Genomic DNA, 72,089 nt, shown 5'->3' on the forward strand with positions numbered 1-72,089 from the left:
TCATTTTTAGCTTTAGTCATATTTGGCTATTAAAAAATAGCAGATATACAAGCTCATAGCTCGGCAACGCTATGAGCTTGTAGATCTGCTATTTTTGAAAAATCGTGAAAATTTGTGGCAAAATCTTGCATTATGTATTTTTTAAAGTGAATATTTGTAAAACATTTAGTTCCAGGAACCCCCAGAAGCAAAGATTTGAGTTACAAATGTCCACCAAAAGAAAGACAAAAAGTTGAATATTTGCACAACTTCTCATGATTTTTTCAAAAATAGCCAAAGAAATCTAAAAATTACACACAGATGCGTTCCCGGTCTTAAAGAGTTAAGCAGGATCTGCAGATGGAAATAAAGAAAAAGTCCCTCTCTGTCTTGAATCTCTGGTTACATAAACATTCACAGATTTTTATGAAGCATACAGTATAGCACTAAAAGCTGCCTCATAAACCGGTCATTAACGGTTTACCTCTAAGCTTTATCCAATAAACTATGTTGCTCAGCATCCCCATGCATCCTCAGCATCCGGCATCCCCGTCAACATTGCTGACTGACTTAAACGAAAAAAGGAAGTTAGGCTTCAAAATAATGAGCACAAACATCTCACAAAACAACAAGGAAATGTTAATCTGCTAAGTTGATATTGTAAACAGAGAGTTTCCAGTGCAAATACAGTAGGGAAGTGATACAGCAGCAGAGATGCCGACAGCTGTTGAAAAAGCATGTTTTTTTTTCCAGACGTGAAATGGGAAGCATTGTGCTGTGAAAGCAGCATGGTGTGTGCAGAGTAATAAAATAAAAGGTGAGATATTATATTTAGACTCTACTAATCTTTGATATTTGTCAGCGGTAGACAGGCCAAGCAAAAAGGAAAAGAATACCGGGGAAACTGTGCTGCTGGTTTGATCAATGGTTCCATTAGGTAGACTACTAAAATATGACCGGCCCTAAAATGTGATTTCTATTCAACACAGCGTGCTAGGATTGCAAACATTTTGATTCTCTGGAGTGAAAAGAACAACAATGTGCACAAATAAAACAATCTGTTCTTTTGGATGAGCACTGCTGAGAGAAGTCACTGATGGAAACACTGGACAAATCAGAGGAGATACAACTGAAACACCAGTGCAGTGATGTGGTCAAGAAAGAGATACGACACTTTAAACTGATCCACTAAGAGAGAGATCTGCTTTTACATGGGAGAGGAGAAGACCTAATCTTTAACCATTACTCCCCTGGACAACCAGCCTATAGTGTTTGACTTCACTCTCCTGTACAACAGAAACTGCAGGCCACTTCACATAAAAACCACATGTTGAGAGCATGTTAGTACTAGGCTACTAAGATGGCTCCATTGGTTGTGTCTCAGTGGCGTCACCACGCTAGGCATTGAGAGTGAGTGTAGTTGTTCCCAAATGCCCGCTCCTCTGACCATGACTGTTAAATGCAGTGTTGGAAGTACTCACATGTTTTACTTAAGTACTCATTGTGTAGAATGTCCCATTTCACAAGATCAAAATGTATGAAAAATCTTTTGGCTTTTCAATCTACAAGCTCACGACGCATTGTGAGCTTGTAGACCTGCTATTTTCAAATGGCTGAAATATATATAGAGCGTGCCAACCATAGACATATAAAGGTAGACGCCTCCTTCGGCTCTGAAGCGTTCGTATCTCGGGCGCGCACCAGCTTCCGCCCTCAGTCGCGTGTGTCACAGAAGGGGACGTTCGGTAGGCCAATCAGAGGCCTACTGAACGTCCCCTTCTGTGACACACGCGACTGAGGGCGGAAGCAATACATGGGTATTGCGATACCAGTTGCTCCAATGAACTGCAGAGGCCAATGAGGTATCTAGGTTTCTATATCTATGGTGCCAACGACTCGTCACCATGGGGGGCGTCGCATAGTAGCTGCAGACATACTTGAGGGGGGCAATGTTAAGTCAACCTGTTTTATACCGTTCAAAGATGTCCGCCGCTACCAAATGACACTTGTTGACGCCCCCCTTCAGGATTTTTGGCACACTCTATAGAGCTGACGTTGCATGTGAAGGCCGTTTTGTAATAATAATCAAAAACTACAAAGTAACTAGTAACTAAAGTTTTCATATTGTAGTGGAGTAAAAGTACAATAGTTGCCTTTGAGATACAGTGGAGTAGAAGTAAAAGTATTGAAAATTCGAAGTAAAAATATAAAAGAATACCTCTACCACCACTGCATAAATGCCACCAATAATACTCGAATATCAATGTCCACCTCTCTGCCAACCCACACAACATGCCCTCATCACCAGGCTCACAGTAGTATAAAGAACAGATAAACAGTAATGAGAACTGATGGAGGTGTTAACAGTGTTGGCAGTGCAGCCGGGTAACTGCTCCTCTTATTGTGTTTATGGGAGAAAGAAAGTACCGGGTCATCAGTCTGCTGTAGCTCCAAATAGGAGTGCATTGATCAGAAGGTCATGGGCAGGGATCCAGCTCTGTAATTGCCTGTATCTCTCTCTCTCCGCTTGCTCACTCCCAACAACAGCTGTCAATTAACAGTCATGTCAGCCGAGGCCAGCAGTACTTACATACAGTATACTTAACCCTTTAGGGCCGGGAAAGCATCTGTCATTTTAGATTTTTAACCACTTTAGCCATTATCTTATGCCTTGGCTATTCAAAAATAGCAGATCTACGAGCTCATAGCGCGCCGCGCTATGAGCTCGTAGATCTGCTATTTTTGGGAAAATCGTGAAATCGTTTGCAATTTTTTCAATATATGTTTTTTAAAGTGAAAACTTTTAACTCAAATCTTTGCTTCTGGGGATTCTACACGAATGTCTTCTAAATCATAACAGTTTTTTGAAAAAAACGTATGTTGCTATAATCAAACTTTTTCATTTCATGTCAAGTATTTCAAAATAGTATCTCAAAATATGTTATTTCAGGGACCCCCAGAAGCAAAGATTTGAGTTAGAAATGTTCGCTTTAAAAAATATATATATATATTTTCAAAGATTTGCACACATTTTCTACAAGCTCATAGCGCGGCACTCGGTGCTGCGCTGAGCTTGTAGATCTGCTATTTTTGAATTATAATGGTAACCAAAGATAATGGTTAAAGTGGTTGCACAGATGTGTTCCCGGTCTTACAGGGTTAACCACCAGGTTGAGTCAAATGTAAATTAAACTGACCAATAATCATAGAGAGAGAAATAATGGACTTAGACATTTAAAGCACACACAATCAAATTAGTCGTCAGAACTGGTGTTTTTTGTCATCCACGCGAGTCGTAAGGATCCAGAGAGTAATTTATGTGGCATTTCTGTGAGCCAATCGGGAACTTTAATCTCCTCTGCTACGAGATGTGCATTTGACCCCCCCCCCCAACCTTGGCAAATGTGTTTACCAAAAACTGCCATATGCTAAGCTTTTATTTTCATAGAAAGAATGAATGTGTATTGTTACTACTTGCCATATTTGGACTATCATGTTTGGAGGCTGCTCCAGTATATTTCCTCAGGCTAAAGTGAAGTACACAAAAGAGTGATTGTCCATGACATACTGTAATAGAGTCTGCTCTGCTGTGACTCAAGTTTGATTACCTGCAGTCTGAGCCTGTCAAAACACAACCAGGCAGATTGTGTGTTGATGCACACAATTCACCTTTGCATCCAGAGACAGTCAAGCAAGTGTGTCAAAGAAGAAGCGTCGTTAGTGGAAATAAATGAAGGGAGAGTCGTGGTATAATGACAATACGGAGTTTAAGCAATGGACTGCTACGGCAGAGGACTACGGTAACCGGAAATGATCAGCGCTCGATAGATAAACCTGCCGTCGCCGTTCCACGTAGTGTCTACAACGTCAAAAATAGGTGAGCTGCATAGACGCGTCACCATGGAAACCAAAAAGGGGTGGGAACCCGTCGCCGACGGCTGCTTGCTTAACGATTTTGACTGCTACGGCGATTGCGTCATAGCAGCCGCACTCCTCCTGGCGTCGCCGTACTGAAAAACAGAAAGCTCCCTAGTCCCTATTTAAATCCCTGATTATCTCCACATAGACTTTTCAAATTAAACACACATCTACGATACATGTCCTATTAACTCCCCCTAAAGCCAATTAATTCAAATATCATCGACCTCAAAGTCAGTGAAAGCAGGCATCTATAATGTAGATAATTAATCCATGAATTAGTACCATATATTAGCCTGAGTTGAATGACTATATTGTTGTAAATCTATTTGGTTTAGAGAGGGCTGTTGTTATTATGTATGTTCAGGAGGAAACACATTGTATTTGTAAAATAACCGTCAGTGTAGTTTAATGTTGTGGTATTTAAGAGTGAAATTTGAGGGACATACTCCAGGGAGAGTACTAATATTTCACACGAGAAATTGCATGAAATTGCATGTTCTCCCCGTGTCCCCTAGAGTAGGTACCCTCACAAAAAACACGCAATAATCCTGGTCTCTATACTGCCTCCCCCTGGTCAGCCGGGGGGCCTGATGGAGGGGAAAGGAACTGGTTGGAATAACGTGTTCCTTCCACACGCTATGTACGTCCTACCGGGGAAACTCCCCCCTGTCAGGTGATAAGGAGCGGCTTACTAGCCTATGCATTGAAGGAGGCATGAGCTCAGTTCTGGGCTCTCCCTAGGCTGGCAGAGGGAGTGTAGCGACCAGGATTACATAGGCAATTGACACTGCGTGAAAAAATGGGTTACAAAATCATGGGATAAAAAATTTGAACGAAAGATTGTATCGAAAGTTATATCTTACATAACATTGAATGCTGTAAGTTTCCTTCCCAAGTTTTTGACATCTGAATTGGACCTAAAATGTTTTTAATTACATTAGTTTAACCTAATCAGTAGCACCAGTCACTGTGTGTGTGTGTGTGTGTGTGGGTGGGTGGGTGGGCGGGCGGGCGGGCGGGCGGGCGGGCGGGCGGGCGCGCGCGTGCGTGCGTGCGTGTACGTGTGTGTGTACGTGTGCGTGTGTAAAAGCCAGATAACCAGCTCAGTGGCCTTGTGGTTAGAGTGTCCGCCATGAGATTGGGAGGTTGGAGTTCAATCCCTGGCTGAGTCATAACAGAGAGAAAATGGTACACGATGCCTCCAAGCTTGGCACTTAGTATCAAGGGTTGGACTTGGTTAAGTCCCTGCGATATGCTAGCATCAAGTCCAGGGGGTGTACTTGTATATCACACTGCCAAGGAAACGGTAGATATAGGCTCCTGACCTATGGGCCAACATGTCTCGGCAACCATTGGTTCCAAAACACTTCTTACTGAAGGCCAAATGTCCCGAAAACTATTAGAATTTGAGAAAAAGACATTGGGCCTCAATCTCAAAACTCGCACTAAATTTCTACTATATATTTCTGTGTATTAGAGCCTAAGCAGTGGTGGAAAGTAACTAAGTACATTTACTTAAGTACTGTACTCTACATTTTTGAGGTATTTGTACTTTAATTGAGTATTTCCAATTTCCAATACTTTAACTTCTACTCCACTACATCTCAGAGGCAAATATTGTACTTTTACTCCACTACAATTATTTGAAAACTTTAGTTACTAGTTACTTTTCAGATATAAATTATGATATAATGAAACATACATTAACTTTAAACCTATTTTATACCTAGGCTATTTTCAAATATTTAGTACTTTTACTTTTGGTACTTTAAGTACATTTTGATGCCAATACTTTTGTACTTTTACTCAAGTACATTTTTTATTCTGGACTTTTACTTGTAACAGAGTAGTTTTATATTGCAGTATTGGTACTTTTACTTAAGTAAAGAATTTGAGTACTTTTTCCACCACTGAGCCTAAGTAAAGACCAATGTCAGATTCATGAAAAAAATTACAGCCTTGATTGGTAGCCCACTCATTTGTACACTGTATGCGCATGCCTGTGTTAATCATTTGCATAGATCAATGTCCCGCTTAATGGCTCGTTTCCACTCTGTAATTCAGTTCAGTTCGTTCCTATGGGAAACTCCGTGATCTCTGATGTATTTCCGAAACTCGTCCCTTTTTTTTCTCTTCCATGTACCGAATTTGCCTCAAGCACGTTCATTTCTTTTAAACTTTTGCTACGGATTTCGGAGAGCCTGTTTGCACAACATCATGTGCGAGGAAACAGCAGAAGACGCTATTTCATTCAATTCAGTTGCTTGACAATGTTAATTAACATGTTGCTGTCGGGCAGAAACCTTGTATTTCCATGTTTCTTCGTAATTGAATGCCCCGCTTCGTCATACTATATAGTAAACGAAAGTAGCCAAACGTGTTAGTGTGTGTGGGTCTGTCTGTCTGTCTGTCTGTATGTATGACGCATTTCCAGATGTGTGCTTGTGTGTCCTGTCACAAGAGTCAAGACGGACTCAGTTCTCAGCTTTGAAGGGAGACGGTTTGTTCTTCACTTGGAGAGGAAATGTAGTGATGATTACTGAGTTAGAAACAAAGGTCTGTGAGTGCGAGGAGTGTGTGTGTGTGTGTGTGTGTTTCTCCCAGCAGGAGGGAGGTATCAGGAGACGGGAGTATTGATCCGAAACCCTCATCAAGTTGCTGCTCAGAGAAGCCTGGCAAGATGCTGAACAATTCCTCCTCTATTAGATGACAAACAGAACACACACACACACACACACACACACACACACACACACACACACACACACACACACACACACACACACACACACACACACACACACACACACACACACACACACACACACACACACACACACACACACACACACACACACACACACAGGCTTTACTTTGTCTCCTCCATCTGTTGATATCCCAGCTGTAAACACCAGTCCAACTGTATATTATCACTCCAACACAAATCCAATAGATGTTTATAGTCATTTAGTCATATTTTATCCAGAGACCTGACCTCCTTACATTTGAAATCAATGTAAACTGACAAAGTTATGTTGGAATGTTACTACTCTGGGTTATTTTGTCCAAACACATTGATTTGGTTAACTGGCTCGGCGCAACGGTCATTTATTTGGCCGGGACGGGCGGTCTAACCCCATGAATAATTCATACATGTTAGTTTGTGTTAACGAGGCTGACTCTCTCTCTCTCTGTGTGTCTTTGTGTGTGTGTGTGTGTGTGTGTGTGTGTGTGTGTGTGTGTGTGTGTGTGTGTGTGTGTGTGTCTCTCTCTCTCTCTCTCTCTCTCTTTCTCCTCACCTCTACACCAAGGGCTCCCAAAATGTTCAGGCCGCGACCCCCCCCAAAATAATCATATTTGACCCCCATTTTTTTAAACCACTGCTCTAAGTCTAATCTATACAGACTGCATAATTTCATACATCCAAGCCCTCCAGCCATGGAATTGTGTGACCTGGATAAACTGGTTTGCCGACACAAGCTGTACCCTCTTTGCACTAAAAGGTTAGATACTTTAAATGTTGTTGTATTCATTCAGGTTCTTCTGCAACGGTACAATGAAGAGAGGTGGGAAAAAAATGTGTAGAAAACTTCTACTTCGCTGTCTTTCTAGAGCAGGGGTCTTCAACAGGGGGTCCGGGACCCCTAGGGGGTCCTCAGAGTTACTACAGGGGGTCCGCCAAATCTTTGTGTGATATGATTTCTTTTTTTTACCTTAACCACTTGAACCTTAGCATCCCTTTTTATGAGGAGCACTTTAGCCAAAAATAGCAGATCTACAAGCTCACAGCGCCTCGCAGCGCAATTTTTGGCAAAGAGGTATAAATAGGTGTAGAGGGAAAAAAGAGGAGACCAAGTAAACAAAAAAATAAGTTTAATTCTGAAACACCATTTTAAACAATATAGAGGGGGTCCCTGCTTCATCACTGTCTCAGCTAGGGGGACCTTGGCCTGAAAAGGTTGAAGACCCCTGTTCTAGAGAAAGAGGTTTTGATATTTTAGCTCAACTTCATGTCAAAATCGTATTTTGTATCTACTGATGTTTTTCTATTAATGTGACTATATACCTAGTTTTTTATTGACACACACTTACTCTGTTTATTCCAATCTTGTACGTGTAAGTCGCTCTGGATGAGTGTGTCTTGTTAAATGCCTGAATTGTAATCACTAGGTTTTGTTTATCAGTCCTATCAGTGTAAGTAATAACATTATGTGTCCTGGGTACGCAGCCTGTTTTCAGAGGAAGCTGAATAGATAGTAGTTCTATTCCCTGTTTAATTCCATTCAATTTATGTGAACATTGTGTTGACTGTCTGATCTCCTATCAACATTTATCTGTATATTTACTGGAATAATAACAATGTCCTGATATGATTCCCCGGGGATGATGAACTTTTCATCAAACAAACTTTAGATTGCTTCCATTTCCTCCCCTGTTTTTCAAATTGATTGTTTTTTGAAATATTCAGATTATCTCTTATCAGATTTTGGTCATCCACACACACATGCCGCACGCACACACGGAGGGAGGGAGGGTTCCACAACCGTTGTGCGCACGCACGCACGCACGCACGCACACACACACACACACACACACACACACACACACACACACACACACACACACACACACACACACACACACACACACACACACACACACACACACACACACAGACTGAGTGGAACATACTGTATTACTGTAAATGTTCATTCTACACCCCTCCATTACCAGCCCCACCCACCACAACAAACTCTTTCACTCTTTCTAGTTATGATGTAAGTTCTCCCTCTGAGCTGTGTACTGCAGTGGTTCCCAAACAGCGGGTCGGGACCCCCCGTTTGATCGATTAGCTGATTGGCTTAATGTGCAACATTGTTTTCTCACTCAACAGTAAACAAACCACTATACAGTATACGTGTATACAGGGTATCTGTGCATTTCTAAAGTTACAATGTAAGCACCTTTAAGACCTTTTTAATACCAAATTGACCAAATTGTCAAATATTACGTAAGAAAAAGGCAAGTATTGTGAAAATAGCCGAGCTACAAGCTCAAAATGCCTCACAGTGCGTATTTGCCTTTGAGATGAACAGTAGTGGAGTAGAAGTAAAAGTACTGAAAATTGGAAATACTCCAGTAAAGTTAAAGTACCTCAAAATTGTACTTAAGTAAAGAACATGAGTAAACGTAATTGGTTACTTTACACCACTGGATATTGGTCCATTTCACAATGGACCAATACCGTGGCCAAATACATCAATTTGGGAGTCCTTGACTTGAAAAAGTTTGAGAACCACTGGCCTTTGGGGTGAGGGACTATAGTTCCAAGAAATGATGAATGCTCCCAGATTATCCAAACATCCTGTGACATAATTACACAGTATACATTCTGTCCTTGTTTGTTGGTAACCGCCTCCGTTCATTTTTCATGATAAAAATGTATGTAGTCGCTGTCATATTGAGAACAGTTACAGCACACTGGTGCATTGTAAACAAAGTGAGGGATGACTAGGACTTTGATACACCCACATCAATAAAAAGGCCTCCAACACTGATAATAATGAGGCACCTTCTTATTGCACAGAAAACAGAACGGGGCATAAACATTTCAGCAATGGTCAGCAAACATTTCACATTGAATTGCCTCTAACAGCCATCTAATTGATTTCCATACAGTACATCTCATTGCAAATGATCGGCACATTGCTGCTGTGCTTATGTATGTACAGTAGGATCAGAGTTTTATGTGCAATTCTGAGCATTCTTTCTGTTCAAAGGTGACCGTCATTAGCGGAGAGAGAAAGACAGTTTGTGGAGGCACAGGGTAGCCTATACATCAGTGGTTCTCATACTTTTGTCAAGGACTCCCACATTGACACTTATTCGCCCGCGGACCCCCATCTGAAAATATATGCCAAGGACCCCCTTAAAAGAAGATCTTTACGGCTCTAGCAGTGATTTTCAACCATTTTGATTTCAAGGACCCCCAGTTTGACATGCATTAGGGTTGAAGACCCATAAGGATCCATTTGGTTCCTAACTATCTATTATTTAGCTGGGGTCCTGCATTGGACCACAGAACACCATAACTCTGAGAGTGTACAAATGGAACCAAATGGACCCTAACGGGTCCATTTGGTTCCATTTGTACACTCTCAGAGTTACAGACCCATAAGGGTCAATTTGGTTCCTATTATCATTTAGCTGGGGGCCCCCGGGAACTCCCTCAAGGACCCCTGGGGGTCCCCGGACCCCACTTTCAGAACCAATGGCCTACATTATGACAGTGAATCAATATCCGTGTAGAGTGTGATTAATGTGGCCATCTTCCAGCAGCTCCCGTGCTGAATGTTTGGTGAATCTGTTTCTGGAAGAGTCATTAACGTTGTCACAGTTCTGCTGGGGATAGAGCAGAATGTTCCATACTGCTGTTGTCTTTACATTATCTGTACATGAATATTCATAAACACTTAATGACACTCAGAAGAGACTAGTGAATGTTTCGGCAACATGCTGTGATGAAGCCACTTCTGTCTGTCTCTGCGCATACCTCCGCACCTTACATTGTGTGAGTGCGTGTGTGCGTGTGCGTGCGTGTGCGTGTGTGCGCGCGTGCGCGTGCGTGTGTGATTGCCCACACGGCCGCTACACTCAGCTCCACTCTAATCTGAATAAATCACTATTGAACAGCAATTCCTCTCTGTGTCTCCGTGTTTGCCACCTGGTTTCAAATAACATTCCGTTGTGACAGAGTACGATCTGGCCAATCTGAACTATGCAGACATGGAGGCATTTTCTCAAGCCCTTGTAATCAAGAGAATGTGCTTGATCCACATGAACAGACTTTGACACAGATTATTACTCGTTTGGAAGAATTTACTACTAGTGTCAATAGCATTGGGAGCACTCAAACACCCAGACCACTGCCGCGAATACCACCCACGCTACCAATGCTGCCTCGGCTTCTACTGCCGTCACTGAGTCACCCCACCCGCCCGTGAAATACCGGTCCAATCCTCGCATCTGAGCGTTATGCTGGTGACCTAGGAGCTTGTCAAGCCTTTCTAATGCAATACTCTCTTGTTTTTGAACAGCAACCACGGACATATGCTACATACAGATCGCTCCAGTATCTGTTACCTGCTTGGCCTGTCATGAGATGGATGGCCTCAATTTCCTGGCCAAACAAAGCATGTAAATCGGTCATTTTTTTTGTCTCTTAGAGATGACCACAGGCAATGTGGGGACAGGATGTATCTGTGTAACCTAAAGTTAACTGGTCCTGGTAGCCCTGCACCACAAAATCATCAGTGTTTATTTAACTCAGTGGTTCTCAACCTGTGGGTCATGACCCCCAGGGGAATCCCTACATGATTTTGAGGGTATCCCCAGATGACAGTAAAGTGACAACTTTTAAGACCTTTTTAATACCAAAAAAAAGAAAGAAAAGAAAAAGACCATTACTGCATCAAATGTAATCAACAAACTATACTATGAAAACTGGTCAAACATTGGCCAAATTCTCAAATATTATAAGAAAGAGGCATACATTGTGAAAATAACAGACCTACAGTACAAGCTTACAACGCCTCGCGTGGCTATTTTCACAATATGTATCTGTGGAACCGAGTCAAACTGCCTCAACTCCTACAATTCCAAGTGCTTGTTAGGGTGGGGGGTCCCCCAGTTCTAAGTACTATAAAGTGTAGCATTCCAGTCTTGCTATGTACTGTGATTACATTTTGTAAAGAGTTGTGCGATATCCCGTTATCAACATATGCACATGCCACTGGTTTTCAATTATTTCATGTAAATAAGTCTCAGTTGGTTTGATCCTGATAGGAATTCATGTGTGATGATTGGCACATAGTCAAGTCCTGTCAGATTTAATCACAAAAACCTTTAACTAAACAGTCTCATCCTAATGTGCTTTACAGGGATAGCTCACCCCACAAAAAAAATGAGAGACAGGGTGACCCCTGTTACTGAACAAACACTCTATAACAGGGGTCTTCGAAAGGGAGTACGGGGCCCCTAGGGGGTCCTCAGAGTTACTACAGGGGGGCCGCAAGTCTTTGTGTGATACAGTAGGAACTTTTTTTCCCCTTTTTTTTTTTACAAAAAACATTTGAACCCTAGCATCCCTATTAGGAACATTTGCCTAAAATAGCAGATCTACAAGCTCACAACGTGTTGCAGCGCACCACGTGAGCTTATAGATCGGCTGTTTTCGGCAAAGAGATTTGGTGTTGAGGGCAAAAGAGCAGACCAAGTACAGAGCCAAGATTTTCGGTGGTTAAATAATGACTTAAAATACACATTAACATGAATCCAACATATCAATAGAAAAGATCCTGTGTAAACAAACATTAATTTATAGTTGTTAGTTAGTTACTTTATTGACACAATTGTATAAAACATTGGGTCCAAATAATAGTCAAAATCCATGAATAAAAACGGTATACACAACACTGATGATAGTGCTGTCACTGGTGAAACATCGAACGATCTATTGGAGCTCAGCTGCAGATAAAGACGGTACACTCTACTGTTATGTGTACTTTCATCTATTTCCTTGCTGTCGCGTGGAAACCTTGTGTGTCCAAAACCCTTGTATTATTATTTTAATAAACATTTTTTAAATAGTGAAAATAGCTGATCTACAAGCTCGTCACCACACATCGCAATGCGACGCGTGATGAGCTTTGAGTTTATGCTATTTTCACTACATTCGTGTGACACTCGTACACTTGTATGATGAATAAGGGCATTCATTTACAAAAAATATATAGAAATATGGAGATAAGAGGTTTCTGCCCCACAGCAAATAGAATGTCCCTCCAAGCAACGATAATGATAAAGCTGCTAGAACTCCCAGCATTTTGTCACCAATTCAGCAAATACTGCAGGCCTTGTAATATTGATGTGTTCAGGGTTGATGCTGTGGGCCTGTGTGTCACAATCTGCCATAGTTGTGAGATATCGACAAAGACATTCCCTTCCCTGCTGCCTATCGTTTACGGCGGTCACCGGGCCCGAGAGTTCAAAACTTGTAATCCCCATCTGATTGGATCAGGTTTTGAAAATCCTATATTTTGTGATCCAGGATCAGACAAACCAGCCACATTGTCCTTGCATATCAAAGCCATTCAGATTATTATCCAGACTCAGACTTTTCAACATTACCAGATCCTGATTAGCAGTGACTTAATGATTTCTCCATCATTCTAGTGTATATGAAGGTCAACATAAGGGACAGATACCATAACCACTTAAACCCTATATACTTAATTGCCTGAGGCTCTATCCGTGGCCCCCTACTTTTCCCCCTGGAGACCAAACGTCATTGTAGTACATTTTTGCTCTGGTAATCCACTATAAATCCACCCGTCCAGTGGGATCAAGATAAACAAAAATGTTGGGATGAACTGAATCCAATCTAGCCCTGGTCCAGAGCGTTAGTGAGTTCTTTCTAACACCCTGCCAGGCGCTCGGCTCTGCTCATAGACAAGGAATTCCACTGCCCTGCGAGGGCTCCAACTGTAGTAAAAATAAACAAAACCACTTCGCTACTCACCAAAACAAAGGCTGTTTTGCGTTGTTGAAAGTCTATTCTCGGAGGTGGGAAGCCTCTCAGCACCTCACCTTCTCTGTAAAATACACTTTTTGGCCAGAAAATAAAGTATTTCACCAGAAGGAAAAACTGGTCAATAGAAAAATTCCATTGACCAGATCTGTAGAGGGCGCAGTGGAGCAACCAAAAGCAGTTTTTCCTTAAAAAAAAAAAAAGAATTCGCAATCTGATCTACTCAAAGGGTGATGAAAGGTTTTGAACTGTTGGGCCCCATGATTGACCCTCAACTAAATGTTGTGTGTCTGTGTGTGTGAGAGAGAGATTGAAAGAGAATATGTGAGAGAGAGAGAGAGAGAGAGAGAGAGAGAGAGAGAGAGAGAGAGAGAGAGAGAGAGAGAGAGAGAGAGAGAGAGAGAGAGAGAGAGAGAAAACAACATGCCTGCCTTTGAGTGTGTGAGAGACTGTGTGTGGGTGTATGTGCCTGCACATATACATCTCTCTCTCTCTCTCTCCTTCTCTGTCACACTGTCTCTCTCTGTGCCTCTGTGTGTGCGTGTGCGTGTGTGCGTGTGCGTGTGCGTGTGCGTGTGTGTGTGTGTGTGTGTGAGTGTGACTGTGTCTGTCTCTATGCTTTATTGGTGTCTGACTGTTATGACCCAGGTGTTTCGCTGCACTGCTCAAATAAATGGGGTTCAGTCACTGTTATCTCTCCACAGGTTGATGGAGGGCAGTCATAATAATAGCCACAGCATAACTGGAGCTACAGTAGGCTTTAAGGCAAGTCAAAGGATGAACGGTGGACTGAGTTTAATTTGAAGTGTAAAATGGATGTCTGTCTGTAAAAGATGATGGATGAGTGTCACTGCAAATAAAGTGGATTCTGGAAGAGCTTGTGAACATTACACTATAGAGTCTGGAATAGTTTATTGGGAAACAGCCACATCTGATATTCATATGGTCTAAGGAAGTTAATCCGTTTTTGTGTACGCAATCAAACGTTTCATAAAGGAAGAAGGTCACTATCAGTGCTAAGACTTCAACTTCAGCAGAAAGGCCTGGTTCTGCTCCATAAACAACGGAATTGGGAAAGAACGGGAAAAAAACAGTAAAAATGAATATGTAAAGTGAATATAATGTTGTCCATCTTTATTAACCGATTTCTCAAAACACTCAAAGCTAGCTGAATGAAATACTCTGTTACAAATAAAAGGTATTACAAACTTACTTGAGTAAAAGTACAAAAGTATTCACATTAAAATATACTTAAGTACTGAAAGTAAAAGTACTCATTATGCAGAATTTAGAAAATGTCCACATTATAATCAATATCTACAAAGTAACCTAAATGCCTTTGAGATGTAGTGGAGTAGTAGTAAAAGTATTGAAAATCGGAAACACTCCAGTAAAGTGAAAAGTCCTCAAAAGTGCACTTAAGTACAGTACTTGAGTAAATGTACTTACAACACTGTCCTTTATTCACCTCACTGGAGCCCAAGTATCTTTAAGCAGTGAGGTGATATAATTCATTGAAGTGTTTTTCATCAAGGGAGGAGGCTACTGCTTTCCCCCCCAAAGTAGTAGTTTATAAATATTTAGAAATAAAACTAGTCAAAAAAATCGAATTACTTTTGCTTTCACCAAATACATTTTCCCATTAAAAATAAAATAAATAAATACATTTTGGTTCCATTGTGATAGGCAAAACTTCAAAGACTAAATGCCAGATCCAAGCATAAATAAATCAGCAGTTGGTCATGGGCATTTTAGTAAATAGTGTGCTGCTGAGTGTTTTTCAGCAAGTAAATAATCATGTTTCATGCATAGAAACGTGCAAAGAGGGGGAGATCAGATAAAAAACAGGGTCCTCTCTTGACTAATGGAAGTCATAGACAACCACTAGAATGGTCTGAAGTGATTCTGACAAATCCTACATGTTTTCATCATCTGAATGTGCTTTCAGTGAAGTGCAGATGGATGTGAATAACAATTTCTACTGGTTTAACCCAATAACACCTGAGGCCGAGTCTAAAAATATCTTCTAAATCCTAACAATTTTCTGAAAAACATATGTTGCTATATCAGTGGTGCTAAAAATGTTTTCATGTCAAGGACCCCCAAAATTATATATATTTTGGCCACCAACCCCCATCTCAAAATGTTTTTGTTCCAGTGACACCCAGAGCAAAGATTTGAGTTAAAAATGTTCAGATCTACAAGCTCATAGGGCGGCACAAAGTGACAAGCTATGAGCTTATCTGAAATGTAGGGTGCAAAATGCATGGGGGGGGGGGCGTGCTATCTGTGTGTTAAGGTTGCTATTTCTTTGTTGTCTTTGTGAATACGTAACGGCATGTGATAAACAAATTATCACACACAGTGTCATACTGAGTGTTTTCACACTCCAAAGGGAAGCATGCCTGTGTGTGTGTGTGTGTGTGTGTGTGTGTGTGTGTGTGTGTGTGTGTGTGTGTGTGTGTGTGTGTGTGTGTGTGTGTGTGTGTGTGTGTGTGTGTGTGTGTGTGTGTGTGTGTGTGTGTGTGTGTGTGTGTGCGTGCGTGCGTGCGTGCGTGCGTGCGTGCGTGCGTGCGTGCGTGCGTGCGTGCGTGCGTGCGTGCGTGCGTGCGTGCGTGCGTGTCATGTTTACCCAGTACACTTTTGCGGCCTTAAACTTGTTTTATCGGCTGACTACAAATGCTGTTTAGATGTTTTATTTTTCTTATTTTTTGCTGATGTTTGCCGTTTTTAACACGTCTGTAGAGCACTTTGCAACCATGTTTGGAAAAGCGCTATATAAATAAAATTCATTCATTCATACTAGAGACCCGTAAACTCACACTGAGCCAGTATCCCAGCCTCCATAACAAACACCATATCACGATAATCCATTGCTCGTGGGATTGTCAGGTGTCAGGTGCACATAAATGATGATCTATCACAGCTTTAGAAATTGAATCAAGGTGTTGTCTTCATAAATCCCTGTGGTGTTTCCTGTCTGTTTATAGACAGACTCGGGTCTCATAACTCAACCACCGCCCCCCCCCTACAGCGTCATTATAAATAGAGAATCTGGGAGGATATATTAGATGTCTTCAATCATTGACAAAGACCACAGGCCAGAAGATTCACATTCTCATTAAACAGGTGTTTAATGGAGAAATTAGCTGGACATGAATACATAAATTCACACGTCAAGATGGATTATTTCAGTTTAGAAACTTTCTCTCTGGCTGTGTCTCCTACTTTGCTTTCTCCCTGTGAGTCAGGTTGACATGGAACAGATGGCTGTGTTAAATGTAAAGGTATAGATAACTCCATAGCAGGTACAAATTATTGAGTAAAAAAGAAGCACTATGAACTATGAAGAAAAGGAAATGTCTGTGAATGGAATATTCACGGTGAGAAGAAGAGTGTGAAGTGGTCATTAAACCATGAAACAAAAGCTGTTTTTATTGTAAAAAGAAATAAAATAAAATAAATGAAGCGTTGCGTTAGTTCATGCAGGGCACGGGAGTTATACACGTCTGCTAATTCAAAGCAATCAGCCACACGTTTTTACACACCAATCAAACCACTGTTTTTTGGCTTTGATGTTAAACAGCATTCAAGTTTGCATGACTCAAGTTAATCTGATTAAATGTCTGCTATGGGCCCGCTCTTGTATACCTGTAGGGGGGGGGTTTGTATAGCGTTCCCTGATTTTTCTTAGCATGCATGCTTAGAAAAATGTTGGGAACATCTTAACGCCATTAAAGGTAGGGTAAGTGATATTTTTGGGTTAAAACAAAAAGTATTTTGTTAAAAGGTTAAAGCACTATATTCTGATAGTAATCATTGCTAGAGAGTGTTTGTTGAGTAACAGGAGTCTCCTCGTCTCTCCAGCTGTTTAATAAACAGAAAATACATTTTCCGGGAGGTGTCAAAATCTCAGCCAATCAGGAGAAAGTACCCATTTTTAAGCGTCATTTTTATAGTGTTCCAGTTCCTATTTTGCCTGCTCATTTCTTAATGTCATCACTTCCAATTTCACTTGTTTAATCTATATCCTGATTGAGTTCTCTATCCTGATTGGATAACATTGGAAATGAAACTGAAACTGAAACAAAAATGCCTTTTCTGTTTTATAAAGAGCTGGAGAGACAAGGAGACTCCTTTTACTGAACAAACACTCTATAGCAATGTGTACTATCAGAATATAGCTATTTAACACTTATTTTAACCAAAGAAAATCACTTACCCTACCTTTAACACCAAGTTTAACTGTATTCCATTGGTTGCAAAACATGGTTATATCTACTTGAGTGTTCTTGACAGAATTAACTTGAACCCCTCAAAAGGAACACAATGTTCCAACAAGTAGCAAGTCTTACTCCAAACAAACCACTTCTGTCACCGTCTGTGTGCTTGTCATACTCCCAGTAGTACCAGTATAAGTGACACACATGCACGCATGCACACACGCGACGCACACACGCACGCACTAAGGCATCCATGTAGTCATAACTATACACTAGCACACTGATAGAAACACACGCACACAACAAATAAATGCTTCATGAAAAGACAGTTATGTTCAAAAACATAATAATAATGTGCATTACATAATGAGATTTAGTCAAGCACACACCGTAGCAAAGGGAATTTGAGGGCAAGGCTACAACTCCATGCTATTATCAGTAACTGCAGGAAAAGGACTGTTAAAATGTGCTTTATGAAAGCACACATCACACTTGGCGCTAGTTAGCGAAGCTGGGAACTTATGAGTGACCTGACCTTGTTTTCCTCCCTATTGTGTGACCCTTATGGACAGCCACAGTGCTATAGTAACAAGGCAATTATTATTTTTCTATGGTTATGGGTAAAGCAAAAGTAGTGCAACGAGTAGATGCACGCACACACACACACACACACACACACACACACACACACACACACACACACACACACACACACACACACACTCTAACCAGTGTTGCCAGATTATGTGAGAGAAACAAGCAACCAGGTCTAGGAAAACCAGCCCAAAAGCAGCAACTATGGGCCACATGAGCACTTTAACATGTACATCAGCCATTTGAAAATAGCAGATCTACAAGCTCACAACGCGTCGCATCGCGACGCGTTGTGAGCTTGTAGATCGGCTATTTTCAAATAAAATCTTGCAGGGAAATTATAATAAGCAGATCTGGCAACCCTGACTCTAACATGAACGCGCGCGCGACGCGTTGTGAGCTTGTAGATCTGCTATTTTCAAATAAAATCTTGCAGGGAAATTATAATAAGCAGATCTGGCAACCCTGACTCTAACATGAACGCGCGCGCGCGCACACACACACACACACACACACACACACACACACACACACACACACACACACACACACACACACACACACACACACACACACACACACACACACACACACACGTTAAATAATGTAAGAGGCATTATTGGAGTGACAGGTTTGTTAAATGGCATTGCGATGCAGGGATGTAGGGCCAGTGGGAGATTTAAGACGGTGAGGGATTCTGGAGGCTATTGGGAAATGGGGAAAAGATAAGAAACCATCTCAGCCACATGGTTATATACCTTCTCCACTGGGGGTTAAACAGCATTCCGGTGTGTGTGGACATTTTCAAATGTAAAATAGATTTGACCAGTGGGACAAAAAAAAAATACATTATTCATTAATTTATGCCAGGATATTACTTGAAGCTATTACCTGAATCACAGTGGAATTGCTTCATGTTTTTTTGGTAATGAAAGAAAACGAAATACAACCACAATTATACGGACAGTATTGTCATATTTTCGGTGTTGGGGGGTAATTCTTCCCTCATTAAATACTACTACTGAATCATATTTTCAGTGTTAGGTTCATTCTTACCTCATTTAATACTGTTACTGTATCATATTTTAAGTGTTCTTTTTTTTTCTCATTAAATACTGCTACTAGAATCAGCACCTACACCTGGAGCAGTGGGAGAATGAATCCCTTTCTACTGCAAGGTTATTGCTCCTGGGTTATCATATACATATATTATATACATATGTATGCATGTGTTTATTTAAAAGTGACCAGTGCCTGTGTCCAGTGGGGGAAATATATATATATGTTTTTACTTAAGTTAACGTATCAATACTGCAATGTAGAAACACTACTTTTACTGTTAAAAGTACAAGTCTGGTATTCAAAATTGACTTGAGTAAAAGTACAAAAGTATTGCCTTCAAAATATACTTAAAGTATCAAAAGTAAAAGTACTTGTTATGCAGAATGTCCTGTTTCACAAGCTATAATGTCTAAAATGTAAACAAATATTTGAAAATAGCAGAACTACAAGCTCACAACGTGTCGTATCGCGGCGCATTGTGAGCTTGTAGATCTTCTATTTTCAAATAGCCAAAGTTTAAATAGGGCTGAAGTGGTTAGTGCATGTTTTGTAATAATAATCAAAATCTACAAAGTAACTAGTTTTCAAATAATTGAAGTGGAGTAAAAGTACAATATCTGTCTCTGAGATGTAGTGGAGAAGAAGTAAAAGAAAATTAAAAATCCTCCAATAAAGTCAAAGTACCTCAAAATTGTACTTAAGTACAGTTATGGAGTGAGTGAGTATGATGTACCAGTGCCAGTGTCCTTAGTTGGCTCTGTTCAACTCACAGGCCACAGGAAGTAATATAGCTGTTTAGCTACCCTGTCACACTGTGAAATCATCATGATGTAACATCTGACTATAGTTGAATAAAACATTGAAGATGACTGCAAGAGAAGAGCACCCAGGGAGACTTTATGTGGTACAGAACTGAGGGCTGCTGCAATAAAACTAATCAAACCTGAGTATAAACTGTGAAATCTGCACTGGTCTCCCCCCAAATCATTCTATTTACAGTCTAGATCTGTATTCATCATGTATATAGTACCAGCATGTTTTTGTTATTATGACTGTTACGGACGTTGTAGTAGGGTTAGAATTTGAGAAAGACATTCTGAGGACAAGTTTCCTGCTCCTCAAAAGAGAAATGTTTCATGGTAAAAAAAAAACAGATCAGAAAAATTTTATGGATTTGTTCTGCTTGTGTCATCATGTCTCTCTCTGTCACCTGCCCTCTGGCCCAAGCAAAACCACCCATCTCCCAATCGACGATGGAGAGTGCATATTAGAGATGGTTTTAGCCGCAGTTGCCGCGGATAGTTTGGGTGGATTTGGGTCAATCAAATATAATTATTAATTAATATTGGATAAACCACGGGTGAAATAATGCGGGAAATATATTAATGACATCTATCTATAGGCCTAGTAAAGCTTTTAAAAAGCACGAAATCTCGGCGTGTGTGCGTTTGTAGTATTTTAATATTACGTAATTTTCCATCAGGCACAAATTAGTCGGCTGCTACACCTGCTTTTGCCGGCCGGCAAGGGGTCCTTCAAAGTCCAAATAACTTGGACTAAAGGCAGCAATAGTGAGAGAGAAACTTAACGGAGGATTTAAAACAAAATTAAAAAAAAGAAGGGAGGAATAAAAGTTTGACGTGGGAGTGATTTAGTGAAGTTCTTAACCCTGCCGACGACTGGATATGTCTTGTCTTATCAAAAGTTGCGATTTGAGAAAGTGAGGAAGACGCTCGCTGTTACCATGGATATGGATGTATATAGTCACTACATCAGTGATGGTGACAGTGGTGAGTGACATTAAGTACTGTACGTATCCATATAGAATCCCATGTGCATCCCTGTGGTGCGGTCGGTGCAGATCTATAAATTGGATGATGTAATTAATGCAGTCGGATGACGGATGGATAATGAACGTGTACACGCCGATTCGGGTGACGAAAAAGCCCATCCACACATCTCTAGTGCATATTGTAGCCTATTTCACCACATTGCTCTGACTGATGAGGGAAGAGGACAATATAAAAGTAGAATAAGACTATCTGACATTTAGCTGACATCTCTGCCTTTAAAATCCAGTTATATTTTCAGACTGCAGCAGATGATGCAACTGTATTACACAAGTTTGTCTTTAAAAAGGAGGCCGAGAAATATATGCATGCATGCACGCACACGTGTGGAAAGTAACCAAGTAGGCCTACATGTACTCAATTACTGTACTAGTAACCTAACCCTAACCCATTTGATTATTATTACAAAACATACATTAACCACTTCGGCCCTTATATAAACTTTGGCTATTTGAAAATATAAATATACTTAATTATAGTACTTGAGTAAATGTACTTAGTTACTTTACACCACTGCTCAGATGATGTCTACAGATACAACACCATAGAACAGGAGAGAAAAGTTAAAGAGAATGAGAGAAAGATGAACAAAGAGAATTGGAGAGGCAGACAGACAGACATTAAAGCTTGATTTATTTGATATATCACGGTGTTGAATGCTGAACAAGCCCACGATGTGCTGCGCCCTCAACACTTTGTGGGCTTTATCTGCTATGTTCGGCACGTGAGACCATTGTGCAACAAAGCATAAATTAACCATAAGCTCAATTCAGAGAAAGTAACAAGGTGAGACACAGAGTCAGATATAAATAATGAGAAATACAGAGACAGTGAGATTGAGTCAAGGTGCAGAGCAGCTGCGCTTGATTGCCTCCCTGGCTGTGGGTGCTCATGCTACACTCAAAACTTTGTAGAGAGAGAAAAAAAGAAAAGCAGACGAGTGCACTCCAAAACAAAGATCATCAATGCTCTGATGAATTGACTATATACTAAACATCGTGGCATTTTTATTTGGGAGTGCAGCTTTTTCCACTCATCGTGTGTGCGCACACAAGAGAGAGAGAGAGTTGTACTTGTTTAAGGCTATTGAGTGGGAAGTTTGTGTGTAGCTGGATGTTACTTTTCATGGGATGACCTCCATACAGTATGTAAGCTGCTGCCTCTTGCTCCATCAACATATGCGCACACGCGCACACACACACACACACACACACACACACACACACACACACACACACACACACAAATAACAATAATAATAATAATTACAAGCAGTTATCTCCTTCTCAGGTTTTTATTCAGATGGTGTAATTTCAAATAACCCTGTAGATAACGCACATTTCCATCCAAAGGATCACCCTTGCCTCTCGTTCTCATGGACTTTTAGTTGTACTGCGCGGCCAGAGCGTTGCACACTACGTACAAGAACTTCTGCCAGGCTGCCTGCATTTCAGGAGTGAAGGTTTGGACGCCCAGCTTAGCGGCAATGACGATGGAGAGGACATCAGAAAACAGCTGTGGGGCGGAAAAACACTGTTAGATATGTATGAACCTTCATGCAGTATCCACGCTAAATGCATGCGTATGTATATACTGTACTGTACACCTGCTTTTCATCATAAATCATGGCGTGGTGGAGAAATCGGTGTGGAACTGTGTGCACACGAACGCATATGCATGTATTTTGTATTTTGTGTCCCATTTGTACCACTGTCACAGATTGATTAGAAATACTCCCAAAATTAAGCTGTTAATATCCTATACATTTCCAAGTCTAAGTACAGTACATAGGTAAAATGTCAGACAATGGCTGAGAAAACATTGAAAAAGAAAGCTTACATTTTTAAACATGGGTAATAATTGATCACCTATTATCAAATCGAAACATTAGTTGAAGGTAGCGAATGAAAAACTATTAGTTGGTAGTAGTACAAAATAGGAGGGAGTCCGAGAAATTGGCTAGAGCCCTAAATATTTATACCATAGCGTTTGTTCAGGGCAATGCACTGTGGAAGAAAAACATGGTGGGACTTCAAAAGGGAGTCCAAATTATTTAGCGTACGCCGAACATTTTTGGGTTCTCAAAATATATAGTTTACATATGAATTGTCTCCAGATTTAGGAAAATATACTTTTATTAGACCAAGTAGTATAGACAAACTGCCATACATAACAAAAAAGACACTGGTGGAGGAAGTACTCACACTTCTTACTTAACACATTACCTTCCAATCACGGATATGTCCATGATTTAAAAAAGAATAATAATCATACTGTGGTGGCCAGATTTAAAGGGTGGCGGCCCGCCACTGCTTAATGCATGTAGGGGAAACACTGAATGAGCACGAAGCAAGTGTGCCAGCCACTGGAGGATGAGAGGAGACAGAACTCTATGTGTCGTCCCCAGATGATTAGCTTAATGTTCAACATTGTTTTCTCACTCACCAGGAAACAAACCAACATACAGTATAAGCGCATAGGGTATCTGCACATTCTCTAAAGTGACAATGTAAGGATGTTTAATACTTTTGTAATACCTCCAAAACTATTGTGTCAAAAGTAATGAAAAAGTATGTCAAATATTGGCCAAATTATCAAATATGACTAAAGAAAGAGGCAAACATTTTGAAAATAGCCAATCTACAAGCTCACAATGCCTCTCAACGTGAGGCGTTGTGAGCTTGTAGATCTGCTATTTTCACAATATTTATCTGTCGAAAAAAAAATGTAATGCCTCAACTCCTGCAATTCCAAGTGCTTGTCAGGGTGGGGGGTCCCCAGTTCAAATATGATTATCTTGGGGGGACCCCAGCTCAAATATGATTATCTTGGAGAGTCACAGCCTGAAAAGGTTGAGAACCAATGCACTACTAGACCAGCGCATGGCTGAGGTCCTGTACCTATACAGTAAAAACTGTCAGTAGCATCGTCACCAACGCCCAGGGAGACAGTGAGGCGCATGGCTGAAGAAAGGTGCAACATAACATAACATAACTTGGTTCTTATTATAAATCTTACCCTGAAGTTGTCAGGATCGACGTTCAGCTTTGTTGAGTGCAGAGTACTCAAATCCTTATACGTCTCCTTGATGTTGTCCATGTTCTGCATAGCTCTGTCCAGACCGTGCACAATCTTCACACCGTGGGCTGCGATCATTGGGTTCATTATGATGTCCTTGGCGCTGTACAAGTTACCAAAGTTGCCGAAGTACCGCAGGCACCAGGGGTATACGATCAGACACCTGGGGAAATAATGACAGAGCAGGTTGAAATTATGTTGAAGGGAATGATCATACGATATGTTAAATGTAACATCTGATAATGATCTGATTTTGATGGAGAGGAACTCTATACCTGGAAAGAGCCTCGGCTCCGACTTCTTCATAGTTGAGACTGGTGAAGATGGTTTGAATCAAGGCCTTTTCATTTGCTGTCCACAGTTGGTCTCCCATGGTTGCTTTGTTGTGATTTCCTTCAGTCTCAGAAGAAACGCAGACGTACTGTAACTAGGGCCCTTCTTTTCTTTATATACACAAAATGTCCTCCACCCAAAAACAAGACGACTGGTTGTGATAGGTTGGAGATGAGAAGTCTCCGATAAGTTTCTGCTTTTCTAGAAGCTTCTTGTAGATTTTGCAAAGTGGTCACTCATATGACTATTTTTAGAAACGTCTTATCTCCAGCAGCATATGACCCACACCCTATGTACTTGAGGCCAGTAGGCCAGTTGTGTCATTCGGTTTCCAAGGGGATGATAATTGCCACCCCTAGCATTCACATTTAACTTCAAATTCAGTTTTTATAAGCTCCTTTTTTTCACCTCTGAATGTTGTTTTACAGATTAATCTGATTTTAATCCACTCCCGTCCAGAATGACGTCTCTGGTAAAAGAAAAGAGAGTTATTAGAATTTCATGATCACTTATAAATAATTTAAAACTATTAGTTTGTGATGATGATCTAATCATTAATAAATAAGGCTGGGACTTTAACTGATTCATTTTGATTCATTAATTACAGAAAAATAACGTGAAAATAACTTTTTTTTATCGCATTTTAATCACACTTCGTTGTTATCAATATGGACAATACGGACTAACTAAATTGTTGGTAGTGTTATTAGAAGCAACAGAGAGTTTTGTTTTGTCTGGTTTGTTCATACAGGATATTGGACAATAAGGTCAATCAATACATCTTTATTTTTATTTATCTAATGGTCAGGGTTTCCACTGTTCTGGAATGTACTTGAAAGCATTATGTTTTACTTTCTTACTTAACACATTACCTTCCAATCACGGATATGTCCATGATTTAAAAAAGAATAATAATCATACTGTGGTGGCCAGATTTAAAGGGTGGCGGCCCGCCACTGCTTAATGCATGTAGGGGAAACACTGAATGAGCACGAAGCAAGTGTGCCAGCCACTGGAGGATGAGAGGAGACAGAACTCTATGTGTCGTCCCCAGATGATTAGCTTAATGTTCAACATTGTTTTCTCACTCACCAGGAAACAAACCAACATACAGTATAAGCGCATAGGGTATCTGCACATTCTCTAAAGTGACAATGTAAGGATGTTTAATACTTTTGTAATACCTGATCTAATCATTAATAAATAAGGCTGGGACTTTAACTGATTCATTTTGATTCATTAATTACAGAAAAATAACGTGAAAATAACTTTTTTTTATCGCATTTTAATCACACTTCGTTGTTATCAATATGGACAATACGGACTAACTAAATTGTTGGTAGTGTTATTAGAAGCAACAGAGAGTTTTGTTTTGTCTGGTTTGTTCATACAGGATATTGGACAATAAGGTCAATCAATACATCTTTATTTTTATTTATCTAATGGTCAGGGTTTCCACTGTTCTGGAATGTACTTGAAAGCATTATGTTTTACTTGTGCTTGAGTTTACAGAAGTCTCTTGAATGTATATAGGCTATCTGAATATCTCTGAATATATTCCTAAAATTGCTCCACTTTATGGTAAAACGTGCACTGATCTGTTGGTCTGTTTGGAACAACCTTGATAAAAAACAACCATATTTTGTAAATATACAAAATATATTTAACTTATGTATTCACTCATTGATTCACTCATATACCAAAATCTGTTTTAACTGAAAATAAATTGCTTCTCAGGTCAAATATTGATAAGCGATTAAACATGCGATTAATTTTGATTAATTACAAAGCCTCTAATGAAATACATTATTTTTTTAATCAAGTCCCAGCCCTATTAATAAATAATTATTAATACATACAATATGCATATATATCCCATCCCTTTATCTTGGACAGCTTGCATATATCCCCTCCTTTTCCCTTGGATATCTTGCATATATCCCATCCTTTTCTCTTGGATATCTTGCATATACCCCTCCTGCTCCAGCAGCACCACCACTGAATAACACATTTATATAAATGAAAACCTTAAAAATCATTCAAGTGTACAGTATGTCTTCGCCTAGGCTTAGGCTTAATGTAACTTTCCTCTTATACCTCAGATTGGAACCCGTGTTGAGTGCTGACATTTTTACCATTGAGCTAATAGAGCCTGCCTGCTTGTTCAGGGGATAAATTAAATCTTGACCATCAGATCAAATGTTGTGTCAGATCCTGTGTCTAGGTGAGACATGACCTTTGAAACAATCTAAATGTGTCAATAGAAGAGCAGGGAGAAAAAATACAACCAACCCAATTGTTATATTGTATTAACATACTGGACAAAATTAAATGTTATTCATTCAAAAAAAGTTATAGTGCTGCTTTAAGCCTAATAATAATAATAATAATAATAATAATAATAATAATAATACAACACAACACAACACTGTTGAGTGAAACAAGGAAATAAAAAAGGAATAATCAAAAATAGCAACAGCATTTTGAAAAACAACTGTTTGTCCTGCTTAAGGTGCTTGAAGGTGCCGTTTGTAAGGTTCTTGCTGCCCAAAAAGTAGATTGTGATCTACCAGCAGATCACCAAGGCTGTGCAGGTAGACCCCATGCCATGCCCCTATTTATTTTGTATTAAAATATTTCAGAAATGATGTATTAAATCACAAAACTCCTCCTCTGTTGGAATCTGCCACTTGAATTAACCCATTGAGACCTGGAACTGTGCCATTTTTAGATTTGAGCTAAAAAAGCATTATTTTACACTTTGGGCTATTCAAAAATAGCAGATATACAAGCTCATAGCGCGGCACCGAGTGCCGCGCTACGAGCTTGTAGATCTGCTATTTTTTTTTTAAATCGTGAAAATGTGTGCAAATCTTTGAATATATTTTTAAAGCGAACATTTTTAACTCAAATCGTTGCTTCTGGGGGTCCCTGGAACAAAATATTTTGATGGGGGTCCGCGGCCAAATACAAATAATTTTGGGGGTCCTTGACATGAAAAAGTTTGAGCACCACTGATATAGAAACATACGTTTTTCAGAATACTGTTGAGATTTAGGAGACATGTAGAATCGGCTAAAGGTCTCAATGGGTTAAGGTAACTTGATTGATTGACATGAAGAATGGCCTGTCAGCTCCCTTCAGGGCTTCTATAGTAGCCATACCCACAATGCGATATATGTTTTCAAGAGTGTTGCGCGTAAACGTCAGTAGTATTACAAAGTGATATAAAAATGTGTGTGGCAAAGAACCCGAAAACCTTCCACTTCCCAGTGGAGGAAAAAATACTCAAATGTTTTACTTAAGTAAAGTATCAATTCTGCAATGTAGAAGTAAAAGTATGGAATTCAAAATTGACTTGAGTAAAAGTACAAAAGTATTGGTAAAATGTACTAAAAGTACCACAGTAAAAGTACTAAAATGTTGAATGAAAAAAGCACATCTACAAGCTCACAACGCATCACGATGTGACGCGTTGTGAGCTTTTAGATTGGCTATTTTATTAGATGTATTTGATTTGTACAACAGTTATATAAACATAAGCATAACATGATAGCTCTTTCCATGGGAAAGTTAACAGTATTAGTCGCTGTGCCGGTGAGGTAAGAAACCCTAGGGGGGCTTATGAGAGTACCTCACCGTTTACATTACCTATAAATGGATTAAATATTGAGAACAAAAACAAAAAAGAATAATGAACAGAGAAAAAAAACAAGAAAAAAAAAACATCTGTGATCTAAAAACATAAGAGAAGAAGAGACAAAAACATAGGCAAAAGAAACGATTGGGACATAACAAAGACATGATACTACTATATAGCCATGTGAAAATAGTAAAGATAAGAGATTTCGAAGTAACTAAAGTTTTCAAATAGTTGTAGTGGAATAAAAGCACAATATTTGTCTCTGATGTAGTGGAGTAGAAGTAAAAGCATAGACAATTTGAAATACTCTGGGGTAAAGTAAAAGTACCTCAAAATTGTACTTAAGTACAGTACTTGGGTAAATGTACTTAGTTACTTTACACCACTGCCACTTCCATACAGTATGGGATGAAAGTCTTTCCAAGCACATTTTCTTATAACGCCAGCGCCACTATTAATAATTATTATAATGTTTTGGTTGGTCTTCTTGAGCTGGGAATTTTAAAATTGAAAAAAGTTCAGCATTCACGGTGTCAACACTTGGTGGGTTTATCCGTTATGTTTGGCGTGTGCGACCATCGTGCAACAAAGCATAAATTAACCATAAGCTCAATTCAGAGAAAGTAACAAGGTGAGACACAGACTCAGATATAAATAATGAGAAATACAGAGACAGTGAGATTGAGTCAAGATGCAGAGCAGCTGCGCTTGATTGCTCCCTGGCTGTGGGTGCTCACGCTACACTCAAAACTTTGTAGAGAGAGAAAAAAAGAAAAGCAGACGAGTGCACTCCAAAACAAAGAGCATCAATGCTCTGATGAAGGCACTATGCTGAAACGTGTGAACTATATACTATACGTATAGCAAAGGTTCATTTTTTTTATATTATAAAAAAAAATAACCTGTGCTAAACATCTTGGCATTTTTATTTTGGAGTGCAGCTTTTTCCACTCATCTGGTGTTTTTTGGCGTGCGTGAGTGCGGGTGTGTGTGCGTGCGGGCGTGCGTCTGTGCGTGCGTGTGCACAAAAGAGAGAGAGTTGTCTTGTTACAGGCTATTGAGTGTGAAGTTTGTGAGTAGCTGGATGTTATTTTTCATGGGATAACCTCCATACAGTATGTAAGCTGCTGCCTCTTGCTCCATCAACATATGCACAAGCACACACACACACACACACACACACACACACACACACACGTGTGCGCACGCACACGCACACACACACACACACACACACACACACACACACACACACACACACACTAACAAATTACTAGCAGTTATCTCCTTCTCAAGTTTTTATTCAGATGGTGTCATTTCAAATAACCCTGAAGATAAAGAGTGCACTTTTCCATCCAAAGGATCACCCTTGCCTCTCGTTCTCATGGACTTTTAGTTGTACTGCGCGGCCAGAGCGTTGCACACTACGTACAAGAACTTCTGCCAGGCTGCCTGCATTTCAGGAGTGAAGGTTTGGACGCCCAGCTTAGCGGCAATGACGATGGAGAGGACGTCAGAAAACAGCTGTGGGGTAGAGAATTAATACTGTTAGATATGTACAGTATGAACATGTATGCAGTATCCACACTGAATGCATGCGTATGTATATACTGTACTGTGCGACTGCTTTTTATCATAAATCATGGCGTGGTGGAGAAATCAGTGTGGAACTGTATGCACACAAACGCATATGCATCCCCTCCCATTTGTACCACTGAATGAGTATAAATACTCCCACAATTAAGCTGTTAATATCCTATACATTTCTAAGTCTAAGTACATATTCATATAGGTAAAATGTCGGACAATGGCTGAGATTCTTTTTTTTTTATAAATAATAGATAATAATTGATCACCTATTATCAAATCGAAGCAAGTGTGCCAGCCACTGGAGGAGGAGAGGAGACAAAACTCTTTGGGTCGTCCCCAGATGATTTTTTAATACCTCCAAGATTATTACTGTGTCAAAAGTAACGAAAAAGTATGTAAAATATTGGCCAAATTGTCACATACTGTATGACTCAATCAACAAGCTCACAACGCCTCTCAACGTGAGGCGTTGTGAGCTTGTAGATATGCTATTTTCACAATATTTATCTGTCGAACCGAGTCAAACAAAATTTAATGCCGCAACTCCTACAATTCCAAGTGCTCGTCAGGGTGGTGGGTCCCCAGTTCAAATATGATCATCTTGGGGGGACCCCTGTTCAAATATGGTTATTTTGGGGAGTCACAGCCTGAAAAGGTTGAGAACCAATGCACTACTAGACCAGCGCATGGCTGAGGTCCTGTACCTATACAGTAAAAACTGTCAGTAGCATCGTCACCAACGCCCAGGGAGACAGTGAGGCGCATGGCTGAAGAAAGGTGCAACATAACATAACATAACTTGGTTCTTATTATAAATCTTACCCTGAAGTTGTCAGGATCGACGTTCAGCTTCGTTGAGTGCAGAGTACTCAACTCCTTATACGTCTCCTTGATGTTGTCCATGTTCTGCATAGCTCTGTCCAGACCGTGCACAATCTTGACACCGTGGGCTGCGATCATTGGGTTCATTATGATGTCCTTGGCGCTGTACAAGTTACCAAAGTTGCCGAAGTACCGCAGGCACCAGGGGTATACGATCAGACACCTGGGGAAATAATGACAGAGCAGGTTGAAATTATGTTGAAGGGAATGATCATACAATATGTTAACCATCTGATAATGATCTGATTTTGATTGAGAGGAACTCTATACCTGGAAAGAGCCTCGGCTCCGACTTCTTCATAGTTGAGACTGCTGAAGATGGTTTGAATCAAGGCCTTTTCATTTTCTGTCCACAGTTGGTCTCCCATGGTTGCTTTGTTGTGGTTTCCTTGAGTCTCAGAAGAAATGCAGACGTACTGTAACTAGGGCCCTTCTGCTCTTTATATACACGAAATGTCCTCCGCCCCAAAAGGAGACGACTGGTTGTGATAGGTTGGAGATGAGAAGTCTCCGATAAGTTTCTGCTTTTCTAGAAGCTTCTTGTAGATTTTGCAAAGTGGTCACTCATATGACTATTTTTAGAAACGTCTTATCTCCAGCAGCATATGACCCACACCCTATGTACTTGAGGCCAGTTGTGTCATTTGGTTTCCAAGGGGATGACAATTGCCACCCCTAGCATTCACATTTAACTTCAAATTCAGTTTTTATATGCTTCTTTTTTTTTCACCTCTGAATGTTGTTTTACAGATTAATCTGATTTTAATCCACGGCCAGTGTCGCCCCATCCATGTGTTACATATGACATGTAACACATTGTTTTTGGTCTGCAACCATACATTTATTAACAACTTTCAATCTGTTCATTTTTTTTAACCCATTTAGACCTGAGGCCTTCTAAATCCTGACTAAGTTTTCTGAAAACTTCAAATATGTATTCAAAGATTACAACAAATGTCTGTTGCTATATCCTGTACATAGCAACAACAACCCCAAAAGGGGTTCCCATCCTGAAAGGTATAGTTACAAATAGGGGTTCCCGCCCAAAATGAGCAAAAATAGGCAATCTGTAAACTCACAAAGCATCGTAAAATGATATACAGACCAGACACAAATTGGCACTGCTAATTTCCTTGAGTTTTAAAAGGATCACTGTTGATGTACTCACCAACACTGCTTGGATGTGTAGCCTCTTTGTAGGTTTACATTTTGTACATGTTGTACATTTTGTAAAATTCTATTTATGTAGGATCATTCATTCTTTCTTGTTGCTTAAGCTGTATCACTTATATTTTAGGTATTTACTGTGTATCATGGATGTCCTATTATTCTTTGTTTTGTAGTGTATGTTTGGCAAAGATGTGTAATTTCATTCTGCCTCTTGGCCAGTTCACACTTGAAAAAAAGTCTCAATGTGTTTTTACTGGTTAAATAAAAATTCTCACACATTTAGAGCTGGTAGATCTGCTACTTGCGCTATGTTTAAAAAAGAAAATAAAGTTTTAATGGTCACTTTATTTGCCACCCTCTATTATTTTCTGAAATGACATCTCTGGTAAAAGAAAACTGAGTAATTAGAATTTCATGATCACTTATAAATAATTTAAAACTATTAGTTTGTGACGATGAACGAATTAATCATTAATAAATAGGGCTGGGACTTGAACCTGATTAATTTTGATTAATTAATTACAGAAAAATAATGTGATTACATTTTTTTTATCGCATTTTAATCACGCTTAGTTTTTATCAATATGGACAATACGGACTAACTAAATTGTAGGTAGTGTTATGGTTTTAGAAGCAACAGAGAGTTTTGTTTTTGTTAGTCTGGTTTGTTCATACAGGATATTGGACAATAAGGTCAATCAAGACATCTTTATTTTTATTTCTCATGCAGGGTTTCCACTGTTCTGGAATGTACTTGAAACTATTGTGTTTTACTTGTGCTTGAGTTTACAGAAGGTCCTTGAATGTATATAGGCTATCTGAATATCTCTGAATATATTCCTAAAATTGCTGCACTTTATGGTAAAACGTGCACTGATCTGTTGGTCTGTTTAGTACAACCTTGATAATAAAAAATATACTTTATAAATATACAAAATATACTTAAACTTATGTATTCACCCATTGATTCACTCATATACCAAAATCTGTTTTAACTGAAAAGAAATTGATTCACTCATATACCAAAATCTGTTTTAACTGAAAAGAAATAGCTTCTCAGGTCAAATATTGATGCGATTAAACGTGCGATTAATTTTGATTAATTAATTACAAAGCCTCTAATTAATTACATTATTTTTTTAATCGAGTCCCAGCCCTATTAATCAATAATTATTAAGACACACAATATTCATTTGTATATATATCCCATCCCTTTCTCTTGGATATCTTGCACATACCCACTCCTTTTCTCTTGGATATCTTGCACATATACCCTCCCTTTATCTTGGATATCTTGCATATATCCCCTCCTTTTCTCTTGGATATCTTGCCTTTTCTCTTGGATATCTTGCATATAACCCTCCTGCTCCAGCAGCACCACCACTGAATAACACATTTATATAAATGAAAACCTTAAAAATCATTCAAGTGTACAGTATGTCTTGGCCTAGGCTTAGGCTTAATGTAACTTTCCTTTTCTACCTCAGATTGGAACCCGTGTTGAGTGCTGACATTTTTACCATTGAGCTAATAGAGCCTGCCTGCTTGTTCAGGGGATAAATAAAATCTTGACCATCAGATCAAATTTAGTGTCAGATCCTGTGTCTAGGTGAGACATGGCCTTTGACACAATCTAAATGTCTCAATAGAAGAGCAGGGAGACAAAATACAACCACCCCAATTGTTATATTGTATTAACGTTTAGCAAAGGTTAATTTGTTTTATATTATATAAAAAAATAACCTGTGCTAAACGTCTTGGCATTTTTATTTTAGAGTGCAGCTTTTTCCACTCATCTGGTGTTTTTTGGCCTAGCATCCGTGTGTGTGTGTGCGGGTGTGCAGGCGTGCGTCTGTGAGTGTGTGAGCACACAAGAGAGAGAGTTGTCTTGTTACAGGCCATTGAGTGTGAGGTTTTTGAGTAGCTGGATGTTATTTTTCATGGGATGACCTCCATACAGTATGTAAGCTGCTGCCTCTTGCTCCATCAACATATGCATGCGCGCGCGCACACGCACACACACACACACACACACACACACACACACACACACACACACACACACACACACACACACACACAATAACAAATTACTAGCAGTTATCTCCTTCTCAAGTTTTTATTCAGATGGTGTCATTTCAAATAACGCTGTAGATAACGAGTGCACTTTTACATCCAAAGGATCACCCTTGCCTCTCGTTCTCATGGACTTTTAGTTGTACTGCGCGGCCAGAGCGTTGCACACTACGTACAAGAACTTCTGCCAGGCTGCCTGCATTTCAGGAGTGAAGGTTTGGACGCCCAGCTTAGCGGCAATGACGATGGAGAGGACGTCAGAAAACAGCTGTGGGGTAGAGAATTAATACCGTTAGATATGTATGAACATGTATGCAGTTTCCACACTAAATGCGTTTGTTCAGAGCAATGCACTATGGAAGAAAAACGTGGTGGGACTTCAAAAGGGAGTCCAAAAAGTGGATCAAGGATCAATGAGCATGAGGCAAGTGTGCCAGCCACTGAAGGAGGAGAGGAGACAGAACTCTTTGGGTCGTCCCCAGATGATTAATGTTCAACATTGTTTTCTCACTCAACAGTAAACAAACCAACATACAGTATAAGCGCAAAGGGTATCTGCACATTTCTAAAGTGACAATGTAAGGACATTTAATACCTTTTTAATACCTCCAAGACTATTACTGTGTCAAAAGTCATGAAAAAGTCAGTCAAATATTGGCCAAATTGTCACATATGACTTAAGAAAGAGGCAAACATTTTGAAGATAGCCAATCAACAAGCTCACAATGCCTCTCAACGTGAGGCGTTGTTAGCTCGTAGATCTGCTATTTTCACAATATTTATCTGTCAAACCGAGTAAAACAAAATGTAATGCCTCAACTCCTACAATTCCAAGTGCATGTCAGGGTGGGGGGTCCCCAGTTCAAATATGATTATCTTGGGGTCACAGCCTGAAAAGGTTGAGAACCAATGCACTACTAGACCAGCGCATGGCTGAGGTCCTGTACCTATACAGTAAAGACTGTCAGTAGCATCGTCACCAACGCCCAGGGAGACATTGAGGCGCATGGCTGAAGAAAGGTGCAACATAACATAACTTGGTTCTTATTATAAATCTTACCCTGAAGTTGTCAGGATCGACGTTCAGCTTCGTTGAGTGCAGAGTACTCAAATCCTTATACGTCGCCTTGATGTTGTCCATGTTCTGCATAGCTCTGTCCAGACCGTGCACAATCTTGACACCGTGGGCTGCGATCATTGGGTTCATTATGATGTCCTTGGCGCTGTACAAGTTACCAAAGTTGCCGAAGTACCGCAGGCACCAGGGGTATACGATCAGACACCTGGGAGAAATAAGGACAGAGCAGGTTGAAATTATGTTGAAGGGAATGATCATACGATATGTTAAACGTAACATCTCATAATGATCTGATTTTGATGGAGAGGAACTCTATACCTGGAAAGAGCCTCGGCTCCGACTTCTTCATAGTTGAGACTGTTGAAGATGGTTTGAATCATGGCCTTTTCATTTTCTGTCCACAGTTGGTCTCCCATGGTTGCTTTGTTGTGGTTTCCTGAAGTGCAGAAGAAGTCTCAGAAGAAATGCAGAACTACTGTACTTTCTACTGACCCTTCTCTTTATATACACGAAATGTCCTCCGCCCCAAAACGAGACAACTGGTTGTGATAGGTTGGAGATGAGAGGTGTCCGATTATGTCTCAGTTTTTCTAGAAACTTCTAGGAACTTTTGGAAGTTCTATTTTGGTCTACAATGTGTCCATTCCTGTGGTCTGTTTATCTTTTGACTGGCCGGAAGAGATAAGGATGTTTCCAATAATGCATCTAGTTCCCATGACCAAGCTCCGCACCATGGGCGACCGGGGCCTTCTGCTCTACTGTCCCACGTCTGTGGAATGCTCTCCCCAACACCTGTGAGCACCACAGTCCACTGATGCTTTTAACAATGGTCTAAAAACCTACCTTTTAAACAAAGCGTTTTCTTAATTATTATTGAGCCTTTTTTTCCCTCTTCTTTTTTTCTATGCCCTGATTTTACCTAGTTTTTAATTTGACCCTTTAGCCTATTAGGGTCCCATGTAATTGTTTGTCTGCTTTTGCCGTTTTATGACATGTTTTTTAAACCCTGTAGGACTTTGGGGTTTGCAAAAATGTTAAGTGTGTAAGTGTATAAATAAAAAGTATTATAATTATCATTATTATTGTCTCCGCCAGGCCGTAAGGCATGGCGAGAGAGTATGTTTTACCCTCCGTCCGTGTGTCCGTCCGTGTGTCCGTGTGTTACCACCAAAACTCCGGCACCGTTGGCCCGGTCGCTGCGAAACTGTGCACACACACTCCCTGGATGCCAATTCAGAACCTCTGCCTCAAATTTTTCACATGGGCCTGTTATAGCGCCACCAGGAGGCCGATTTGTGGAAAACCCATTTTTTTCACATTATTCCTACAGTTTTTAACCAAACGTCATGCAAATCGGTACACAGTATCTCTATAGTCATGTGATCAACCCTGATCTGTCCGATTTCCCATATTCCATCCTTATTGGTTAAGGTTGCCATCCAAAATTTGCAGGATTGGTCCGTTTTGAACAAACTGCCTCAAACCATGAACGCAGCGTGCGATTTCCGTGAAATTTCACACGCACATTCCCACTAGGCCGAGGAAGAAATGCCACCCTTTTCACATTGGCCTGTTATAGCGCCACCAGCAGGTCTAATTTAGCAAAACACATTTTTGGAACAAAATGCTTCAAAGCATGAATGCAGTGTCCGATTGCCGTGAACGACCTAAGAATAAATGGCACCCTTTTCACATTGGCCTATTATAGCGCCACCAGGAGGCCACAATAACGTATCTGACCTGGCGGAGACCTGTGCTCCGAGGAGCACTTTATCTAGTTATTATTATTATTATGATGATGTAGTCAAGTTTTACCACACCCCTATTTGCTTGGCTTGGATTCAGAGTTTACCCAGTTTTTTAAATCCCATAGTTATATCTTCAATTATATGGTATGACTTTAAATTAACCTATCCAATAATTGAATGTGTCATTGGAGCAAAGAAAACTGTGGCCTCCTGAAACACTGCCTTTCTTCAGGCCTATAATAGTCTAAACTAAAAAGCAGATGTATGTGTTTTTGTTTTTATAAAAGAAATGATTTGGCATTATGGTCAAATAGACCTATTTCTGTACAGTGGTCACACACTTTTCCCACACCATATTACTGTATATGTGTTATCTCCAGCGGCATATGTCCCACACCCTGCTTACATGAGTCCAAATGATGCGTGATGTAGGTCATTGTTAAGAAGAACAAAATAGAAAAAGAAGGCAAGACATACAACAATAACAATGTTACAAGTGTTATTAAACACTTGTAACATAATAAACTTCATCATAATGATCAATTATACATAATTAAAAACTATTAGTCAATGATGATCTAATCATTAGGAAATAATGTATATACATTTGAATGTTTATGCCCTCTCTCTCTCTCTATCTTGCATAGTATATTGACTAATCAGACAACTTATAGCCTACATGAGCACTAGATGACAAATATGTGTTTGTATTTACAGTATTATTATTTTTTACAGTTTTTCTTAATTTCAAACTTGAGTTCTTACTAATACTATAAGCTATCTCCGACAGCACCACTGAATAACATATTTATATAGCTAAAAAGGCAGGCTGAGTTTGGTATAATACTATAATGGACCCTGATGCGAATGAGCCTGTCTCCAGTCTTCAAACATCCATTGATGTCTCCTGTCTTCTACCCGTTTCTTTATCTGTTTTAGTCTGCTTACAACTTCATCTAATCTAGAAAAAAGCTTAATTTTATACTACAATGGTGTCCTACGCCGAAAATACCGTGGCTCCATCTAATCTAAAACCTCTTAACGCGTCTCAAGTGTGAAGTGTAACTTGTGAGCTTTATTAGTTACAAATAGACCCACCTAACAAAAAAGATGAACAAAACAAAAGGTTGCTCATAATAAACAACAAACGACTACAACCGGTGACAGATGAGAGCTGACCCAGTCAGACTCAGAGAAAGTGTATGTGTGTGTGTGTGTGTGTGTGTGTGTGTGTGTGTGTGTGTGTGTGTGTGTGTGTGTGTGTGTGTGTGTGTGTGTGCATGTGTGAAGGAGAGATAAAAACAGAAGTAGAGTGGGGATGGAGAGGTACACTGAGCTGTTTCCCACAAACAGAGGGGCTGCTATTCTAAACAGTACATGCAGTACTGTACAGTAGGTATTAATTTACACAAGCATACACTTATGTACTGTATGAATATAAACATGTACAACAATATACACATCAATATTGTTGTATATAAAATTGCCCACAAAAAGTTAATGGTACCAATTGGTATTGTGTTTTATATAATGTTATCATTGAGTAGTCACCTTTATAATGCTTGTAAGGTTCAGGCATTCATGGAATGAGCAACACAGCTAAACATGTGGGTAGCGCCCCAAAATATTTTGCCAAAATCCCCTGCAATATCGTTCTGTTGGCATTCACTGTGTGTGCAAGTCACAGGTGTGTGCCTGGCACCTGAGCATGGGTCCTGCAACTTTGTTGAGTTTGTGTATGCTCCAGGCAGCAACACTGGTATGCCACGTTTGTCCGTTCAGGATAAGGTTCAATAGAGCAATTGGAAGCTGGTGTTTCAGCATACAAAGTGGCAGCATTATTTGGTGTCAGCCCTGGAACCATTTCAAAACTTAGGACCAAGTTCCGTGAAGTCAAAGACAGACCGCAAAGTGGCCGTCACAGGAATTTGGGAGTGGAAGTGTACATAGATCTTCTACACGCTACTGAGGTCCCTGACACTGAGTGTAAAAATGGCCAATATGTGTCGTTCTTTCCTTATTACTGTGGGAGAGTGCAATCATCCAATCCACCAAGCAACTCAAAACAAGGGTGAATATACAGAACAATTTTGCAGGGAATTTTGGCCAAAACATTTGGGGCGCTATTCCCACACGTTTAGCTGTGTTGCTCATCTTGCTACCATAATTGACGGCCACAGTCATGGAGTGTACACGAGTGTATCGCCTCAATGGCCAAGCAGACACATGGCCCAACTAACTCCACATTTTCCCCCAAAATTCCTCAATATTCTGCCTGTCAAACCAGCTGCTTCGCATCCCATCACTGTACTTGCAGGATGTACAATTAATATCAAACGCATTATGCTCCAATACTTATGCAAATCACTTCGCCACCTCAAAATTCACGTCCGGGTGTTTCTTTTCACCAGCCAATCATAAGTGACCACCCTTTCACGTTGCCACGTCCGTTGCCACGTCGCGCTGACGTACGCTAAACAAGCGCTGCCGTGCGCACTATGCGAACGAGCCCAAAGGCGCGCAAAAATAAGCCGACCATTGCTTAGACACAAAGTCAGACCTGGCAACGCAGCCTACGCCAATCATGTGTGAGAGATCTACAAGCTATGGGGTAGAGACGCCGTGTGCCATGCACCGTATCTTAGCAACAACGAAAGCGCTCACTCTCATTGGTCCTGTCACGCTAAGAGCAGTTTCCAGACAATGGCATCGCAGAGAGCTTGCTGTAGTGTTTACATATATCTATGGCTGTAGCCATCAGTCAGTCGCAGCGACGAGAGACAGGGCGCTGTGATAGCAGTGTTGTGTTCTACTTTTTTTTTGAAGGTATACTATGATTATTCCCTGCCTCCCACAAAATGTAAAAATGAAGCGCGCGTGCAATTGTTCTTGAGGTGTGTGTGGCCCACAAAAATATTTAATGTGAAAATTTTCCGCGCGCTACGCGCGTGTGTGTGGCCCACAAAAATATTTAATGTGAACATTTTCGTGGCCCACAAAAATATTGAATGTGAAAACAAGAGCAACGCTGGAATCGACAGGCTGGTTTTCCTTTTTGAGTGTAGTGTCAGCAGATGAGAGTAGCTCCAATCGGAACCTCACCCTCCGCTGTATACATAGCGGAGGGAGAGGTACTATATGGGGCTACAGATGAGAGCAGAGAGAGCGATTCTGTCCGGGACAGTGGCCGTGTCTCTGCCTCTGGTGCAGCAGACGGAGGCTGTTCTGGAGACGCATCAGACGTGCCTGATTAAAGTACTTCATTAGTATTCGCGTCGTTGTTAATGTGTGAATTCCGTCGCAGCCATTACTTATCACCTCAAGAACAATAGCTTCACACTTGATAAGCCATCAACTCAGAGTTAGCCCACATTCTTGCTGCCCCCCCTGCCTTGGGCAGTTAGCGTATCACAGCGTATCACAGCGTATCAGATGCGCTGTTTTGAACAGTTTTTGAAGGTATACGATGGCGACGAAAAATAATCTCAAGGTGTACGCCGTACACAGCATCTGACGGTAGAACACACCACTGTGTGATAGTTGCCATGTAGCTAACGCTAACGTGGTTGTCATACCTGCAGCGGCTGTGCAATCACTTTGTCAACAATATTCGTGTGGTGAATGTTATTATTGCTGCTCGGTTAGTCCATTGTAGATGATGTATGTTGTGGTATGTAACGTAATGGCAGGACCGCCCCGTGCAACGCACGTTTAGGCTGCATTATGTTGTAATTTCAGATAATTTCGGTCCGACTAGGGCAGTGGCTATCCCCCGCCCCCCCCCGCCCCCCCTACATCATATTTGAACTGGGGACCCCCCCATTTTGTTTGACTCCGTTCCACAAGTCAATATTGTGAAACTAGCAGATCTACAAGCTCACAACCCTCACGTTGAGAGGCGTTGTGAGCTTGCAGATCGGCTATTTTCAACATGTTTGCCTCTTTCTTATATTATTTGACAATGTGCCCAATGTTTTATAGTATAGTTTGTTGACTACTTTTGTTGCAGTAATGGTCTTTTCCTTTACTTTTGCTTTTTCATTGTCTCCGCCAGGCCGAAAGGCATGGCGCCAGAGTATGTTTTACCCCCTGTCCGTCCGTCTGTGGATAGCTAATCTCCCGCATCGTTGCCTTGCTCGCAGCGAAACTGTGCACACACTCCCTGGATGCCAATTCAGAACCTCTGCCCCCATTTCAATACACGCCGTCTCCGTTTGTAGATGTGTGTGTGTGCGCGCGCACACGGAAATTACTTCAACGCGCGTGTGTGTGTGTGTGTGTGTGTGTGTGTGTGTTTGTGTGCAGTACTGTGCGTCTTCTGATTATTAAAAGACGCATCCAACTCACCATTCGTGTGTCCACATGCACTGTTGTGCAAACACACAAAAACAGCCGCCATCTCCACACACATTCCTTGTGTGTGTGTGTGTGTGTGTGTGTGTGTGTGTGTGTGTGTGTGTGTGTGTGTGTGTGTGTGTGTGTGTGTGTGTGTGTGTGTGTGTGTGTGTGTGTGTGTGTACGAGCGCAACAACACACAAACGGCCGCCATTTTGACCAGATTGTACAGGGTCACACATTTCCGTATAACACCTGCCACCGAAAAGATGTGATGACTCATTGTATTATTATTTGATTATTAGATAATGATTATACATGCCCCATGATTATTATAAGATCATATATCTTAATCAAATATTATAATCATATGATATAATTAATCATCAGAACTTATTAATACTCATAATAAAATAACAATATTAAATAACAATATATTGCCCATTTCCCCCCAGCCATTTCGCCATTTAGATATGTATATATATATAGAGAGAGAGATAGATAGAGATAGAGATAGAGATAGAGAGATAGACAGATAGATAGATAGATAGATAGATAGATAGATAGATAGATAGATAGATAGATAGATAGATATCCAGTAAAGTGCAGTACTTGAGCACATGTAGTTATTTACTCACCTCTGTAATTTAATTCATGACTCCCAGGATCCATTCTCTTTTGGACTCCTCTTAGGACATGCTTATGTCTCCTACAGACTATGCTAGGCTACTTTACAGGTCACACTTGGACCATTGATAGGCAGGAGTAGGCAGCTTTAGCTTTGTAAAAGGTGTGAATGGGCCAGCCAATGTATCACTTCAGTAACGTCACTGGCGGCCGGCGGCTGTGTCTATTGTTGTCGGAGCAGAATTCATTTTCCTGGCAAATCTTCACTGACCGGGCCATGGCCCCACTAGCCCTCATGACGCTACGCCAGTGATCGGCGCTGCCAAGTGGTCTCTACGTGGGCGTGGGCGCTACGTGGGCGTGGACGCTACGTGGGCGTGGATGCTACGTGGGCGTGGGCGCTAGATGTGAGGCCGGCGCAGCCGGCCGAACTTCTAGTTCCATGAATTGCCGATCCTTACAAGCTGTATCTCGTTGTATGGTGACTAATCACCGATATTGATATAAAATACAATATCAATTGGTATTATTAAAGGGGAGAAATAATCGACATAAGTTAACTTTCCAAACTTTTTATGGACAGTTTACATAAACCCACATATTAGTATGAATACACACAAACACACACATGCATGAATGTACACAAACATACAAATGTGTATAAAGATGCACAAACACACACGCGCGTGCATGTGTATGTGTGTGTGTGTGTGTGTGTGTGTGTGTGTGTGTGTGTGTGTGTGTGTGTGTGTGTGTGTGTGTGTGTGTGTCTTAGAAAGAAAGACTAAGAGAGTGCATGTTTCGTACATGCTGTCTCTGTCTTTGTTTTGCCCCATTTTCTGATCTATGGTAATCACATCAGCTCCAAGCGGATGTTTGTCATCATCTGTGCTGTAAGAAATGTTGTTTGGTTGCATTTAGTTGTTGTTGTCGGCCCTCAAGAGCTTTTTATACTGATGGAAAGCAAATGCACGTTCTGTTTGAATAAACATAAAATAACGTATTAACCCATTAAGACCTGAGGCCGATCAGTAGTTCTCAAACTTTCTCATGCCAAGGACACCCAAAATGATAAGCATTTGGCCACGGACCCCCATCTGAAAATGTTTTGTGCCAGGGGCCCTGGTCGTGTGTGTGTGTGTGTGTGTGTGTGTGTGTGTGTGTGTGTGTGTGTGTGTGTGTGTGTGTGTGTGTGTGTGTGTGTGTGTGTGTTTTAGCTTTCCAGCTCCACTAGCCTATAGATGAAAACCTTCCCTGGTTTCATAAGGAGCTGCTTCGAGATCCCAGTCCAATCAGAGCTCTAATCAGAATCCAAATGAGCCAATCAATGCAGTCATTACTTTGAATATAGAAACCATCTATCTCCATCGGTGGAGAGGGTCAAACCAATGTCTGTGTGTGTTGTCGTATTTGTGTACTGATGCTGGGAGAGGAGATGAGTAGCGATGTATTACAATTTAATATAATTTACCAACAAAAGGTTACATTTTCTTTGCTTCCTAAATTAATATGTCTCCTAAATCAACATTCATAACATACCTGGGTAAGATCCTGTTTTCGTGGTTTGTTTGTTTTGTCTTACTGTGGAACCCATTGAGCACAGGTCTACGACAATGCTTTTTGCCATTCAGTTCACTTCCGTGGACCCCCCCCCCCCCCCCCCCCCCCCCCCCCCAGAAGCACAGATCGGAAAAGATGTGCACACATTTTCCTCGATTTTTCAAAAAATAGCAGATCTACAAGCTCAAGTGCCGCGCTAAGAGCTTGTATATCTGCTATTTTTGAATAGCCAAATAAATCTTAAAATGACACAGATACGTTCATTCCCGGTCTTAATGGGTTAAGAATGATGGAGAGAGTCATTGACAGCGCCGGTTGAACTTAATTAGAGTCCGACCGATATATCGGTCACCGATATATCGGTACCCGATATGGCCTTATTTGGTTATATCGGATCATATCGTATCGGTGAAATTTCTCACCGATATGACCGATATGAAAAAAAAAAAAGGTTTGCGCAAAAAGCATGTTGCTGGTGTAATTATATATTTTGTCCAGCAGAGTGCGCTGGGCTTGTAGATCTGCTACTTTCAGTAGGCCTACCATACTCTACTACACAACAGCAAAGCAAACAAAAACATCGTCGACGGTCGACCAAAGCAGCTTCAACCAGCGGATACTTTTCCCAGATGCGACGGTAAATTAGTTCAATCTGATGACTGGTTCAGCCCAAAACATGCCAGTATAAATAATTGTGGATTGTCCTATAATAATAATGATAGGCTGAGGGTGAGGCTATACTCACTTCTATTTTAGCGTCGTCATTTTGGCTTAGTTTGTTACGCCTCAAACAAAAACAACACCACCACAGCTGTAGTGTTAATTAATTAATTGTCTCCATAGCGGGTTTGCGTATTAAGTAAAAGTATCAATACTGTAATACAGAAATACTCTGTTACAAGTAAAAGTCCGGAATTAAAAAAAACCTGTAAAGTAAAAGAACAAAAGTTTTGGTATCAAAATGCACTTAAAGCAGAGTCCTGCACGGGTCCAATGTTGAGAACCCGCGCTGCCCGTCAATAATCAGATCTTCAGAGTAGACCCACCCTTCAACCTGGCCGTGATCCTTTCAAAATACGAACCAGAACCGCCCCGCGTCCGCCCGTCAAATAATGGACCTGTTGTCCGCCCGTTTACCCATGATTACATGCAGAGTAAAATGTAAATAGCCTACAGACAGTCACTCAATTTAAAAGTGTGTTGAAAAGGATAGATAGCAGCCTTCAACAATAGAGCTACATTCAGTGTACAAGTGAAGACGGAGGAGCGAGCTTTAGCTACACGCGCGAACGCGCACATACGCAGTAAGCATGTGTCATTGTTTACGTCTCAGATGGTTTTAATTTGAAGGTTTAACAGGATGTTCAATGTGTTTTGTGAGTTAAGCTAACTGACCGGCGTGCTCCATGCCGTTGTGCTGTGTTTAGTTACACAAGTGACGTCGTTTTCGCGGAGACAGGGCTCTCTGATTTTCACAATAAAACGTTACCTACCCGCGTTTAGTTCAGAACCGCCCGTCAGTATATTTTACACCCGTTTTCACCCGTCAAACGATTGCAGGACTCTGACTTAAAGTACAAAGTAGAAAGTACAACTCATTGTGCAGAATGTCCTGTTCAACAAGATTTCAAATGTATAAAAATCTTTGGAAAGTAGCAGATCTACAAGCTTGTAAATCTGCTATTTTCAAATGGCAGAAATGTATATAGGGCTGAAGTGGTTAATGTGTGTTTTGTTAATAATATTCTAGATCTTAATCTACAAAGTAACTAGTAAATAAAGTTTTCAAATAATTGTAGTGCACTGTAAAAAATCTCAGTCGCAAAAGGTTAGGTCAATTCACTTCTTCTCTTTAACTCAATGAGCTCTGATAAGTTTAGGAATTTAACTTACATTAATGAATTCACAGTCTCAAAAGGTTTATGTCAATTCACTTCTTCTCGTTAACTCAATGACCTCTGATAAGTTTAGGAATTTTAACTTACATTAATGAATTTTGAAAAGTTAAAATTGCTTTAATTCATTGTGTTGACTTTTGTCATGTTGACTGAACTTTGGCCTTATATGGGACTTATCGCTATGAAATAAAATAGAAATAATGATATTATTATTATTAATAACGATAATTATAATAATAATAATAATAATAATAATAAGGGTAATAATAATAATAATAATAGTAATAATTCTTCCTTTTATTATATTCATGGGGGAAAAAAGTATCTTATGCCACTGGGAAATGGCAATAAATAGTTATCTTGCTTTTGATCTTGAGATGTTCTTTAAAACATTACATGGTTGAAACATATTATTAATAATAATAATATTATTATTAATAATAATTATAATAATAATAATACTAGTAATAAACCTTCCTTTTTTAATTCATGGAAAAAAAGTATCTTATGCCACTGGGGAATGGCTTTGTTTAACTGTTCTTTAAAACATTACATGGTTGAAACATGGACTTCATTTACTCTGGTCATACAATATAATCATGCACATGTTCAAATTAAATAGTACATTTTTGTCAAAAAAAGAAAGGGACTATGTTCTCCAGCGGAGGGCTACTCAGACGGAGGCTTACACATGCGGAGTAATATTCGTCACACAGCAGTGTCAACAGCGCGCGCGTCAACAGCACTCCTCCCACCCGTTCTCTCAACGCGGAAGGCGGACCATTTTAACTGCAGTGAACGTTCGGCAGTAACTCCTGCCTAGAGCTTGCAAACAAAGTTATTTTTCAGAGCCAAGAGGTGAGTTTCAGCTTTTATGTGTCTTTATGTATATGTCAATTCACTTTTAAGCCAGTAATAATAGTTTTATTCGATCTTATTTTAGGTTTTTGCACGGTGCACAGCCCATCCTCCACTCCCCTCTGAAAACGCGGGGAGAAAGTTTTTTCAAACAAACAAGTTGCTTGTTTGCTCTGAATGAATGAATTCATGCTAAGATATGTATTCATTATCTTTGATAAAGGATTTTATGACGATAATTACTTTCATTGGTAGCTTGTTGTGTATTAGAAATGGCGCGGAGAACTGTTTGGATTTGGCTTGTGTGTGTGTGTGTGTGTGTGTGTGCGTGTGCGTGTGTGTGTGTGCGCGCGCGCTTCGTAGACGACACAACACAATGTAGTTGGTTTAGCTGTTTAATTGTCTTATAAAGGATGTAATGACGATATTTACTTGCAATTGCTTGTTGTAGACTAAATGGCGCAAAACTGTTTGGAGTTTGCGTGTGTGTGTGGGGGGGGGGGGGGGGGGGGGGCTGCTATTTTCATTCTGTTTGCAATCTTTTCTTTAAGTCTTTACGTTTTCTATCATTATTCTATTGTTGTTATTAGCTATGCTGCTGCATTGTCTGAAGGAAGCCAAACCAAAATAACTTTTACTCTTATGAACCTATACACAAGATGTAACAATAAAGTACAACCTTTAACCCTCTATCTGTGGAACCACAAAATGGCAATCACCCTTAAGTTGTGTAAATTAATTAGTCCAATTTAGAATCCACTCATCTAGTTGTAGTTCTAGTCTTGTCCAGTGCATACTGTTCTTTGTTCATATTGATTAAATCAGGTTTGCCAGTAAGACAATTATTTTTGATAGGATTTGATAGAGGACAATAGAGGATGGGTTCAGTTTACAGAGAGGGTCTAAGTGTTTAATGTGTGTTTTATCTGTCTCAGCTGTTAGTGTCCAATGATGAATGACACACCTTGCTGCTGGTGAACGAAAGCTGCTCTGCTCATCACATCACTTCACTCCTAGAACATGCATGTTGAGGTAATGTTTCATTGAGGTTGTTGTTAACCCATTAAGACCTGAGGCCCATTCTACAAATGCCTTCTAAATCAGTAGTTCTCAAACTTTTTTGTGCCAAGGACCCCCAAAATATGTATTTGGCCACACAAACCCCCATCTGGAAAGGTAAATGTCTAATCTTAACCTGAATATTTTCCTAATCTGAGCTGAACTCTAGAAATATTATGTAACCATAAAACAACCATTTCACTTGTGAGGACCTGGAAAATTGCCCTCACAATGTCTATTTTGTCAATTCTACTATACTTGTGGTGACATTTGACCCTCACAAGTATAGTCATACACACACACAGTATCAAACCTGACACTAATATCTGTCTGGTCCCTGCAGGGATAACGGGCATTCTGATGAGTGCTGCAACGCTGCCGTGTGTCTGACCAGACCGCCCAAGCTGGTCCTCCACCCTCCTCCCGTCAGCAAGAGTGACATCAAGCCTATCCCCGGCCTGGGCCACTGCTGCCGCAAGACCACCAAGAAGCAGACGCCCAAAGGGTGAGTGCAGTGCCCGCACATGTGCCAGAAAAGGTTGCCTTCCAGCTACCACTGAAGTCATCTCCATATTTGGGCCTCACCATGACAGAAGAAGTGACTGTTTGGTTGTCAGACTCAGGACCTCTTATTGTGTCATTATAATGGCGTAGCACCCAGTAGCGTACGGTGGGTTCTAACGTGGACCGGGTCAGATTCTTAACCCCCCCTCGCGGGGGGCGGGTGGGTGCTCGCCCAACGATGGCTGATAAGTGACAGTCTATTGAGAATTACCATCAGCGTTAATGCGAGCGAGAGAAACGTGAACAAAACACAATATGCTAGTATAGTTGGGAAGCGGCTTAGTTTGGGTTGAGTTGCTGACTCGTGGATAGCAGAGATCTAGGCGCAACTGCGCCGCTGGAATCCGGGGAGCAGGGGCGCACTGGTATGGTGCTGTTGGCCGCGGCGATGGTTGCTGGTGGTGGCGGGTCTGGCGCTGTGGTGGGCGCTGCTGGTTGTGGCCCCACTGGCCCCCCACCAGCAGCCGCTGGTGCCTGGCAAGAGAACCGGTTTGACGGGGAAACCATGGGGGGCCACCCATTAACAATTCGACCGAATACAAATAAGCCCGATTTGAAAACAACGGCGAATTTCTGTGGTTGGCTACAACAGAATAGGGTGAGGGGTGCTAATGTTGTTTTGTTGATTTTTTGTTTTTTTCCCCTGGGGGAGCAGAGTTTTATAGACCGGGCCATGGCCTCGTTGGCCTCTATGACGATACGCCCTTGGTAGCACCGAAGGGGTCAGCCGTTTAGAACAGTGTTTGTATGTATGTGCCCCAACATTTTGCTCTAATATGGAGTAACACGTGTCATCAAACAATTGCCCAAGTTCCACACGGCTCCAGAATGGCCTCCAAACTGCACACCTATTAATTTGCTTGCACAGACATGGAAGCCACACTGTTTTTAGAACCTGTCTTGTTTCTTTTTACCAACTAAGAGTAGACATAGGCATAGATCATGTTCATCCCTGTGGGCTTGTTGTGCATTTAAGGTAGCCCCTCTGTTATTTGATTCTGAACTGTTTCCTTCAATACTAATGATAGGAAGGACTCATGCATTCTCCTCCCCTTTCTCCCATCTTCACTCCTCTGATTTCTTGTCCTTCTCGTCTTGTCTCTCCAGGCAAGACTCATAATTCTCTCTGTAATCAAACGGTTGCATTGGAGCAGTGAGTTGAAGTTCCCCTTTGTTCTGTTGACTCTGAGATCTCCGAGATGATTCAGAGATTAAAAAGAGCAGTGTATAGCCTCCTCCTCCACTCTAATGCCCCATCCTTCCACTTCCTCCTCCTGTCTGTTAGGACTGTACCATCTGTATGGAGCCGTCCTTTTGGCTACAAAGGCCCTGGAGTAGGGCCCGTCTCCAGGGCAGAGTCGGTGGGGAGACTGATCCAGTGCGGACACCAGTACCACCTCCACTGTCTGGTGGCCATGTACAACAACGGCAACAAGGACAGCAGGTAGGAGTCCTCATAGGAGCACACGCTTACTCACAAATACACTGTTTTATCATCACTGCAACAAGACTGGTGGAGGTTTCAAGTTTAGGTGGTAAACTTTAAACTCCTCTCCTCTCTTCCAGCCTTCAGTGTCCAACCTATAAGACCATCTATAGTGTGAAGACAGGCAACCAGCCGGCATGCAAGATGGAGTACCACATCATCCCCCACTCTTTACCAGGACACCCAGACCGCAAAACCATACGCATCATCTACAACACTATTCAGGTACGACACAAACCAATGTGTGATTCCCCTCGATGCTTTTGAGCAATCCGCATCCCTTTGGTATGAAACAGTGTTAAGGATACTTCCCCTAGAGAACTTTACATACACCCTACATAATTTACCACAAAGTTTTCTTAAAGACGCGACAGCCATTCATTAATGTAGTGGTTCCAGGTTGTGAGGAAATATGATGGATCCTGTACATTGTAGTGTATGCATTCTGTTTTCTTTTTTTGTCTTCTAATCTAGTTTATTTAGGTTGGTGTAGTATTTTTTTCTTTTGTATGTATTTTAGTATTGTTAAGTGTGTTATTGAATGTTAGTTTGTTCACAAAACCACAACAATTAGGTTGTCTGAGCAGAGATGATCTTGGTGTATGACTCTGTGTACTGTGGCTGGAACCAAATAAATTGCAAAAGGTTTAGACTTTGATGATAAATTAATTGATGTGACCCCTCTCTCTCCCTGACCAGGGACCTGAGCACCCGAACCCAGGCAAGCCCTACACAGCCAGAGGCTTTCCTCGACACTGCTACCTCCCAGACAGCAAGAAAGGCCGCAAGGTACCCACTATCCACCCTCCAAATGCACCAACTAAGACTGTACGAGTCAGCGTCCAGAATTATATTTTCTGCAATGAAGTTTACCAAGTCTAGAGGGTTTAAGTGGTCAATATAACATGTTTTCTCTGTTTCAGCTGCTGTCTTATTGGTGTGGTGTTGTTGTTCTGACCGTCTGAATGACCCGGACCCTCGCTTTCTACCCTGTTGAAAGAAATCTACTCATCACTCCCAAAGACCATCTTGTTACGGTAATGTTTCATTGAGCATGTGTTGTTAAAATGTTTCACATTTAGTCAAGAAAAAACTGGGATCCCTGCGTCATTTCCAGGGGGTGTACTTGTTCATCAAGCTGCCTCACGCTACAGAAATAGGAGATGGCCTATGGCTAAAGTGGTTAATATGTGTTTTCTCTGCTTTTCAGCTGTTGGTGTCTAATGGTTGCTGTTCCGGACCATCTGAATGTCTACACTCTACACACTCCTTGCTGCCTACTGAATGAAAGCTGCTCTGCTCATCACTTCACTCCAAGGACTTTCTCGTTAAGGTAATGTTTGATGATGTGTTGATTTAAACAAAACCTGAATTTGTTCCTAATTTATTTCATGATATGCCATTAGCCTCTTCTGTTTTTAATGTTTCATTACCAACATGGTTAATGCAACATGTGTTCTTGTTTTCTCTGTGTTTCAGTGATTGCTGTTCCTGACCATCCGAATGATGCACACTCCTATGACAGCATAGAAGAATGCAGAGATTGTATTTTCCGCACCAAGAGGTGAACAGTTTTTTTTAGGGAAGAATGTTTTGGATCAAATCGAAGTCCAAAACTCAATTAATGGACCAAATGTTTTATCAGCAAAGTATAATGTTCAATATAATGATGTTTAGGTCTTAATTTAGTTTTAGGCAATTGTCTGTGGTCAGAGATTTTTGTTTGTAGGTAGCACAGGGTTTCAGTTGCGAATGAGGGGCTGGTTAACAGCTCAACAAGGTCTTTCAATCTACAAAATGTGTCAACATTAAAACACTCTTGGTATCCAGCATGTGAGAGTGCACCCAAGTTATCTGCGGCCACAGACAAAACAGTAACTTTGATGTAAGACCCAAGACTTTGGACAAATACACCAGTGTTGTCCAATATCTGAATGTCTCTAATCAGAGGCTCCAAAACTTTGCTGTAACCATATTGTTTTATGTGTACAGTTTTGCACAATACAGCTACATAAATTGAAGTTAATGTTGACCTGTGGCCCATACAGTGTTAAAATGAATTACCATTATTTTGTTAAAGGCATTCTGAATGGTCTAGGTATGTGTGACTCATGTGTTAAAAACATGTTGGATATTAAGACCCTTAAGTTGAATCAAATGTTTGTTTGTTTGTTTTTTACTATGCATCAATTCTTAAAAACAAGATGTATCTTTTTATGGTGTTGATGCCCGTGTTCAAATAAATTGTATTTTTCAACAGAATGTAATAATTCAGTGATTTATTCCTTGATTTGAAATGGTAAGTTATTTTAACTTGAAGCTTTGAGTTATAATAATATAGAAATATATGCTTGTTCAACGAGGTAAGGAAATAATAATATTAATGATGATTATATTTGCATTGATAATAAAGTTCAATCAACTTTGATAACTTGCAAAACGATGTTGAGTCAACTTTATGAACTGGAATTTCTCAGTTGAAACAAAGTGAATAGTGAGGTTGTCTTAATTTGAATGTTCAAGTTCAATCAACTTTGATAACTTAAAAAACAATGTTGAGACAACTAGAATATTGTAGTTGAGTCAACTTTATAAACTTGAATTTCTGAGTTGAAACAAAGTGAATAGTGAGGTTGTCTTAATTTGAATTTTCAAATTCAATCAACTTTGATAACTTAAAAAACAATGTTGAGACAACTAGAATATTGTAGTTGAGTCAACTTTATAAACTTGAATTTCTGAGTTGAAACAAAGTGAATAGTGAGGTTGTCTTAATTTGAATTTTCAAATTCAATCAACTTTGATAACTTACAAAACAATGTTGAGACAACTTGAATATTGTAGTTGAGTCAACTTTCTAAACTTGAATTTCTGAGTTGAAACAAAGTGAATAGTGAGGTTGTCTTAATTTGAAATTTCAAGGCAGCTTTTGAACCTACTTTTTCAAGTTCTATTGAGATCAAATTTTTTACAGTGTGGAGTAAAAGTATAATATTTGCCTAGTCTGAGATTTAGTGGAGTAGAAGTAAAAGTGTTGAAAATTGGAAATACTTTCCAATACTTTCCTATTACTAAATAATAGTAAAAAAAATATCTCAAAAGTTTACTTAAAAATGTCCTAAGTACAGTACTTGAGTAAATGTAAAAAAAATAAAAACAGAAAAGGCCTATTTTCATTCCTAATAAAATTCACAATATCGGTTGTTGCATATCGGTTATCGGTGACCGATATAATCCAAACCTCTCTAAAATCGGTTATCGGTATCGGTCACAAAAAACCCTATCGGTCGGACTCTAAACTTAATGTTATCAATGCATGATGGAATGGTGAGTTGTGAACCTCATGCTTCACGATAAATGCTTCCTCAGCTTGTAATGACGTTGGTAATATGGCAAAGCAATGGAGTCATACTGGGTTTCATTTATCTGACAGTTCTCAGTTCCAAACCATTAAAGGCTATCAAACCAATATACAAGTCAATTTCGGTGGATTATAATTGGTTTAGATGACGCTCCATCGCCCAAGGACATGCCAATGACGCAGCTCTCTGATAGGCTGATCTCTTAAAGATGAAATGGTGGCAGGGAGACTCAAGTACAAAATGTGAGAACTTCTTCCACCACTGTAAGAAGTACTCAAATTTTGTACTTACTACTTGAGTAAAAGTATCAATACCCTATTGTAGAAATAGTCAAGTACAAGCTCAGTATTCAAAATGTACTTGGGTAAAAGTGCAAAAGTATCGGCATCAAAATATACTTAAAGTACCAAAAGTAAACATACTCATTATGCAGAAGGTCCCATTTCACATTTGAAGATTTCACAAATCTTTGTGAACTTCGCTTGTAGATCGGCTATTTTCAAATTGCCAAAGTACAGTATATATATATATATATATATATATATATATATATATATATATATATATATATATATATAGTGTAGGTCTGAAGTGGTTTTGTAATAATAATTAAAATCTAAAAAGTAATGAGTAATTAACATTTTCAAATGATTGTAGTGGAGTAAATGTACAATATTTGCCTCTGAGATGTAGTGGAGTTGAAGTAAATGTATTGAAAATTGGAAATTAGTCCAGTAAAGTAAAAACCCCTCAAAAGTGCACTTAAGTACAGTACTTGAGTAAATTTGCTTTACACCACTGCTGTCATTTATAACCTCTGACCTCATTAGCTGAAACTGCAAAAAGTTATTTAAATTAGAGAGAAAACTGGAAATAATGCTCAAAATGTGGGCTATAAGATTTGGCAAGATTTGCAGAAAATGTGTGAGTGATGCATTTTTTGCTTATTTGGAAAGTTAACATACTGTAAATTGACCCAAATTAGCGATGCATTGAATCAGCCTCCTTAGGACTGAGCCACCGCGCGTGTGTGTGTGTGTGTGCGTGTGTGTGTGCGCGTGTGTGTGTGTGTGTGTGTGTGTGCAATGTTTTATGAGCAGGAGTTGACTAGCAGCATACAGTACTGTAGGTCCAACAGGTTAGCCAGTTCATTGACAGGCCACGGATAGGATAGTGTCAACCAGGCCTGGAATTTCGTCATTTTAGGTGCAAGGCCACTTGGCCTTCGGTGTTGTCCATTTGTTTAGGGCACAAAGGACAAATGCCAGGCCAGGAAGGCCATCAAATGAAGCAAGATTTTAGTCCATTGAAATAATTAATTGGATTTAAGGGTTATGGAAGGAAGGAAGGAAGGATTTTAAATGTAATATGTAGACTATCTACAGTGAAATTTAAAAAAAAATGGTATTTACAATCTAATCCATGCTCAGCCCTGCTCCAATCAAAGTCACTGGATTGGTTTCAAGATGGGGACTCGGGGGAGTTAAGAATTCAGAATCTCAACAAAAGACAAGAAAGAGACAGACAGAGGAGAAAGTGGTACAGTCAGGTGGGGCATTAAGGCCACTGTGGCCTCAGGGCACAAGGCCAAACTGAGGGGCAACAACAGCCATGGCCCTCGTGGCCTCCCTTAAATTCCTTCCCTGGTGTCAACACAGCTGATTTATTTATTTAGCAGAATATAATGTAAACATGGACCATATGAAGCCAGGTCTCTCAGAATGTTTGTACTACGGTATATAAAAGTAGGAAAAATAGAATGCCTTCACTCTGCGCATACACTACTACAAGTGACTTCACATATACACTATGAAGAACAGCAGCAACACCACCTTGTGGTACTAACGGGCATTGCATATACCAGCTATTATATCTTCATATCATGTGTCCTCATTAATGCTCAGTATAATATGGTACCATTTTTGTCTACTCACTCTGTGTCTCAGGGGAGACAGCGCAGAAACCGTGCGCCTAATGGCATCATCGATGGGTCTTGGGCTAATAGAAACTGCTGGCTTTCTATTCCTGGATAGATAGCATGCTATAATGCAAGCCATTGTTCTAGCGTTAATAAAAACCTGCCTAACGATAATGTCTCTGGTAGGCTGGTTTCTGAAGTGTCGCTCTTAAGGGACCCAGACCGAGTAGGAAAAAAAACACAACATACTGTGATCCATCCATACATCCATCCATACGTAAATGAAGGCTTTTATGTCAAAGCCCAAAAAAGCTCTAGCTTGGAACTTTAAAGAAAGAAGCAAACTCACATAATTGAAGTGACCAAGATTGAGACACATACACATACAGTAGGCCTATATGGGCCTGTCACAACTCCCTACCTTCTACAACAACACAAACAGACACACTGCAGATTCACAACAGCCTTCAATTCCAGAGCCATGTTGCATTGCCAACCCAGTGAATTGGGTCCTAACATGACAGCAATAGAGCAACCGCTTGAATCACAGTAGAACAGAGCATAAAACATAAGCAGCAGCAAAGAAATAAAGAACAAGCTTCAGAAAGAAAGAAAGAAAGCACAAGCTTCAGACAGACAGACAGACAGACAGACAGACAGACAGACAGACAGACAGACAGAAAAGGAAGAAAGGTGGAATAATGACCATGAGGAATATACTGTACAGTACATAGACAAAGGTGTTGCCACCAAGCCAATCATGAACAAATAAACCCACCCTGTCAACAAACAGCCACAAAACAAAAGATAGCATGTAGATTCACAAAGCCTCCATCTTAAACTTAAAAGGAAACCCAGTAAACTCACACATACTGTACTTAGGTGTCAGACACCCTGGTCACACAAGTGACCAAGAGTCACATACTGTACACATACGTACGCTGTAACCCATCACAACTCACTACCTTCAACAACAACCACAACAACACAACAGACACACTGTAGAACCAGTGGCTGGGTTCCAAAATTACAGCAATAGAGAAACAGCTCGAATCACATTACTATACACACAGCAAACAACACAAGCAGCAGCAGAGAAAAGAAAAGAAAAAGGTTCCTACCATGAGCAGTCTTCTACTTGTCTTTATTAGTTGAGTGAGTGATGACCAAACTTTGGAACTCATCATAGAGAGATAGAGTCCCCTAATCTGTAGTTCGTCCTCGGACAAGCCCTCCAGCTCCAGCTCCGGTCATCTCCATCCTCCATACATCTGGCTAGCTTCGCCAGTAGTTCAACCCCCCCCCCCCTCCCCACCTGCTGCTGGGAGCTCCTGGTGAATGACCAGCCTCATTCTTCTGGCTGGTATCTTCTCACTCACACTGTTAAAAGACAACAAGAAATACATAAAATAAACATACACTTAAAATAAGAAATATAAAAATATGAAAACAAATACAAGTTGTACTTTGGGGTGTTCGAAAAAGGCATAGGATGAAGTAAAAAACGTATCGAGTCCTATCCCTTATTGCTCAACGATCAAATTATATTTAGAAATACAATTTCTAAAATCTGTCAAGAAAATACTATGAAAATGTAGATGCTGGATAATTAAAACATTCTAAGAAATATGACCATCTACCATATTACACCCATCCATGTTTCTCTTCACTGGATGCCAGAGTTTCAGGATTTATTATACTGATGGCTGTTGCAAGGCCAGGCTCCCAGTAACATTTTATATATTGTTACTGTCAGGTAGAAAAAATGGTGTCTCCATATTTCAACGTTGTTTGTTTGTTTTTTTGTTCCTGTTTTTTTAATAAATGGCCTACTTTGTCTGTCATACTACAGTCTCACACAAAAGTATAGCAAAAAATAGCCTATTGGCAAACTAGCAATGTATTGTGAGCTATTCTTTACCATTTAATAATTTTCTTAACCCATTTAGACCTGAGGCTGACTCTAAAAACGCCTTCTAAATCCTGACCTACGTTTTCTGAAAAACTAAGAAATATTTATTCAAAATGTACAACACATGTTGCTATACTGTAGCCTACATTGTAACAAGAACCCCAAAAGGGGTTCCCTTCCTGAAATGTATAGTTACAAATAGTTAAAGTCAAAGTAGTTATAGCGACACTATAGTGAGGGACTCTCTCTCCCTCTCGCGCGCGCGCGCACACACACACACACACACACACACACACACACACACACACACACACACACACACACACACACACTTACTATACTAGACAGTAGGCCTATGTTGCGTCAGCGTTACAATTATAAAACCGCTCAAAAGTTCAAACATATTCACCTCACAAAACACAAAAATGCTTCATCCTGACTTGTTTTTGCTTCACCAAGTAAAATAATAGCAGGGAAATTATATACAAATCAGCTCTAATTACATGCAGGCTAAAAGTTAATGCTAAGCAGTTAACTGTTAGCTAAACCCATGGTTCTCAAAGTGGGGTTCGGGGACCCCCAGGGGTCCTTGAGTGGGTTCCAGGGGGTACCCAGATAAATGTTGGATAGTTAGTAACCAAATGGACCCTTATGTTGCTGTAACTCTGAGAGTGTACAAATGGAACCAAATGGACCCTTACGGGTCCATTTGGTTCCACTTGTACACTCTCAGAGTTATGGTGGTCTGTGGTCTAATGCAGGGGTTCCCAAAGTGGGGTCTGGGGACCACCAGGGCCCTACATACATCAGCTATTTTCCCAAAATCTTGATATTCTTTGAAAATGTTTTTCTTTTTAATACTTTTTTTCATTTTTAACACCACATCTGGAACTCTTTTCAGATGGGGGTCCGCGACCAAATCCGCATTCATTTAGGGGTACTTGACCTGGAAAAAGTTTGAGAACCACTGAGCTAAACTCACCATGGAGAATGGGAAGACAACTCCCTACGCAGTTTGTTTGCCAGTTGCCACGACTATAATTCACTTATCTTTCATCTGACAGTCCACACATCTTTTAGCAGCTTTGACTGCCTGCAAATACTCACAACAAACTGCCATGTCGTGGGAAGCTACATTATAAGAAGTTTATTTCACTCTTTTAGCCTACTTTATAAAAAACATAATAGAGCTGGGAGCTCTGTCTGTCCCGTGCAGGTGTGGTAAGGGGGGGGGGGGGGTGGTAGCGCGGAAACTGGAGGATTTAAAGGGCCCGCGAAGGCCGCATCCACTGACAGTGTTGCCACATTGTCTGTGAAATAAGCAACCAGCTAGGGGGATTAAACAAAGAAGCTATTAGGCCACATGAGCACTTTGAAAATAGCCAATCTACAAGCTCACTACGCGCGTGCGTTGTGAGTTTATAGATCTGCTATTTATAGATCTTGTCATTTTTTTGTTTTCATATTTGGAAGATTTTTTAAACATTCTAACAACAGAAATATGGTACGGAGGGCTCCCTGGCACAAAACATTTTCAGGTGGGGATAGGGACAAATACATATTAATTTGTCAGTCCATGACATGAACATATTTGACAATTTGTGGTTGTCATTGACAACCTGGTTTAAATATTACTAAAAGAAATTGGAAGCAAAAGCCCAAATAAGCAACTAAACAAGCCCCAAAAAACACAACCCACAAGCCACAACTACCAATATTTACAAGCAACTTTACAGAAAAACAAGTCCAAACTCGCTTATTATAAGCGGACATGGCAACACTGTTCATGGAGCGTCGACAATTACTAATAATTAACGGGACAGACAGTGCTCCAGCTCTATTATATTTGGATAAAGTAGGCTAAAAGAGTGAAATAAACATCTTATAATAGCTTCCCACGACATGACATGGCATTTTGTTGTCAGTGTGTGGACTGTCAGCTGAAAGAGAAGTGTATTATAGTCGTGGCAACTGGCAAAACTGCGTTGAGACTTTTCTTTCCATTCTCCATGGTGAGTTTAGCTAACAGTTAACTGCTTAGCATAACATTTAGCTTGCCTGTGATTAGAGCTGAATTGTGTATAATTTCCCTTCTATCATTTTACTTGGTAAAGCAAAATGTTTGTGTGCTGTGAGGTGAATATGTTGTTTGTTTTGAGCTGTGTTTTATAATTGTAACCTGACGCAACATACTGGCCTGGTAAAGCGCGCGCGCGCGCGCGTGTGTGTGTGTGTGTGTGTGTGTGTGTGTGTGTGTGTGTGTGTGTGTGTGTGTGTGTGTGCGCGCGTGCGTGCGTGCGAGAGAGTTACATAGTAGCCGCTTTAACTACTTTGACTTTCACTTAAGAAAATGCCTAAATACAAACATAGTAAAGAATAGCTCACAATACATTGCTAGTTTGCCAGTGGGCTATTTTTGCTGTACTTTTGTGTGATACTGTAGTATGACAAAGTAGGCCATTTATTAAAAAACAAGAACAAAAAAACAAGAACAAACAAACGTTGAAATATGGAGACACCATTTTTCTACCTGACAGCAACAATATATAAAATGTTACTGGGAGCCTGGCCTTGCAAAAGTCATCAGTAAAATAAATCCTGAAACTCACTGGCATCCAGTGAAGAGAAACATGGATGGGTGTAATATGGTCATATTTCTTACAATGTTTTAATAATCTAGCACCTGAATTTTGCACCAGTTGAAGATGGGAGATAACCTTTATCAACTGTTATCAACAAGCATCTGTATGGGGGGGATTTTCCGTTACTGTTTTCATAGTATTTTCTTGACATAGAATTTAGAAATTGTATTTCTAAATATAATATGATCGTTGAGCAATTCATCCAACTTCATCCTATGCCCTTTTCGAACACCCCAGAGTACAACATGTATTTGTTTTCATATTTTTATATTTCTTATTTTAAGTGTATTATGTTTATTTTATGTATTTCTTTTTGTCTTTTAACAGTGCTCTAAATAAACAATCAATCAAAAAAAACAAAAAAACAAGGGTGAGTGAAAAGATCCAGAAGAATGAGGCTGGTCGTTCACCAGGAGCTCCCAGCAGCAGGTGGGGGGTTGAACTACTGGCGAAGCTAGCCAGATGTATGGAGGATGGAGATGACCGGAGACACCGCTGGAGGGCTTGTCCGAGGACGAACTAGAGATTAGGGGACTCTAACTCTCTATGATGAGTTCCAACATTTGGTCATCACTCACTTAACTAATGAAGTCAAGTAGAAGACTGCTCAAGGTAGGAACCTTTTTTTATTTTCTCCGCTGCTGCTGCTTGTGTTACATGCTGTGTGTAATCACACAGTAATGTGATTCAAGCTGTTTCTCTATTGCTGTGATTTTGGAACCCAGCCACTGGGTGGCAATGAAAATGTTCAGTGACTGTTTCTGGTTCTGGAATTGAAGGCTGTTGTGAATCTAGAGTGTGTCTGTTGTGTTGTTGTGGTTGTTGTCGAAGGTAGTGAGTTGTGATGGGTTACAGCGTACGTACGCGTACAGTATGCGACTCTTGGTCACTTGTGTGACCATTGTGTCTGACACCTACGTACAGTATGTGTCAGACACAAGCCCTGGCTTTGGGCTTTGACATTGCAAATGTTAAATTGGAAATGAAGACAATGTGAATCTACATGCTATCTTTTGTGTTGTGGCTGTTTGTTGACAGGGTGGGTTTATTGGTTCATGATGATTGGCTTGGTGGCAACACCTCTGTCTATGTACTGTATATTCCTCATGGTCATTATTCCACCTTTCTGTCTTTCTTTCTTTCTTTCTTTCTTTCTTTCTTTCTTTCAGAAGCTTGTTCTTTATTTGTTTCTTTGCTGTTGCTGCTGCTGCTTATGTTGTATTCTCTGTTCTACTGTGATTCAAGCGGTTGCTCTGTTGCTATCTTGTTAGGATCCAATGACTGGGGAAAAGTTGAAAAAGTTTGAGAAGCACTGGTGTAGGTTACTGTAAGACATTCACAGCTGTGAAATTAACTCCAGGCTGCAGAGAATGAGCCAGTGGTGGCTGTACAGTATGCTGTATTCCTGTTGACTTTACTGCAGGGTTTTTACCATGGGGATCTGTATACAGTATGTTTGCTCTACAAGGCAAGGCTTAGGACTTGGCAGAAGCCCATTGAGCCTGGGGATGCACGTGGGAGTTGATTCTGTGTGTTTGTAGTGGTGAGCAGTTGGAGATTCTTAAATATGTAACGTGTTAATGCTTCAAAAATACCTGTCAGTGTCTGGATTTTGCACTAGACTCCATAAAAACAATACAGTATAAAGTGCTTTATGCCATTGTTCATAAGAGTTAATTAGACAAATGTCATATACGGGCATGATACATTTGTGGTTTGTGTCAGTCAACGCTAAGATGGCAAAAAGTCAAATAATGTACTTTTTGCCTCCGCTACTTTTATAAAAAGGGAAAAAGTACCTTAATCCCACAACTTGTCACGATGTGACGTGCTGTGTGCTTGTATTATACTTTCACTATTTGTTTATTTTATTTTAGATGAGTAAACTTTGACCACAAGTATCTATACTTTGACTCAAGAACTGTGGTTGAGTGTCCAACACTGCCATTGACAAGACTGCTACTTGTTTGGATACCTTTTTATAAGGCTTGTTTACAGCTAAAATCTGAAATAACACAGATGCTTTCCGGTTTTAATGGGTTATCATTTTATTCCAGCCACTGTGCAATTAGTAGCTGAAGACATTAAGGACGTTAACCAATATTACACATCACATATCGTGCATACATAGGATATAGGAGAACTGAATATATATATATATTTTTTTTTGATTATTTTATTTTTGAACACTGTTAAAAGACAAAAGAAATACATAAAATAAACATAATACACTTAAAATAAGAAATACAAAAATATGTAACAGATAAACTGATCATGATAGATTAATTGCACTACAATTGCACTGTTTTTTAGTTAGAATATGAAGTACTATTTATTTTATTTGACTTTTTAAAGAGTATTGTATATCATATTATCTAGTATTGTAGGATGTTCAGCGGCGGACTGGCCTTTTGGCGTACCGGTTCAGACCAAAATGCCAGGGCTGAATTTTGGTCCCAGTCCGGCCCTGAGGATGTTTGTTCTTTCTGTCTGTCTGTATTTTCTGTCTTTTTTAAATGCTGACCCTGGGAGCTGAGCACCAAGATTTCCTATGCATTCATGCAAATGGAAAATGAAGTCTATTCTATTCTATTCTGTTGATTAGATTGTATCTGGTATGTGTGGGTTTCATGTCATCACACTCATCTGAAAGGGCTCCCATGTTCTTTGTAACTGTGTCTCATTAATGGAGATCAGAGCTGAAAGCTCTGGTGTTTAAGCTGTGAGCTTTGAGGGAGGTTTAAAGAAGTCAAGTTGAAGTGCCAGATGATGGCTGATAATGAGTCAGAACGTGTCAGAGACAGACAGACAGGAACACTTTGATGTGTTCATTTATTCACTAGTCCAGTCTTTTATTTAACAAGAGGTTGATTCAACATGTAGCATCATACATCACCTGCACTCTATTGATTCATAAATGTCTCATAAGTGTTTGGTGCACTCGGGTGGTGCAGTGCTAAAGTCCCTGCCTACCACCACGGAGGTTGTGGGTTCGAATCCACCTTGGTGTGCATCCGGCTTTGTCGAGCGTCTATGCGAACACAATACATATGTTGCTGCTATGGCACCTGTGTGTCTCACTGGTGATCAATATAGGTTTTATCTTATCATTGTGAAAAGGCTATGAAATGCAAGCCTTTTAATCTTGGAATGATTGGGTATCACATTAGTGTCATTTATCCTTTTTCAAAATGTTTTTTGCTGACATTTTGAACTAAGAAAAGGCCAACAGAGTTAATCTATATATGTCCATCCTCCTTATACACGAAACACAGTAGGCAAAACATAATGACAAAACTAATCACACAATTCCCCTTTAGCAACGGATGGGTTATCGACCTTAGTCTAACACCAAAGACATGTAGGTTTTTACAGAAGGTGTGGATGGGGTTCAATTAGCAGTAAGACGAAACAGCTGTGTCAGCTCACTAATCACATTAGCAAAATCAGTCAATGTTTTATGCAGGGACTATGTTCAGCTATATTTGCATTTTAAATGCATTAAAATGCAACTGTCACGGATCTGACAATAAAAAAACTAATGGCACAATAAAGTTTGGTGTGTAATTCATCTCAGGTTTCTCTCTGTATATTGGGCAGAGGCTCTCTCCATGGTCCTGAAACTGGGGAGGACAGGACAGGGGAGAGTGGAACTGTCCATGGTATCAGACACAGCTCTTGCAGACAGGCAGTGTTGATTTTGACAACTTTTGATTTAGTTTTAGCCATAGTCTTTTGAAAAAAGAAAATCCATTTATTTTTAGTCATATTTTAGTCATCTGAAATGTTTTAGTTTTTGTCTAGTTTTAGTTGACTAAATATCCTAAGATTATAGTCTACTAAATCTATAGTTGATTTAGTCGACCAAAATGTATGTTGGCGGTGCCTTGATGGTGTCGTGATGGTGTCGTAATGGCTGATTTTACACTTGTTTGCATGATGAAAATAGCCAATCCCGATCTGCTATTTTCAGAGCGCAACACCCGGTGCAACCAAACATTACTTGTCTTTTAGTTCTACTGGATCTCTTCTCCACTAGTCCCTCACTAACATTTTAGTCTAGTTTTTATTTGTTGACGAAAGTGTCAATATATTTAGTCATAGTTTTAGTCGTCATAGCTTAGTTATCTATTTAGTTTTCGTCAGTGAAAAAAGGTAGTCGACGAACATTTTTCGTCATAGTTTTAGTCGACGAAATCAACACTGCAGACAGGTGGGGAAACTGCCAAGGGGCACACGCAACCAACCACTCAATCTGAGCAAATCTTTCCTGCACCTGTGTTCAGCTAACACTCAGCTAACGCTCTTTTCAGAGCAAGGTTCCTGAGTTATAGAGCAACACCTTTGATTCGTTGCATCTGTCATGTCTAACTTCTGTTTTCATGAGCGCTGCTAGTGAGGCGGCTTATTTAAATAAATGGTAAATGGTACATTTATGTAGCGCTTTTATCCAAAGCGCTTTACATAGATCGTGCATTACATTCACCCATTCACACACACATTCACACACTGACCAACCTGCTCATCGGGAGCAATTAGGGGTTCAGCGTCTTGCTCAAGGACACTTCGACACTAACTCTGGGGGAGCCCGGGATCGAGCTGGGAACCTTGCGGTTGCCATCCGGCCGCTCTACCGGCCACTCCCCTACCCCTGAGCCCCTCAGGGGTAGGGTATTAACCTTACATTTTTCTTATTTCTTTATTTTATTTTTATTTTATTACAGTCCAGTATTATTCTTATTATTCTCTTGTCTGGTATATTGCTGTTGTTGCATAATCTTGTGGAGCGTGTCACACCAACATTTTGCTGCTTGTATTGTATATGGTTGATTCTCTCTCTTGATTCATCATGAAAGGGCGAATGATGCATAATTCGTGAGCATAACCATTGCAATATGAATACTTTATCAGACAATCCCTCGCCAATTCAGTGCTGCTCTCCAAACGGGCGAGCATCTTTTCTTCATGAAAAAGCTTTTTCAAACATTGACTTACAATGGAAAATGGGTTCCGAAGGAAACTTAAATGAATCCTCTTGTGTCATAACAACATAAAAGGCTACTTTGTAATGCTTGCCTTAGAAAAACTACAAAATGACATAAAATAAATCTGCTGAAGTGAAAGTATAATTGTTGTAATGTCCTTGTAGGAAATCATATGTCCAATATTTTGCATTACATTACAGCACGAAGCAGCAGTATTTCAGAGGAGAACTATCTTGTGGTTATGTCTTAATAAAGAATTTATTTAAACTGTTAAATTTGTTCAACAGCTTTTTTATGGCAGCAGATCAAATTAGATAGCTCATTAGCATCAAAGAAGTCTGGGATTTATTTTTGGTGCTAATCTCTGGAGACTTCTGGAGCATGATATAGCATCAGTTTAATTTAGTTTTTGGGTCATTGCCTAAATTACTTTGCATATTGAGTAGCATGGATGACTTCCAGATACACATTTATATTCTATGCTTCCCGCCTGCGAAGTTCCAGTGGCTCCAGACAGTCTCTCTCATTTTGTTCCTGACAGAGTCAAACGAACCAACAGAGACAAGCTGCTCTGCTTGTGGGGCACAATGCCATCTTTGGTAAAATGGTAAATGGAGCATTTAATTTAAATAGCGCCTTTATCCAAGGCGCTTTACAATGTGCATAACTTTCACCCATTCACACATGGCGGATGGCGGAGGAAACCATGCAAGGCACCAACCTGCTCACGGGGAGAAATTAGGGGTTCAGTGTCTTGCTCAAGGACACTTCGACACTGGCTCATGGGGGAGCCCGGGATCGAACTGGGTCCCAAGTAGCTGCTCTCTACCTCCTAAGCCACTGCCCCCCTCCCTGCCTACTAGCACTCACCTATTGCTAAACTAAACCTAACCTGGTCTCCATCCTCTGTCATGTGCACAACCCTGCTACACACCTATACATATGCTACAAATACATAGCAATAAACGTATGTCCGAGTGGGTCTGTGGTGAAAAGAGGAACTGTTTAACTAACACTAATAATTTATATCAACAGCTGAAAGTTGAGAGAATGTGTCATAATGTCTATTCAGCCACTGTTATCTCACCACTTACAGTATAGACAGTTGTAAAATTGTGTAGATACAGTATAATCAAATTTTACAGTATACATTTTTTTTAGTGGTGTAGCCACTCCTATTAGTGGGGTTGGGACACCTCATTAGTACACCCTTCGCTGTACTGTGATTGGCTCATAATAGCACACCCCTCTACATTAGTACACCCCTAGCTGTACTGTGATTGGCTGACTCTATTCAGCACTGTGATTGGCTAGCGAGACACATGATGAAATGAATAACTATGCACTTAAAAAAAAACACTTCTTTTTTGAAATGAGCTTCCATCACTGTGATGACCACACCACTCACTTCACACTGGGTGTGATTTTTATTGATTGATTACTTTATTAACAGTTTGCAAATAGTACAGTGGTACGATTATACAATGATGCTAAAAGGATAACACTGTGGTCCCATTTTGGTCCTGTGTATTCAACGTACCAAGACGTTTAAAGACATACAATAATATACAAGACATCATCAACACTAGTAGCAATAAACATGTACAGAAAACAAGTGTGTGTGTGTGTGTGTGTGTGTGTGTGTGTGTGTGTGTGTGTGTGTGTGTGTGTGTGTGTGTGTGTGTGTGTGTGTGTGTGTGTGTGTGTGTGTGTGTGTGTGTGTGTGTGTGTGTGTGTGTGTGTGTGTGTGGGGGCATAGCAGTAGAACACATTTAACACCATGTTTGTGCCAAATATGGGTTGAACGAGATCAGTGAAGCTGGTGTTGTGCCAGTCACTAATGGGGGTCCCTGGCACTGAATCCTTTCAAATGGGGTTCCTTGACACAGAACCGCTATACTCTACTGTAAACCCCCATCCTTTGATCTGCCAGACCATTGCCTCTGATTTACCTCCTTTCATTACCAACATCAACATCCATAACCTCAGTCAGTGAAGTTAATCAACTCTTGACCTTCAGACATTATTCAGACTGGTGTCCGTCCTGGGAGGCTTAAAATGAGAGTTGTTTCTAACCTGATTTCTCTCATAATACCCCATTAGATCCCAACCAGTCAGGATTCAAGCCAGCCCACTGTACTCCACTGAAACAGCACTTGTTGCAGTCACGGTTATTGGCCCAGGCTGCCTCCCACTCCAGTCGTCATCCTTGTTGACTCATACACACATTATCCAGTAACACCATTTTCTCCAATTAATGTAGCTGCCATCTTTACTAATGGATCCAACTACTAAATAGCCTGAAAGTAATGACACACATTACCATGCCCAGTCTATATTTATTATAATAAAAGCTGTGCTCCATTGGCTCTCTGTGACCCAGTTGGTGTGCATATAAGGGAAATGCAGAGTGCTATGGTGTGCTATCTGGTTCATATGTCTGTTTAATAAATAGTACACCTCTCTCTCTCTCTCTCTCTCTCTCTCGTAGCTTCAAGCTAACAGACAACAACAACAACAACAACAGACAGAAAATACTAGACTGAGGGAACACACTGATCAATACTAACTGATATGAGTAATCCTCATTATATTCTGATGGAGGTGTATTTTATAGAGTTCATATATGGTTCATGCTGAAGGACTGCTGCTGTGCAAAGCTGGCAACATTCTTATTCAGCTCGGAACAGTCCTAGAAGTTTATCGACAACAACAATGAGATGCATGGATGCTAATGGGCTAATTTACTTGCCATGTGATGCAAGAGTGCAGACTATAGCTGACATCAACTCAGGTCTCCTGGATCGCTGCTCTCCACTCCTTCCTATCCAGCATCAGGGTCCGGAGCTCTGCAGTGCTTCTAGATCTGCCGTTTTCATAGCAAGGGCCATTATTTATTCAGCATTTGAGCCACGGACCACGATTTGATGAGATTTAGCCTCTCATACCCAAAACTTAGAATAATGTTATCGTTGGATACAATTTTGTCCACAATTCCATGCTGTATTGATGTTGGTACCATAGGAGAGACAACAGGCAAACGTTGATCAAAATAACAATTATTAGTAATGCAGATGTTTAACAATCCTTTAACTCTTGAGAGCGTAAAATGAAACCAAATGGACCCGTAAGGGTCCATTTGGTTTTATTTTACGCGCTCAAGAGTTAAAGATCTATAAGGGTCCATTTGGTCACCATCATTTTTAGCTGGGAACCACCTGGAACCCCCTCAAGGACCACTGGTGGTCCCCGGACCACTGGCGGAGAACCACTGATGTAGGTGGTGCACCTTTTTCCCCTCCTAGCTGCGCCTTGGTATGGCTTCCACACACAGCAGCCTCGTCTTTCTCTCTCTCTGACCTTGTCTGTGACCCACGGGAGGCCTCCATAGAGGTTCCTGTTTCCATTCTTGTGTGCCATTCTTGTGTAGACACCATCCAGGGTGTTTTCCTGCTGTACTGTGAGCTTGTATCTGTGAGCGTACATGTCTCGGGGCCCCACACTGCAAGTACCAAGTTTCCACTCTTTCCTCTGAACTCCCTGGATCTTGGCAGACTAGAGAGAGGTTTCTGCCAGAGATGTCATTAATGAGCTTCCAGCTCTGGCCATGCCTCCGGTTAACATTATGCCTATTCAACCTCCCTGATCCTTTAGGTCAGCTCCTTTTGTTCCAGTGTTGCGTACACTTGGTATACTCTTTCTTCCGCTTAGAACCTCTCCTTTTCAAGCGGTGACAAAGTCCCTGTATGCTGCAGTCATCTCCTTCTGGGCCCCAATGACTCTGCCGTCGAGGCAACTCTCCTTCCGCCTTACTTTGGGAACTTGCTGGAGGCATGTCTCAACTGTTCGTTGGTTTGCTTCAACAGAACTTTGGTAATAGGCTGTTATGTCCTCCTCCTCCTCCTCCTGCAGTGCACGACACCTCATTTGTCTATTGAAGTAAGAACACGTGTGAACTGTGACATCCGCACCAGAATTGTAATTATTTTTATTTTATCTTTCAAGTTTGTGACCAAAACAAGCAGGTAGCTGAATTCAAAAACGACTCATCTTGGCAGGCTGTCAGTCTAAACAGGACATTGATGACAACCATAGGTAGCATCCTGTTCAAATACATATACATGATAATAAGCTTTTCACAGAACCACTGAATTCATGCTATAATAATGCTGGTGATAAAGACATGAAGGAAAACGGAGGAACGCTCTTAAATTCTTTAGATGTTCGGAGAAGAGTGATGTCTTTCTGACTAGCTTTAATCTGAACACAGACAGACATGCACACACAAAGGCATGAATACACACGCATAGAGAGTACACATACAGTATAATTATTACATTTGTGTAAAAAAGGACCTCTTTTATTTTCAGCCATCTTAGTTTTTGAAAGCACATAGTCAAGTAATACAGCTAAAATCATGAATTAATCATTAGGTCACTAATTAACCCTTTTCACCTTTTTTCTCAGGAAATGGAGATAATTTATATTAAAACAGTCCTTTTAGTGTACAGGGAGGCACAGTTATTGATGCTGATGAATCATAATCAAGAGAATATATAAATAAACGTTCAACAGTAGGTTCTAACCTTGCTCATATTTAGCTTGTTTCTTGTGATGAGTCATTCAATATCTTATGCAATATGCCTCCACATGTATTAGCATGATGAAGATATAAGCTAGTTGGTGGATCATCTACCTTGCTACCAGAAATGGGCCAGAAGAAAATCATTGATACATACTGTATATGTATTACTGTTATTACAAAGGCCAGAACTATCAACTGTGGTCTACAGTATCTCTCTCTACATGAAATAATGTTATATCTAGCAATGTAACAAAGCTTATTCTAATCATATGAAGGAAACGGATTTAAATGAGACTAAATTAATTAATTATTCATTCATCAACTGCTTGTGATCATGCTGCCAGCAGGGTACAGAGATGGATGTTAAACCAATGATTCACAATAACAACACTCAGAGATGTTGGCGTAGTCCATAATGAAATTATCTATTTGGTACATATTTGTCAGTCTGGCAGACTTGTTTACAATTTAGGCATTTAGCAGACGCTCTTAATCCAGAGCGACGTACTGAAAGCAAGGTAAACACAAGATATCCTAGGTAAACCAAGAACCTATCATCAGTCTAAACAGTATAATATATAAATCAACAAACTATAGGATGCTACTGTAGGTCAACAATGAACCTGGCATCTGTCTACATAACATGCTATCTAAATTACATTTTAACCTTTGTATAAGCCTGCAAGGTCGTCAAGGCTAGGCCTAGTGTTACACAAGCGCTATGGGCTAAGGTGGAGTCTGAGGAGGTGTGTCTTTTCAGTTTAGTTTAGTTTACATATCTAGCTGTCTTTACTTTGATCTGTTATGTGATCCAGATATACAGTACCGAGATTTTCAGCCTGGCTAGTGTGTTAGCTGTTCTCTTCAAGTACCCAGATACATCTGTACCCATTGCAGCCTATTAATCTTGTCTAAGTAGCTCAACCAGACAGAAGTGAATATGAAGCGATCTCTCTCTCTCTCTCTCTCTCTCTCTCTCTCTCTCTCTCTCTCTCTCTCTCTCTCTCTCTCTCTCTCTCTCTCTTAATGGCCCTATTCTTTCTACTGCTCATAATGCAATTAATTAGAAAACCCATCATTGAAGTAAAATCCATTCAAATCAATACACACTCACAAAACACAACTTACATAGAAACTCAAATCACAGACAGACAACATAGAAACACTATCGTGTGTTTTGATTGGTGGGTGCTGTTGGCACAGTGATAGGCAGGCAGACAATCTGAGCTGAGCAGCTTTCTGGTTTAGCACCCTTATCTACAAACTGCCGGACAAGCAAAGTTTCAGGCAAACAGCGAGCTTGTGTCAAGCAACAAACAGGCTATACACAAACTGTTTTTCATTTTAACCCATTCAAACCGGGAACGCATCTCTGTCATTTTTAGATTTCTTTGGGCTATTCAAAAATAGCAGATATAAGATATAAGTTCATAGTGCGGAACCAAGTGCCGCGCTATGAGCTTGTATATCTGCTATTTTTTGGGAAACATCTTGGAAAATCGAGGGTCTGAATACGTATATTTTTAAAGTTTGTAACTCAAATTTGTAACTCAAATCTTTGCTTTTGGGGCTTCTACAAATGTACTCTAAATCCTAACTAATGTTGCTATAATATCAGTGGTTCTCAAAAAGTATGTGTTTATGGCAGTGGACCCCCATCTCAAAATATTTTGTTCCAGGGACCCCCAGAAGTTGTAACAGAGTTAAACAATCTTCGCTTTAAAAAATATATAAGATTTGCACACATTTTCACGATTTTTCAAAAATAGCAGATCTACAAGTTGAGCTTGTATATCTGCTATTTTTTTGAAGAAATCTTAAAATGACACAGATGCGTTCCCGGTCTTAATGGATTAAAATAGTGAAAGCAGCAGTTCTAATTTACAAAGTGCCCTTGGGAGCCTTCAGCTGTCCACTCCCATGGAATAGGATATGATGATATGACATGATATGAGAGGAGGGCACGGTATGAGCGATCAAAGGCTTACAGATGCTGCCAGGTAAAATGTTTGCAAGGCACTGCAGCATCCTACAATATTGTGAGCTGTTGTCCTAAGACAACACAAAGTAAGCGCTGTCAAAATGTATTAATTAGTGTTGTGTTTGCCTGAAGGCAAACACAAATATGGGTCCCTCTGCGCCCCATAATTCTTACCCTTTTATTATCCTTATTTACCCAAACAATCAGTATGTGTTATGTTCATGTTTTAGTTTTAATGGTTCTATGTTATGTCTTCCCCGGCTGTATATCATGTGATCAGTCCTCATGTGTATATTAGTCTTGTTGCCCAGTCAGTCCTTGTCGAGTCATTGTTTGGTGTCACATCATGTTTAGTGTTGTATCATGTTAGTTTGTGATTGTGACGTTTTCCCTGTTTTCCTGTATTCAATTCAGATCATGGGTTTGAACTCTATTTCTGCCTGGCTGTCTGCATTTGGGTCCTCACCACACCACCAGATCGTAACATATACATTTTGAACTTGAAATGGGACATTCTGCACAATGTACTTTTGCTTTTGGTATTTTAAGTATACAAGATGTCAGCGACTTGCCTTGTATGTTGTTTGTGTTTCTTTTTTGTTTCACATAGAGGAAACATGCCAACACTGAGCATTTCCCATCCTATTTTGATGGAAAATTAAGTGGAGTAGTTCACCCAAAAAAATATTTCTTTTCTATCGATTGCACACCCTGAAGTCTCCTACCAGAGAGTCCACCGATCATCACATTATTGGCTTAGGAATGCAACAAAAACTAAAAAATCTCCATGAATACAAGGCTTCATGGCGAGTGTAATTGATAGAAAATAAGTAATTTTCCTGCGGTTTGAACGGGTGGACAGCAACGGCCCACAGGCGAAAGCAAAACCATACAGCAGGGGTCTTCAACGTTTTCAGCCCAGGGACCCCCTAGCTGAGAGAGAGATGAAGCAGGGACCCCCACTACATAACTTTTTTTTTTTAAATTAGGTCTGCTCTTTTTCTCCTCTACACATACCTCTTTGCCAAAAATAGCCGATCTACAAGCTCACAACGCCTCGCAGCGCGAGGCGTTGAGAGCTTGTAGATCTGCTATTTTTGGCTAAAGTTCTCCTCAGAAAAGGGATGCTACGGTTCAAGTGGTTAATGTAAAAAAAAAATAATCCTATCACACAAGTATTTGGCGGACCCCCTGTAGTAACTCTGAGGACCCCCTAGGGGTCCCGGACCCCCTGTTGAAGACCCCTGCGATACAGCATGCCCATGAGAGACAGCTACACAGTGACTTGGTGGCATACAAGGACAAAGTCGCCGCTGGCGTGAGGCAGCTCATGGCCTGCTACAAAACCCTTAAATGGTTTTATAGGAGTTATGATGCCCTTTATGCTGTTTTGTGACCGTTATAAACCAGGGCTGCCATCCACATCAGTGCCTGGATTTCGCACATGATCGGTGCCGCCCCTGCCGCGCTATGAGCTCATATCTGCTATTTTTGAATAGCC

The 72,089-nt window shown here is 40.3% G+C and overlaps 4 protein-coding genes across 6 annotated transcripts; 1 reads left to right on the plus strand and 3 right to left on the minus strand.

The window, feature by feature from the left end:
- Positions 1-22,601: 22,601 nt before the first annotated feature.
- On the minus strand, positions 22,602-24,680 carry LOC311034046 (hemoglobin subunit beta-2-like; the record flags this gene model as incomplete). The annotated part of the gene is made up of 3 exons (XM_084041786.1): positions 24,572-24,680; positions 24,237-24,459; positions 22,602-22,733 (listed from the first exon to the last, which is right to left on the minus strand). The coding sequence occupies exons 1-3, from the start codon at positions 24,667-24,669 to the stop codon at positions 22,602-22,604; spliced, it is 453 nt and encodes a 150-aa protein (XP_083897912.1). The 5' UTR covers positions 24,670-24,680.
- Positions 24,681-29,664: 4,984 nt separating this feature from the next.
- Positions 29,665-31,132, minus strand: LOC311034047 (hemoglobin subunit beta-2-like; the record flags this gene model as incomplete). Its single annotated transcript, XM_084041787.1, has 3 exons — positions 31,015-31,132; positions 30,685-30,907; positions 29,665-29,796 (listed from the first exon to the last, which is right to left on the minus strand). The coding sequence occupies exons 1-3, from the start codon at positions 31,110-31,112 to the stop codon at positions 29,665-29,667; spliced, it is 453 nt and encodes a 150-aa protein (XP_083897913.1). The 5' UTR covers positions 31,113-31,132.
- A 2,994-nt stretch (positions 31,133-34,126) lies between these two features.
- Positions 34,127-35,518, minus strand: LOC311034048 (hemoglobin subunit beta-2-like; the record flags this gene model as incomplete). Its single annotated transcript, XM_084041788.1, has 3 exons — positions 35,387-35,518; positions 35,051-35,273; positions 34,127-34,258 (listed from the first exon to the last, which is right to left on the minus strand). The coding sequence occupies exons 1-3, from the start codon at positions 35,482-35,484 to the stop codon at positions 34,127-34,129; spliced, it is 453 nt and encodes a 150-aa protein (XP_083897914.1). The 5' UTR covers positions 35,485-35,518.
- A 10,474-nt stretch (positions 35,519-45,992) lies between these two features.
- LOC311065551 (E3 ubiquitin-protein ligase DTX4-like) lies at positions 45,993-51,459 on the plus strand. Of its 3 annotated transcripts, none has more exons than XM_084085939.1 (9): positions 45,993-46,094; positions 47,030-47,126; positions 47,497-47,658; positions 49,003-49,161; positions 49,284-49,428; positions 49,903-50,031; positions 50,127-50,240; positions 50,414-50,536; positions 50,683-51,459. In XM_084085939.1, the coding sequence occupies exons 2-7, from the start codon at positions 47,050-47,052 to the stop codon at positions 50,166-50,168; spliced, it is 714 nt and encodes a 237-aa protein (XP_083942065.1). In that variant the 5' UTR covers positions 45,993-46,094; positions 47,030-47,049; the 3' UTR covers positions 50,169-50,240; positions 50,414-50,536; positions 50,683-51,459. The 3 variants fall into 3 exon arrangements, with proteins under 3 accessions (XP_083942065.1, XP_083942066.1, XP_083942067.1); XM_084085940.1 differs by having other exon boundaries at positions 50,414-50,530; XM_084085941.1 differs by having other exon boundaries at positions 49,903-49,992.
- The last annotated feature ends 20,630 nt before the right edge of the window (positions 51,460-72,089 follow it).

This window comes from Gymnoscopelus microlampas (genome assembly GCF_963454915.1).
Source record: "Gymnoscopelus microlampas genome assembly, chromosome: 18".
Lineage (NCBI taxonomy): Eukaryota > Metazoa > Chordata > Actinopteri > Myctophiformes > Myctophidae > Gymnoscopelus > Gymnoscopelus microlampas.

Excerpts from the sequence above, each read along its gene's own strand:
- LOC311065551 (XM_084085939.1), top strand. The coding sequence starts at position 47,050 with ATGACACACCTTGCTGCTGGTGAACGAAAGCTGCTCTGCTCATCACAT. Across the intron at positions 49,162-49,283 it reads AACGGCAACAAGGACAGCAG|CCTTCAGTGTCCAACCTATA; the intron begins GTAGGAGTCCTC and ends CCTCTCTTCCAG. Across the intron at positions 50,032-50,126 it reads CAAATGCACCAACTAAGACT|CTGCTGTCTTATTGGTGTGG; the intron begins GTACGAGTCAGC and ends TCTCTGTTTCAG.